The sequence below is a fragment of the Pinus tabuliformis genome, chromosome 7, assembly GCF_031772625.1.
Source record: "Pinus tabuliformis cultivar Carrire ecotype Pingquan chromosome 7, CPIR1, whole genome shotgun sequence".
Taxonomy (NCBI): domain Eukaryota; kingdom Viridiplantae; phylum Streptophyta; class Pinopsida; order Pinales; family Pinaceae; genus Pinus; species Pinus tabuliformis.
This window is the reverse complement of record NC_142293.1, coordinates 1,525,413,886-1,525,485,974: the sequence shown is the minus strand read 5'-3', so window position 1 is coordinate 1,525,485,974 and position 72,089 is coordinate 1,525,413,886. Positions and strand designations below refer to the sequence as shown.

Here is a 72,089-nt window from a genome sequence, read left to right as displayed (position 1 = left end):
GGTCTATAGGGTTCAGATTCTCTTGCATGAATTTCTGGACGAATTGTGTATCATACCTCTTCTGAGGTGGAGGTAGATGATACATTTTCCTTAAATCCTTAGTCTTTAAAAGACCCAATAACTGTCTTCCTTGGCGTTATAAACATTATGTTTGTAATGTCCAGCTGGTCGACAACCCATCTCACCATATCTATATATGGTAGGATTTTAGGGCAAGCAGCAATTCTGTGAAGAAATGAATTGGCCACATCATTCCATGCGGCGTCATTACTTGGAGGAGAATCATCAACAGTAGCAATCTGTTTCATAATTACCCTCATATTTTCATCCTCGAATAGTTTGTATATCACCTCCCAGGAGGCGGAACCTACATCTGGAGTGCATGTAGTATTTGTAAACAATGGAGACATTTCAGACACTTCTTCAGGTGGCAAGACTGGTTCTTGTTTGTTACAGACTTCCTCCTTGCCTTGATTATTCTTGACATGTCCTTTAACTACTCTTTATTAGAATTTAATTGTAAAGAAACAAACCAAGATAAGCAACAAGAGCTTCAAAGGATGCAAATGGTTGTATCAATTCAATGCAAGTTATATGGAAATCCCTTCACATTAACTAAAAATTATTACCAATCAATAAAAACCTCGAAATTAGAACTACGCTGAGTGGTCATTAAATTTCCAAACGTTTGTTCACGTGATATTGACACTTGTCATTATGCCAGAAAATCTTTTATTAGCATGTGGTATCGAGTGACATTACATAAGCTTAGAGATTTTGCAATTTCCGAAAAGTATATAGGCGCGGGATCTATATTAGCGAAATACCAAAATTTAATAGAATGTGATATGACCTGCATCTGTCAATTGACGGAATGTGATATCAACCCTTGATGGAATGCGATATCGGTTCGACATTTCACAATTCGGCTTATCGCAATTTCATGTTTCGCAATTTCGCATTTCACATTTGTATTTGGCTTATCAGCTTATCGCAATTTCGCAAGTTCGTATTTCGGCTTTTCGTAATTTTAGCTTTACAGTTGCCCTTTGAAATCGTCGATACTATGCGTATTATTTAATAATGCCTACTCTTTTATAGCTTTTTCATTAATTTCGAGATTCATTTAGACTTGTAATTCATCTTTTAAAACTACAAAAGGATTCCTAAAAGGTTTTATGACCTTATTCATAAACTTTCTTGTTTTATTCAAAAATCAAAGAGTAAAAATAAAACTTATCCTATTTTATTTAAACAAAGAAGGATTCTATCCTAAAAATTTTAGAGTGTCCCTCTTATTCTTTGTCCTAAGTCTATAGATAATGGGGGGTTGTTGAGTACCACAACACAATTGTAATAGTTTCTTTATTCAACTGATTAATGCAAAGAGGCTTGAGGGGTTTTTCCCAGTTGGGTTCCCCTAGAAATCATTGTGTACTTGTGGTTTTTGTTATTGCATGTCTATGCATGTTGTTCTAAATTGTGATTTTCATTCCGCAAATTAGTACAGTAGAATTTGTGTCTCCTTATTTCAGTTTGAATTCTTGAGCAGTTGCAATTTCTATCAAATTTTTACAAACATGGCATGTTAAATTTAATTAATGGGAACCGTTGCATTTTTTTAATTGGTTTTGCCTATAGATGTTTTCCAATTGATTACTATAGTGTTTCCTAGTGATGTCAACATCCCAAGTTATTTAAAAAAGTCTAAACCGTGGTCCCTTAGAATCCTAAAATTCTAGCTATTGTTTAGAGTTGCGAGCCAACATGCTAACCATAAATATGGACTTTTCCACTATTTACTCCTCTCTCAGAGGCATGAAGGAAATCATCCAATACAATTTGAATCTTTTGGTGATTATAATTGAAGCTCCTTCTAGAAGAAATGTGTCTAATATTATTTATTTTTGTGGAATATTGTGAGACTATTGGGCAGATTATGAAGATTTGGAGGAGGAGATAATTTAGGGACTTGCTTCCTACTATAGCAGGATCAATATTAAATAATAAATCAAGAAGATTTTTTTAAATAACTGCAAAGATTCTAGAGTTCCAATGATTGAGAAAATCTAAGAATGTGTTATGTGTCATTTAATGCAGATTCCTAGTATTGGGAACCAAATCCACTTATTAAGGGATTTTGGTGGGGAAAGCTTCCTTCTTTCATGGGGAATGCTTCCTAACCATTTTGTATAAGTACCAAGTCGAATTTTCCTCTAGGGGTTGATTTTTCTTAGTCTTCTTGTGGAGAAAACTCGTATTTTTGCAACTCCACTTTCATTTCTTGCAGGGATGTAATTGTATTAATGGAAATAATGAAGATTGGCACCATGTTCAGCTCCTAAATATTGGTTGTTAGAAAATTAAATATTACAGAGCAATGGAACACATAAAATATTGCAGGAATATAAACACAGAAAACGCATAAAACAAGAGAGACGCAAATATACGTGGTTCACCCAGTTTGGGCTACGTCCACCCCAAACAGCCAGTCCTTCCTTTCTATTATCCAGCAAAATGAAGGGACACAACCTATAGCAAATCCGCTGTAATATCCTTTGTTTTCTCTCACAGTCTCACCTCTCTATTTCTCGCTCAGAGCATACACATCTATTACACAACCTCAAATACAATGCCCTCATACAAAGAGAGGGGGTTTCCTTCTAGGGCAAAAACCCTAAACTAAACATAAGTTCTACCGTCAGATCATCCGCCTAATGAACGGCCCAGATTGACTAGAAATTACTATACTTGTACAAGGCAATTTTACATCTATTTTTGGCTTCGGGGGTGCTGCCCCCGAGCCCCCGCCGGGGGACCGCTGGCCCCCGAACCCCCCAGCCGAGGAGGATCGGCCCCCCGCACCCCCCCGCGTGGAGGGGTGTACAAACTTCCTGGGGTATACATCCCGCTGAAACAAAGACCTCTGAACAATCATGCTCCACACACAACAATCTCCCACTTGGAAAATGATTATAGCAACTCCACCGCTGCTTCATTTGCTGGACAATGACTCCTCTTTGGACCTGGTTGTTTCTCATCTTCATCGTCATCCTTGAAGGCCAATTGAAACTGAGCATATTCTCAGTTTCTCCCTGGTTACAACTTTTGTTAGCATATCTGCAGGATTCTGGCTAGTGTGTATCTTTTCCAGCTTCAACTCTCCATCTTCCAACACTGATCGTATGAAATGGTACTTGAGCTGTATGTGTTTAGTCTTGGAATGAAATGCTGAGTTCTTTGCAAGATGAATGGCACTTTGGCTATCACTGTATAACGTGCCCATATCATGCTCCTTACCCAATTCACCCATAAACCTTTGTAACTAAATCATTTCTTTACTAGCCTCTGTAGCAACAACATACTCTGCTTCTGTTGTTGAAAGTGCAACAACACTTTGGATTTTTGTAACCCAACTGACAGTTGTTCCACCAACAGTAAATACATATCATGTAGTGCTCCTCCTATTATCTCTATCACCTGCCATATCTGCATCAACATATCCCTGTAGAGAAATGTTTGAACCACCAAAGCATAATGCTTGATTTGTGGTACCTTTCAAATATCTGAGAATCCATTTCACTGCCATCCAATGTTCCTTTCCTGGATTGTTCATGTACCTGCTTACAACTCCCACTGCATGTGCAATGTCAGGCCTTGTGCAGACCATTGCATACATTAAGCTTCCAACTGTTGATGCATATGGAACTTTAGACATATAATCTGTGTCTTCTTGGGTCTTTGGGCACATTTCCTTACTAAGTTTGAAATGGCTAGCAAAAGGTGTACTAACTGGTTTTGCATTGTGCATATTAAATCTTTTCAACACCTTTTGTATGTACTCATTCTGAGACAATGTTAATTTACGATTTTTCCTGTCTTTAGTTATTCTCATACCAAGGATTTGTTTTGCAGCTCCCAAATCCTTCATTGCAAATGAATTTGCCAATTTTCTTTTGAGCACATTTATTTCCTGCATGTTAGACCCTGCAACAAGCATGTCATCTACATACAATAACAATATAATATAGCTGCCATCATTTTGCTTTTTCAGATAAACACAATGATCAGAGTGACATCTAGTATAACCTTGTTCAGACATAAACTTGTCAAATTTTAGATACCACTGCCTTGGAGCCTGTTTTAAGCCATACAAGCTCTTCTTCAACCTGCACACTAGTTTCTCCTTCCCTTTTACCTCATATCCTTGTGGCTGCTGCATATATATCTCTTCCTCCAAATCCCCATGGAGAAAGGTTGTCTTTACATCTAACTGCTCAAGATGCAAATCTTCAGCTGCTACTAGACTTAGAATAGTTCTAATTGAAGTCATTTTAACAACAGGAGAAAATATTTCATCAAAATCAATACCTTTCTTCTGTGCAAACCCCTTCACCACAAGTCTAGCTTTGTACCTCTGTTTTCCTCCATCTTCTTCCTTCAGCCTATAAACCCATTTATTCTGCAATTTAGTTTTACCTGCAGGCAACCTGACTAAGTCCCAAGTCTGGTTATGCATTAAGGAGTCCATCTCTTCTTCCATGGCTAGCTCCTACTTCTTCCTGCTTTCAACCTGCATTGCTTCTTCATAACATTCGGGTTCACCAGAATCAGTCAACAATAAATAATATAATGAAGGAGAGTATTGTTCAGGGGGTCTACTTATCCTGGTAGATCTTCTAACACCACTTTCAGGTGTTTGGGGTGCCTGTTGCTGTTGTGGTGGTTGTTGATTATTATTATTTTTAGGCACCTTTACTTTTTCAATGATTTCATCAAGAACTGTGTATTCCTTGTTTTCTTTTTCCTGTTTCTTTTCCTGCAACTGATTCTTATACAAGACCTTTTCATTGAATATTACATCTTTTCTCCTAATGATTTTGTGATTTTCGTAATCATATAAGCGATAACCAAAATCATTAACACCATATCCAATAAAGGTACATTTCTTTGACTTTGCCTCAAGCTTTGTTCTATTTTCTTTATCAATATGGACAAAGGCCTCACAACCAAAAGGCTTTAAAAAGGTGTAGTTTACCTTTTTACCTGTCCATGCTTCCTCTGGAACACCACCATCCAAGGAACTTGAAGGCCCTCTGTTTATTAGATAAACAACAGTACCTACAACATCTGCCCAAAACTGTAAAGGCAATCCTGCATGCAATCCCATGCACCTTGCACGCTCCATGATTGTTCTGTTCATCCTTTCTGACACACCATTTTCTTGTGGTGTTCTTGAAACTGTCTTCTCTCTACAAATTCCATGCTCTAAACAGTACCTATCAAAATCTTTGCTGCAATATTCACCTCCATTGTCTGATCTGAGACACTTCAATTTCTTTCCTGTCTTAATCTCAACCAAAGCTTTCCATTTCTTGAAAGTATCAAATACATCAGATTTATTCTCAATACAATAAATCCAAGTTTTTCTAGTTGCATCATCAATGAAAGTAACATAATAACGAGAGCCACCGAGAGATGATACCTGAGCAGGTCCCCATACATCTTTATGCACAAGCTCTAATTTTTCGCTCTTCTTTTCTTTCCCAACTCTGAGAAATCTAACTCTCTTCTGTTTTCCATAGATGCAATTCTCACAAAAATCCAAATCAACATTCTTCAAACCTGGCAACAAATTCCTTGAGTGAAGAATCTTCATCCCCTTTTCACTCATGTGTCTGAGCCTATGATGCCATAATGCTGCGTCTGCTCCTTTGGAAGTTAAAGCATTAACAGAGTTAGAAATACCATTGCATAAATACAATGTACCAACCTTTTCGCCTTTTGCTATTACCAGGGCTCCTTTGGTGACCTTCCAAGCTTTATCTGTGAAAGTTGTCACACAACCTTCACCGCCTAACTGCCCTGTTGAAATCATATTTTTCTTCAAATCTGGAACATGCCTTACCTCCTTTAGTAGCCATTGGTTTCCATTCTGTTGTTTTACAAGAACCTTACCCATTCCAACAATGTTACAGGGTTTATCATCACCCAAACGAACTTGTCCAAAATCTCCTTGAACATAGTCATGAAAGTATTTCTTATCAGGTGTGGCATGGAATGAGGCCCCTGAATCTACCACCCAGGAATCAGTAATATTTTCGAAAGAAAGAATCAAAGCATCTTGTAACACCTCACTTGTCACATTTGCTTCATGATTGTTTTCTTGTTGTGCATCTCCTTCTTTTCCCTTCTGAGATCTACAATCTTTCTTTAAGTGTCCTTTCTTTTCGCATTTCCAGCACACTATCCCCGATCTAGACTTGGATCCGCCTTTCCTTGATTTACTGCGATATCCTGAGCTCTTTCCTCTTTCCATTTTTCTTCCCCTAGACTCTGCACTCAAAGCATTACCCGATGTCTCACCGGAGCTTTTCCGTCGCATTTCCTCGCTAAGGATAGCACTGACAACATCATCAAACTTTAAAGTACTAGACCCAGAGACAGAGTTACTAATGGCCATTACTTAACCATTCCAACTTTCTGGCAATGAGCACAAGAATAACAAAGCTCTAACTTCATCTTCAAAGTTTACCCCTACAGAACTTAACTAACTTGTAACTGTATTAAAATCATTTAAATGATCTGCAACAGATCTACCTTCCGACATCTTCATATTAAATAACTGTTTCATAAGAAATACCTTGTTTGAGGCCAAGGGTTTTTCATATAGTTTCGACAATGCCCGAATCACACCCTCTGTCATTGTTTCCTTCGAAATGTTGAAGGCGACTGACGCAGCGAGGCACAACCGTATTGTTCCGTGTGCCTTTCTATCGAGAAGGTTCCATTCTTCATCTGTCATAGCCGTCGACTTATTTGTTTTTCCGCTCAATGGTAGGTACAGATCTTTCTGATACAGATAATCTTCCATCTGCATCTTCCATAATGAGAAGTTTTGGCCGTTAAATTTCTCGACCCTAAACTTACCATCTTCCGCCATTGCTCCCACTCGAATGAGGAACCCTTTTTTCCTGCGAGTTTATCAACCAAATAGACGTTCGGCTCTGATACCAGTTGTTAGAAAAATTATATATTATAGAGCAATGGAACACATAAAATATTGCAGAAATATAAATACAGAAAACACATAACACAAGAGAGACACAGATATATGTGGTTCACCCAGTTTGGGCTACTTCCACCCCAAACAGCCAGTCCTTCCTTTCTATTATCCAGCAAAATGAAGGGACACAACCTATAGCAAATCCGCTGTAATATCCTCTGTTTTCTCTCACAGTCTCGCCTCTCTGTTTCTCACTCAGAGAATACACATCTATTACACAGCCTCAAATACAATGCCATCATACAAAGAGAGGGGGTTGCCTTCTAGGGCAAAAAACCCTAAACTAAACATAAGTTCTACCGTCAGGTCATCCGCCTAATGAACGGCCCAAATTGACTAGAAATTACTATACTTTTACAAGGCAATTTTACATCTATTTTTGGCTTCGGGGGTGCTGCCCCCGAGCCCCCGCTGGGGGACCGCTGGCCCCGGACCCCCCAGCCCGGGGGGATCAGCCCCCTCGGACCCCCCCGCGTGGAGGGGTGTACAAACTTCCTGGGGTATACATCTGGCTGAAACAAAGACCTCTGAACAATCATGCTCCACACACAACATTGGTTTCCTCAATAGGAATCTAAGTTCCCTTGGGCTTGGCCATCCCAAGAGCCTCATAGCTCTTTTGTATCATTTAGTTTTCTTCTTTTCACTTCTTATTCACATGCATCTCTCATTCTTGTCTTTTTTCCGCATTTAGTATTAATGAATTATTGTTGTAGGATTGGGTTAAATGGTCAAAGTAAGTTATTTTACAAGATCACAAGTATAATTTAATCATTGGAACAACTTTGGAAGGTCATAGTAATCATTGAGTTACTTGGATTAGTTTGCCTATTCCCAAATCTAGATTTCTGGAAGTCCTTTGTGGCAAATAACAATAAATTTATGTTATTTTTTAGAGCATGCTAACGAGCTTCAATCGATTTGATTCCAATTGCATTAGATCACAAAAACATTATAGTTAATAACAAAAATTACCCCATTGCATTTTCACTTGATTAGGGTAGACATTTGATAAATTTACTAGCTCAGTAGTTTTCAAATTTTTAGATTTTAGACTAGTAACTTTATGTTATTTTTTAGCATGGGTTAACAAAGGTATTTTTTAGTGATTCCACCTGGAATGGAGACCTAAGACATCCTAGTCAATAACAAAAATTTTCCCATCCAATTTGTATTTGATTTGCTTGGTCATTCGGTGAATTATAGTTTCTTGTAGTAAATCTGCAGTTTCATGTAGTAACTACAAGATCTCCTGTAGCAACCTTCCAACATGTATATACTTGCCCATATTTGCTCAAGAAGCTTGGTTATTGTCCCTTAGGGTTGAATCAAGACCCCTAGGCTCTAAATCAATGATTAGGGAAGACTAAATACCACTTATGACTTGCCTCTTTACCCATGCAAAACATTTTAGCGATTTGGGCTAATGGACAGATTTATGAAATGGATAATACAATGATGATTGCCACATCCAATGAACTCTGTTAATGGACCTAAACTCTTTGAAATGTAATGATTGACATTTACTTCATGATATTTACTTTATGCAATTATAATAGGTTTCTTTCCTAGTATTTCCTTTCTTGCAATAGATTAAGGTTTCCATTTCGAGCATTTCATTTTCTACAATTAGTTTAGGATCTGATTTTATTACATTCACTCTATTACAACATGAAGTCAAAGGAAGGATACATTGTATGTTGCACATATAGTGTCAATACCTCTTAAGTTTGTATGAACCCCTGGTTGATAATTAAAGTTGGTAGCCTTGGGAATTGTAGCATTTTTGTTGCAATACCGAGGTTCATCACTATGCTATTGGTGCAGTCCTCACCCAACATGGGCATCCAATGGCCTATCATAGTGAGACACTTTCTGATACAATTCGTGATTGAAACCAGCTCAAAAAAAGATAGAAAAGATAGATCAACACCTTAGAATTCAGCCTCTTCGAGGGGGAAACCTCCTTTACATTACACAAATGAACAATTCTTGGATGATACAAATGACAAGACCTCATTTATATATATAGGGGTCTAAGGGGTCATAATATAATTAAAGCTGACATAACAATAATAATGTAAGGGCACAATAATGACAATATGGGGACTACATGGACACAACAATATAATAAGGGGGTTGTACTAACAACAATAAGGAGTTACACTAGTAGTATAGGGACCTAACATGCCCCTCTCCTTCAAAAAGTGTTGTCCTCAACGCTTGAGTAGTTCTTGATGCTTCTATATAAAATTATTGTCCTCCCATGTGGAATCTTCAGCGGGTAAGTTCTTCCACTTGATGAGATACTATGAAATTGATCGATTTCGTAGCTGTCGGGTTATTGTTTCTATGACTGCTCTAGGTTCCAATATGATTTTTCCTTCCTCGTCAAGTTCTGACAATATTGTTTGAACTGGGATCTTCTACAACTTTTGAATGAGTGGCCACACTTTTTCTTCCTTCTTCCATTCATCCCTTGCTTCGTTTATCCAATCTGGTTGGATAATAGAAATAACATAAAACAATGCTTCCACATCCTCATCCTTTCTTAAAAGTGCATCTGCAACAACATCTTGCTTCCCTTTTTTGTAGATGATTTCAAAGTCATAACCCAACATATTTGTGACCCATTTTTTCTGTTCTTCTAAAGATAATCTTTGTTTTAAAAAGTATTTAAGATTATCATGATCCATTTTTACCTTGAAGTGTCTTACCATTAGGTAAGGTCACCATTTCTTAAGTGCATGTAGTATTGCCAACATTTCCTTCTCATAAATAGCTTGCTTGAGATGTAGTTGTAAAAATACCCAATCGCCTACATCAAGACTTCTTTCACTGCGATGTTGATCTGCCTGTTGTTTGATTCGATTATGCACCAAAGTGGCGTTATCCTTTAAAAGTTGGAGAACTTGTTGTTGATGCTCAATGTGGTCTTTCACTGCTTAAATCTTTTTCTTCTTGATATGTCCTTCTATCTTGAGAGTTTGAGGAGTGGTAAGTTCTTCTAATGCATTACAAGATATGGTCGGATTCATTTCTTGATGCTTGATGTGATGTTTCACTTCTTGAACATTTTTCTTCTTCATATGTCCTTCTATCTTGATAGTTTTGAGGACTGGTAATTCTTGCCAATGCATTACAAGATATGGTCAGATTCATTTCTTCTTTCTCGATGTGATCTTTCACTTCTTGAACCTTTTTCTTCTTGATATGTCCTATCTTGAGAGTTTGAGGAGTGATAATTCTTTCCAATGCTTTACAAAATATGGTCGGATTCATTTCTTCTTTCTCTGGGGTTGGTTCCTGGTGTATATCCTCTTCTTTTGATGTTTCTTGATCATTTTCTTCCTCCTCTTCACAATCTATGTAAAATAATTTCTTCTCAGCACACTTATGACCTTTAATGTATTTGTTATCACAATTGTAACAAAGCCCTTTTGCTCTTTTTTCTTCCAATTGTTGTGGTGTCAACCTTGTAGGTTGTGGAAGGCTAGGAGAAACAACACTTCCATCTTTATAGTTGTGAGGGGTAGACTTCCTTGTTGCCATAATTTTTCTTTCCACTTTTCTTTCCAACCTGAATGCCTTCTCCAATGAATCAGGTTCCCAAAGATGAACCTCATGTTGAATGTTATCCTTTAAAGTCCCTATGGAGACATAAATCATCTGCTTCTCTGGAATATCATTTTCCCTTATATTCAATTTTTGAAAGTCCTCAATGTGCTCTGCCATTGAACACTTTTGTTTGAGATTTATCAATTGGCTAAAGAAGGTGTTTCTCTTTGTATCCTCATAATGTGTTATCATTTCCTCCGTGAAAATTGACCACGTAACAAGTGGTTTACAAGAACAAAGCCCTTTTGTACCATAAAAATTGATCCAGTTCTAAATATGTAGATGCAATACGTACCTTTTGTAATAATTTCACGTCGTGTAGATCAAAATATTGCTCCATCTATATTATCCAATTTACCAGATCCTTGCCATCAAACTTCCTCATATCGCCTTTTCTTGATTTTAGGAGCTCAATCTTGAAATGACTGTAACTCTGTAATTTCAGATCTCAAAGTTCTAGAATTGTGTCCTGTAGTATCCCTCTGCGTTCTCTTTCTAACCCCGCTAGTCTGATCAATATTGGATTCTGCAAGGAAGAGTTATGTCAAATATCCCACGATGACCTGATTATATACTAGTTTAGTATAGCGCACTTGTATAAAGTGCCACATGTCACTGTATCAACCTTAGGATCTGAAAAATATACACAGAAAACTACACTATGTCCTCTTTCTGTGACTTCTTTCGAAATTTTAATCTGATGCTCAGAGACAAAGTTATGACGATTTTCCCAAGGTCACCTGTTTAGAATGTAATTCAGGAGTCTGCGAAAACCCTAACTTCCTAAGATTATATCTTTGAAAATATAGCGAGATAAGATCTGAAATTTGGATCTAAGCTTCACCAAGATTTCAGTTCAAATGGGTTTTAATTTCAGAGTCTGAACCTTCGTAGAAAAAATATTATAGTAAAAATTCCATGATGACCTATTTGAGACGAAATTCTGGAGCTTGCAAAAACCCTAACTTCCTCAGATCATATCTCTGAAAATGTAGTGAGACAAGATCTAAAATTTGAACCCGAGGTTCAGATCGATTTCTTCTCAAATGGTTTTTTTTTAGCTTTTGAAACTTTGTAGCGAAAATGCCATGATGACCTGTTTGGAGCAGTGAAACCCTAGAACCCAAAGCTTTGATACAAAATGTTATGAAACCAGCTCACAAAAATATAGAAAAGATAGATCAACGCCTTAGAATTCAACCTCTTCGAGGGGGAAACCTCCTTTACATTACACAAATGAACAATTCTTGGATGCTACAAAGGACAAGACCTCCTTTATATATATAGGAGTATAAGGGGTCATAATATAATTAGAGTCGACATAACAATAATAATGCAAGGGCACAATAATAACAATAGTGGACTTCTATGGGGCACAATAATAACAATATGGGGACTAAATAGACACAACAATATAATAAGGTGGTTTTACTAATAACAATAAGGGGTTACACCAGTAGTATAGGGACGTAACAATTCGAAAGTACCCCACCTATGATAAAGAGATGTATTCCATTGTACAAGCTTGTCGGTAATGGAAGCATTACATTCTGGGGAAGGAGACAGTCATCCTCACCGAACACTAACCTCTTAAGTTTATACAGACACAAGGGAAATTGCAGATCGATTGCCATCATAAGTGGTCTACATATCTGTAACAATTCCACTTGAACATTAAATACAAAAAGGGCAGCACCAATAATGTTGTAGATTGCCTTAGCCGACCTCTAGTTGCAGCATTGACTACTATTCTCAACTCTTGTGGCCACGAGACCTCTAGATTGTCGCAACTATATAAAAATGATCCAGAGTTCACCTCCACATACCAAATGATAGTAGATGGAAAGCAAGTTCCTTATTTCTACCTCCAGGATGCATTATTATGCTACCTGGGCCACCTTTGTGTTCCTTCAAGCGAGTGTGCCAAGCTGATTTGGGAGGCGCACTACAGTCAGGTCACAAGACACTTTGGTGTGGAGAAAACTATGGTTGTACTACAAAAGTACTTTTATTGGCCCAAACTCTGACTGGATGTTGGGAAATATATCAGATCCTACACTACTTGCGCCATCGCCAAGCCAACCATCAAGAAGCAAGGCCTGTACACTCCTCTGCCTACTCCCAGCCAGCCATGGGAATCCATATCCATGGACTATATGTCTAGCCTCCCTTCTACCAAGCATGGTAATGACTATGTATTTGTGGTCATGGACAAATTTTCTAAGATGGATATATTGGCGACCTACAAGAAGAGTATCACAACAAAGGAAACTGCCAAACTCTTCTTTGAATGAGTATGGGTACATTTTGGGATCCCACAAACCATTATATTAGATCGGGATAGTAGGTTCCTAAGCACATTCTGGTCAAGCCTCTGGACATTATTGGACACCAAGCTCACCAAGTCGACTGCCTTCCATCCCCAGACTGATGGCCAGATGGAGGTCATCAATAGGATGATAGTGCACATACTCCACATGTACAACTCCAAGCATCCTCGAACCTGGGATGAGAGTCTTCCATATGTCCAACACGTTTATAACAAATCTTTCCATAGATTGATTGGTCACAGTCCCTTTCAAGTGGGTTTAGGATTTCAACCATTGTGTTTGATTGATGTTGCCATGCCTCATGCGACTACACAGACAGAATCCACACGTGTATTGTCTGAGGCTAATAAAGTGATCAAATTTATTGAACACATCCAACACATCCGGAAACAGGTTCACGACATATTAGACAAGTCAAATGCCAAGTACAAGAAGCAACATGATCAACATTGGGTGCCACACAAGTTTCAGGTGGGTGACAAAGTTTGGTTACATTTGCAGAAAGAAAACCTTACCGGAGCCCATCGGAAGCTCAAACCACTCCGATATGGTCCTTATACCATTACCAAGGCAATGGGAGACAATTATTTTGAGCTCAACAATCCACCATTCCTTGGCCTACACCCAGTGTTCAATGTGGACTGTTGGGTCCCTATAATACTAGTGATTACCCCATTACTATTGTAGTTATACCCCTTATTTATATTGTTGTGCCCCTATTACCCCCATATTGTTATTTCTGTGCCCCATAGAATCCCTCTATTGTTATTTTTGTGGCTTTATATTATTATTGTTAGGTCGGCTGGATTATATTGTGACTCCCTAGACTCCTATATATAGAAAGGAGGTTTTGTCATTTGTATCATCCAAGAATTGTTCATTTATGTAATGTAAAGGAGGTTTCCCCCTCGAAGAGGCTGAATTCTAAGGCGTGGATCTCTCTTTTCTATCTTTGTGTGAGCTGGTTTCATAACATTTGGTATCAGAGCTTTGGATTCTAGGGTTTCGCTGCTCCAAACAGGTCATCGTGGCATTTTCGCTATAACTTTTTTTCTGTGATGTTTCAGAAGTCGCAAAAAAAACCCATTTGAGAAGAATTGGCGCTGAACCTTGGATCCGAATTTCAGAGCTTTTCTCGCGATATTTTCGGAGATATGATCTGAGGAAGTTGGTCTTTTTGCAGACTCCTGAATTACATTCAAAACAGGTGACCTGGGGAAAATCGTCATAACTCTCTCTCTGAGGATCGGATTGAAATTTCGTAAAAAGGTACAGAAAGAGGACGGAATGTAGTTTCTTGTGCGTGTGTTTCAGATTCAAAGGTTGAAACAGTGACTCGTGGCACGTCGTACAAGTTCGCTCTACTGAACCAGTCTAAAAGCAAGTCACTGTGGGAGATTTCACATAACTCTTCCTTGGAGAATCCAATTTGGCTCAGACTTGTGGCATTGGAAAGAGGACGCAGAAGGCTACTACAGGTAGAAATTTCAGAATTGGAGGATCCGAAATTACAGAGATACATCAGATTCAATATCAGGCTTCTATAAAGTGAAAAAAGGTGTGTAGTTTTTTTTTAATTTTTGTGTAAGCTTGGTTTAACGGAATTCAAAGGGCATAGTAAAACTTTATTATCAGTAACTGATGCCCCGAGGAAAGAAAATGCAAACACCTAGTAAGGAACCTGAAAGCTCTAGCATGACTCATGAAGAAGAGGAAGAAATGCTACATGATATATCAAAATTACAAGAACAAGTGCAACAAATGTCACGCTCACAAAAGCTAACAGAAGCTAAGATAAGTGGCGTGGAATCTAAGGTAAATGGCGTGGAATCTAAGATAAAGGGAATGGAAGCTAAGATGGATGGCATGGAAGCTAAGATTGACGCTAAATTTGATGGCATGGATGATAAGATGGATGAATTGAAGAAGTTGCTACAAGAAAGGGTCACTAATGGTGAAAAGGTAGTAAAGGAAACTCATGATGAGAACAAAAGAAATGTTAATCATGATTCCATAGACTCTAATGTTGGATCGAAGACTCACCATGTTCCAAAAATCGATATGAGGAAGTTTGATGGCAAGGATCCCGCCACATGGATATTACAGATGGAGCAATTCTTCGATCTCAATAATGTGCAAAACACACAAAAGGTACGTATGGCAACTTTATATTTGGAACCAAATCAGTTTGTATGGTATCAATGGCTTTGTTCTCGTAAACAATTTATCACTTGGGCAATTTTTACGGAAGAATTGATAGCACATTATGAGGATACAAAAAGCAACACTTTTTTTAGCCAATTGATAAGTCTCAAACAAAAGGGTTCAATAATGGAGCACATTGAGGAGTTCCAAAAATTGAACATAAGGGTAAAAGATATTCCAGAGGAGCATAGGATTGATGTGTTCATAGGGTCTTTAAAGGATAATATCCAACATGATGTGCGCCTTTGGGAACCTGATTCATTAGAGAAGGCATTCAGGTTAGCAAGAAAAATGGAAAGCAAAATTATGGCAACTAGGAAGCATACCGTTCACAACTATAAAGACGGAAGTGTTGTTGCCCATAGTCTTCCACAACCTACAAGGTTGACACCACAACAATTGGAAGAAAAAAGAGCAAAAGGGCTTTGTTACAATTGTGATAGCAAATACACAAAAGGTCATAAGTGTGCTGAGAAGAAATTATTCTACATAGATTGTGAAGAGGAAGAAGAAAAGGAGCAAGAAAGGTCAAAAGAAGAGGATATATTCCAGGAACAAAGCCTAGATGAAGAACAAATAAATCCGACCATATCTTGTAATGCATTGGCAGGAATTACCACTCCTCAAACCATCAAGATAGAAGGACAAATCAAGAAGAAAAAGGTAATAGTGTTGATTGATTCAGGAAGCACCCACAATTTTATTCATTGTAGGGTAGCAAAAGAATTGAATTGCTTCCTATATCCAGCACCAGAGTGTCAAGTGATGATTGCAAATGGAGGAACAATAAATTGTTCTGGAAAGTGCCATAATATCAAGCTATCCATGGGAGAATATGTATTGACTAGCCCAATGCTTTCCATTCCAATGGGAGGTGCTGATGTTGTACTAGGAGTCCAATGGCTACAATCCTTGGGTACAATAGCTTTTAATTTTCAAGAACTTTTCATGAAATTTTCTGTGGAAGGAAAGGAAGTTGAATTAAGGGGTATTGCAGGGAAACCAGGAAAGATAATCAGCTCTAATGGCATGACAAAGCTTCTAAAAAAGGAGCAAAGAGGTGTAATTGCACAATTATGTTCGCTAGATGTTTCCACATTGGAATCATCTATTTCTCCAGATCTCCAAAAAGTCCTGGACAATCATTCCAAGGTATTTGAGACTCCCAAAGGTCTCCCACCTATGCGTGATCATGATCATGCTATTCATCTGATTCCAGGAAGTGTTCCTCCAAACATCAGGCCGTACAGATATCCCTATGTCCAAAAAAGTGAAATTGAACGTATGGTTGCAGAAATGCTAGAGGCTGGTATAATTCAACCGAGTCAAAGTTCTTTCTCAGCTCCAGTAGTATTGGTGCACAAGAAGGATGGATCATGGCGCATGTGTCTGGATTATAGGGAGCTCAACAAGCTCACTATTAAAGATAAGTTCCCCATTCCTGTTATTGATGAATTACTGGATGAATTGCATGGATCAATTTACTTCACCAAGTTGGATCTTCGTTCAGGATATCATCAAATCAGAATGAAGATTGAAGACATTCCGAAAACGGCATTTAGAACTCATGAGGGTCATTATGAATTTTTGGTCATGCCTTTTGGCCTTACCAATGCACCTTCAACATTTCAAGGTTTGATGAATTCAATTTTCAAACCATTCCTTAGAAAATTTGTGTTAGTATTTTTTGATGATATACTAATCTACAGCAAGTCTTGGAAGGATCATGTTGAACATGTTGACAGGGTGCTACAACTATTGGAGGAGAAACAATTATATGCAAAAAGATCCAAATGTTTCTTTGGAGTCCAGGAGGTGGAATATTTGGGTCATATTGTATCTCATGAAGGAGTTAAGGTAGACCCTAGCAAAATTAAAGCCATTAAGGAATGGAAAATCCCCACATCCATAAAGCATCTGCGAGGATTTCTTGGGTTGACAGGGTATTATCGCAAGTTTGTTAAGAATTATGGGAGAATAGCAGCACCTCTAACAACATTATTGAAGAAAGATTCATTTTCATGGACTCCGGAAGCAACAAAGGCCTTTGAACATCTTAAAGAGGCAATGTGCCAAGCACCGGTCTTAGCTACACCGGACTTCACAAAAACCTTTATTGTGGAATGTGATGCTTCAGGAAATGGAATTGGTGCTGTTCTAATGCAAGATGAAAGACCCATTGCTTTTGAAAGTCGTCCAATCAAGGGAAAGTTTTTAAGCAAAGCTATTTATGAGAAGGAAATGTTGGCAATACTCCATGCACTTAAGAAATGGCGACCCTACCTAATGGGAAGACACTTCAAGGTAAAAACGGATCATGATAGCCTTAAATACTTTTTAGAACAAAGATTATCCTCTGAAGAGCAACAAAAGTGGGTCACAAAGATGTTGGGTTATGACTTTGAAATCATCTACAAAAAAGGGAAGCAAAATGTGGTGGCAGATGCACTCTCAAGAAAGGATGAGGATGTGGAAGCATTGTTGTGTGCCATTTCTATTATCCAACCAGATTGGATAAACGAAGCAAGGGAGGAATGGAAGAATGACGAAGAAGTGTGGGCACTTATTCGAAAGTTACAACAAGATTCCAGTACTTCTGATACATTTAGCTGGCAAAATGATTCGTTATGGTACAAAGATCGCTTATACCTCTGTAAGAATTCCCAGCTAAAACAAAAGATTCTTATGGAATTGCACACTTCTCCCTTAGGAGGGCACTCAGGATTTTTAAAAACTTACCACAGGGTTAAGAAGGAATTTTTTTGGGATGGCCTTAAATCAGATATTCAAAAGTTTGTGGCGGAATGTTTGGTTTGCCAGCAAAATAAAGTTGAAACAATTAAGACACCGGGTCTATTACAACCTTTATCCATTCCAAGCCAACGTTGGGAGGAGGTTTCAATGGATTTTATCACAGGTTTACCCAAGTCTGAGGGAAAGAGTGTCATCATGGTGGTAGTTGACAGACTTACCAAGTATGCACACTTTTGTGCATTATCACATCCATTTAAAGCCAGTACAGTTTCTACTGCATTTATGGAAACAGTTCAAAAGCTACATGGAAACCCAAAGATTATTGTAAGTGACAGAGATCCCATTTTCACTGGAAATTTTTGGACAGAATTATTTTCTTGTCTTGGTACTCAGTTAGCTCATAGCTCATCTTATCATCCTCAATCTGATGGGCAAACTGAGATAGTAAACAAATGTTTGGAAGGATATCTTCGTTGCTTTGTATCTGATAAACAGACACAATGGGTCAAATGGTTGCCTCTGGCTGAATGGTGGTATAACACTTCCTTCCATACAGCAACAAAAATGACCCCATTTATGGCACTTTATGGGTATCAACCACCATCCATCACATCATATTTAAGAGAAAATTCTAAGGTTCAGGCAGTGGAACATCACATCGAACATCAACAACAAGTCCTCCAACTCTTAAAGGATAACCTCGTGTTGGCACAAAATAGAATGAAACAACAGGCAGATCAACATCGCAGTGAAAGAAGTTTTGATGTAGGTGATTGGGTATTCCTACGGCTACAACCATATAAGCAAATGTCCCTAAAGCAAGCTAAGAAGGATAATAAATTATCACCAAAGTATTATGGTCCGTACAAGGTGTTGCAAAAGATTGGTACTATGGCATACAAATTGGAGCTTCCTGCAGCTTCTCGATTGCACCCAGTTTTCCATGTTTCATGTTTAAAGAAGGTTATAGGTGACAAGCTCCCAATTCAAACAATATTGCCAGAACTTGACGAGGAAGGAAAAATTATATTGGAACCGGAAGCAGTCACAGAAACAAGAACTCGACAGCTACGAAATCGATCAATTTCAGAGTATCTTATCAAGTGGAAGAACTTATCCGCTGAAGATTCCACATGGGAGGATGAGAATTTTATGCAGAAGTATCCAGAACTACTCAAGCGTTGAGGACAACACTTTTTTGAAGGAGAGGGGCATGTTGGGTCCCTATAATACTAGTGATTACCCCATTACTATTGTAGTTATACCCCTTATTTATATTGTTGTGCCCCTATTACCCCCATATTGTTATTTCTGTGCCCCATAGAATCCCTCTATTGTTATTTTTGTGGCTTTATATTATTATTGTTAGGTCGGCTGGATTATATTGTGACTCCCTAGACTCCTATATATAGAAAGGAGGTTTTGTCATTTGTATCATCCAAGAATTGTTCATTTATGTAATGTAAAGGAGGTTGCCCCCTCGAAGAGGCTGAATTCTAAGGCGTGGATCTCTCTTTTCTATCTTTGTGTGAGCTGGTTTCATAACACATCCAACACATCCGACACATCCAACACATCCAACACATCCAACACATCCGGAAACAGGTTCACGACATATTAGACAAGTCAAATGCCAAGTACAAGAAGCAACATGATCAACATTGGGTGCCACACAAGTTTCAGGTGGGTGACAAAGTTTGGTTACATTTGCAGAAAGAAAACCTTACCGGAGCCCATCGGAAGCTCAAACCACTCAGATATGGTCCTTATACCATTACCAAGGCAATGGGAGACAATTATTTTGAGCTCAACAATCCACCATTCCTTGGCCTACACCCAGTGTTCAATGTGGACCACCTTTGACCATACTTCCCACCATTACTGGACACATCAGACATTGCAAAACAGCTCACACCAACAGAATTAAACCCAGGTTGCATGGAATAGGCCACAACTGATTGGATTATGGACACAAAAATCAAGAACACTTGCCAAGAAAAGATCCAACGATATCGAGTTGCCAAAGTTGGTTAACTCCTACACCAAGGCAAGTGGCTCACCAAGGACCAAGTTCAACAGAAGTTTCCCCATCTCATGGAGGCACTCAACACAATGGGGACCATTGCTTCCTAAGTGGGTAGGAATTATCTAGGTGGATTTTGGTGGCCACCCACCTGTTTCACTTGGGCCCCCACCACTATCTCTTTCAGTTTTTCAGTTTCCTTAATTGTAGCACAATTTACTATTTGTTGGACACCTAATCCTAAATGGGTTAGTGTGGAAGCCGAATAGACCAAAGCAGTCCAAGAGACCTTGGGATCTGAAACCCAAGAGTCACATATTGTACTATAAATGTATATCTCATGTTAATAAAAAATGGTACTGCATGATTTATCTTTCATATTGTCTTTGATGTCCATGTGTGTTTAACATGGTATCAGAGCAGGCGTATTCCTGCCCTGCATAATTAATTTGAGCCATTGTTTTGTGGCCTTCGTAAATCTGAGCGCTTCTCCTTATCAATTTTGTGCCTTTCTAAACTGCTACACTAAAAGTTCGGTTCTTTTCTGCATTGGATGCTCCTGTACCTGAAAATCTGGTTGTTCTCTCTCCTGAGCTACCCAACGGCACGACTGTGCAGCAGCTGTCATCTTCCATAACCGCTCCTGCATGAAATCATTTGCTGTCCAAGCCGTTTCCTCAAGCTACGCCTACTTTAACGCTCTGAAATCTGCGCCTACTCCCTAGCTCCAGTGGATTCTAGAAATGCTCTCTACCATTATAGAAGTGTAGTTGTGCCATTCTGGACGCTCTCTGACACACTGCTTTGTTACTGGCATCAGTAGTGGTATTCATTCCATTCTTAGTCATATTCCACCTCCTCAGTTCCGTTCCACCTGCTCAATTCCGTTACAGTTGAACAGATAAATTAACTACAGTCTAAACGGGTCCAACCAACCCACAGTACAAGCATTTGCTGCTCATAAGAGGGATGTTGCATCTTTAGAGGGAGATACACACACGATACATGAAAATATCTGTCACAGTTACAGCAATGATATCATAGAAGTCCAGCTACTTTCTCGCCACAAAGCTTGCAGTCATATAGTAACGGGTTTCGCCGGAAATCATATCGATGTAATTTAAATGGGTGTGGATGATCACCGGGAGCTCCATTAATTACGCCAGGTGCTGTTGCGCAGGACTCGTGGAGGTTGAAGTTACATCGAGGTCGACCGCAGCTGTATCTGAATCCATAGCCGGATTCCTTGCAACCGTTGCATTGGTAAAACATGAGAGTACATATCTAACTTGGTCTTCAATTTTTATGGCTCTGCATCACTCATATAATTGTTCCAATTGACTTTGATGTGCCACCGATTGATGTGTCGGAGTTGCAATAAGAATATGAAAGAACTCTGCAGCATTTTCATCAGAGATGGGTGTAGTAATGAGCTGCTAGTTTATAATTTAAGCCAATTTACATCGACCCTGTGTTGTTAACCAACAAGTTGGACGCTGGGAGATATAAGAGCGCGGGGCCTTTTCCCGAGTGGTGACACTTGCATTGCCGTATGAGGAGGCAGTGGACGGAAAACTCCATTGGTTGTCTGCCATTGAAAAGCAGTAGCTCACCGACCGTAGTCAGAAAGCTGGTGAGAGTTAGCTGTGAACTCCACCAGGTTACTCAAAGCTTGAATTAGGACCTGGATTCGTCGATACAACCGGGGAGACCAGTTCTCTAAAAGTACATCTCCATAGTTAAGACAAATCCCGCGAAGCAAAGGATTGTGACCAGATTCGAAATCATAGCGCCTAATTGCAGCTGAAAGATCCACAATTTGTCCCTGTTCATCAAGGCGTTCGTGGAGAATTTGAAGGAAATCTTTAATGAGGAACTCCTCCACACAGAACAGAAGGAAATTCCTCACCACGTCTGTTTGTCCAGTCAGGAAATTGCTGATGGCCGAGTCGATCTGTCCCGCCATTTACAACTGGTTTGCTTTTGGAACAGCGGGCTAAATAATCAGCAAGCAAGCTAAAAGTCCCCTGGGGCTAGTAGAACGAACCTGACATAGAAATGAATTATTCTGAGACAGTCTCATTCCTAGCTCACTAAGGCAGGATGCCATCCTTCTGAGGCATCCACACTTCCTTTGAAGACAGACAAAATTGACTGAGACATACATCGGAGTCCTGAAGCTGAATATACACAGATTTTCCAAGTGATAAATTGATATGTTGTAGGCCGAGGTAACTCTGAGGCTGGCATCATTTCCTGAGGCTTTTTGGAAGTCCGGCCACAACCTGTATCACACCCGCAGTCACCCAGTACACACTGAGATAAGTGCGGAAGGGTTCCTAAGTCTCGAAATCTGTGAGAAGCTCCTGTAGTGAAATTTGGAAGATTGGTTTAGGCCTGTACAGATTGGGATTTTCACCAGGATTGAGGTAAAAAAAAAAAAAAAAAAAAAAAAAAAAAAAAATAAAAAAAAAAATTGGGATGAGTATCTGAAGCAAATCGCAGGCAGAAGCATTCTCTCGGGACAGATTTCGGAAAGGTTCTTGCAAGTCTTTGAAGCAGTTATAGGATAAACTCGGATTGTTGATTAGGGTATTATTGTTCGTTTTTTAGAACTGTTGGATTCAGAACTTTGTGGAATTATACTGGACTGTGAAATTGGATTATATTGGCATTATACTGAATGGTCTGTTGTATTGTTGAGTAAACAGTGCTGCTTACTAAGATTACATTATTGTGCTGGATAAATCTGTGTCATGTTTTTAACAAGGAAAACAAGATTTGTTGAAAACCCTAGTCACTTAAGAAAACCTAGGGCGGAAATTACCCTAGATTGCTACATGTAGGGTAGCCATACCAGCGTTAAAATTTCGATATTCACCCTTATAAAATAAAAGGAAATGGACAGCTAGCCGTCATTTATAATGCCTGGTGGAAGATGGTCATGGACGTAGCATCATCTATAGTTATGAAGAAGTCAGGATTGTGTTCTCTTTGTTTTATCCTCAAAGATCCATTTCCCACGTCTGGAAATGTATTTTGTATATTGTCTTGCCTCAAAAAAGGTCCCGTTATACTTGTTTCTTGAGGTACCTTTACCAGTTTGGCAGAAAACTCAGAAAAACTGATTCGTACCCCAGTCTAGGCATATGAGCATTCAAGTCCTGTCCATGACAGTGTTATAATTGTTGAAGTTTTGTTAGCCATCATTTCTGATTCAAAAGGGAAGGAGTATTTGAAGGATCCAAGCAAGTTTGCAGTTGCTGCTGCCCCAGTTGTGGAACTGTATTTAAAACTCATTATAGTTTCTGTTCCTTGATTCATTTGCTGCACATTTACAAAGGATTTTTCTGTGTCTTTGTACTGTGAGTGGGTGTTACTTTTACTCATTGGGTCATAGTTGTAATCAGTCTTTTAAAGGGGTGTAATTTTGACAATGAAGAATATGCCTCGAATTACTGAAATATTAGAGTTCTTAAAAACTCTGATATATTCCTCTAATCATGAAACATTCCAAGTCAGCAAAGGCTCTCTCTCAGAAATTCAGACATGTCTACAATATGCACAAGAGAAAATTGATTTTTTACAGCTTGAAACACAGCTACAGCAAGAAGAATTAAAACGAAGGAGTCATTCTGAACCTGTTTCTGTTCAGAACAATGAAGCAGACTCCCATAAACAGCAAGTCAATATTGTTCAAGTTCATTCAGATCCAGTACCCAATAAAGCAGCAATTGTACATGCAGATGCAGAAACTCAGTCTGCACTTCCCAAGCCCATCATCAGACCTTGGGAACAACTTGTCCACAACAAGCACAGAACTGGTCTTGGATATGACAAGGACTTGTCGTTTCATATTCCAGACTATGCCAAGCCCATTCAGTTTCAGAGTGTTGGATTCATTCATGACAGTTCACCTGCTCCTCATGACAGTTCACCTCCAGCTGTTCCAAACTCTGCCTCTCTTCCACAGCAGCAACAACAACAACAGATCGTGAAATGCCAACACTGTGACCGAGTTGGCCATATGAAAGATCACTATTTTGATCTTCATCCATGTAAGCACTGTGATAAAACCAGTCATTCTTCACACAGATGCTTCAAAAATAAACGTCCTGCAAGAACAAAGATTCATCTTGGATGGATCGCTTCTTGGCAATGGGCATCAACAACCAAGAAGATATTCCAAACACATGTTAGAACTTGTTCCAGAGTATTGAACAGTCTTGCAGTTGAGTTTTCTCCATCTTCTCACCTTGTATCTGACAGGGGGGGAAATGATGGTCATCTACAAGTTTCAAAGTCACATCAAGCGAACTTGAGCCACAACCTGCCACACCAGTTTCAGAGTTGTAGCCAGAGACAAATATGCCCATGAGCATGCCCTCAGTTGGTAGTCTGGGATACTTCCTCTAGCAGAAGACTTCAGCTTCTTGCCAGTTTCGGAAGCATTCCAGGAACACAAATGAGAACACTTCCTCTAGCAGAAGACACCAGCTTCTTGCCAGTTTTGGAAGAGTTTGAGGAATTGCATTAAGCATTCCAGAGTTGTTGGTCATCCTTAAACCATCACAGGTTGAGACTTCCCTTTTCAGGTTGAAGTTTTACCTTTTATGCGGGGTGAGACCTCCCTTTTATGGTTGAAGGTTTCCCTCTTTAGAACAATAGGATCACTTCCTCTAGCAGAAAACTTCAGTTTCTTGCCAGTTTTGGAAGAGTTCCGGGAACTGCACTAAGCGTTCTAGTGTTGGTGGTCATCCTTAAACCACTGCCCTTTATACCAACATTTCATAGAGCACATTCAGCCTAGTGCTGCCATGCATTTTTTGCACATTTTGTATTACAGCTCTTTTCTTGGACTCATACATAACCCTTCGGATTAAGGGGGGGAATGTTGGACACCTAATCCTAAATGGGTTAGTGTGGAAGCCGAATAGACCAAAGCAGTCCAAGAGACCTTGGGATCTGAAACCCAAGAGTCACATATTGTACTATAAATGTATATCTCATGTTAATAAAAAATGGTAATGCATGATTTATCTTTCATATTGTCTTTGCTGTCCATGTGTGTTTAACACTATTTTTGGCAGTTGTTCGGGTCGTGAACTTCCGGAGCTGTTTTGAGGCCCTAAACAGCGTTTTCTGGGAAAATTGAAGCCAACATGGGTCAATTATTGATGTTGGACACTTGAAAGTTGTAGTCCTCAGATATATCTTTCTAACGAGGCATTGTGCACATCAAATAGATATCGTATGCCAAAGTTACGACCCCAGGAAGTTGATGTACCAATTTACCCAAACGGGGCCCATAGCTTTGGCTCTTCATATCATAGGGTTAGGTTTTTGGATGTTTAGGGTTTTCCATTATTTCTAAATAATAAATAGGCCTCCAAGCCTCATTGTAACAAAGTTCATAGGCATGTAGCCGCCACATCTCTTCTCAGAGATAAGCTACCATCGCCCGAGCTAGTCTTATTTCCATTATGTTTGTAAGCATATTTTAGTATTTGATATTAATGAAATGAAGTGTTATTTATGTTGCATCTTTGTATTTATGGTTATATCTATAATTTGTTAATTTCCTTTTTAAAAAAGGATCAATTAGTCAAACCAAAAGGAGCTACAACAAACTCATAATGCCCATACATGGTTCGGAAAGTAGTCTTGTACATGTCCTCTTCATTGATGCATACCTGATGATATCATGATCTTAGATCAATCTTCGAGAACATTGTTGCTCCCTTCAAGTGATCAAACAAGCCATCGATCCTCGACAACGTATACATGTTCTTGATGGCTGCCTTGTTCAATTACATGTAATCAATACACAACCTGAGAGTACCATCCTTCTTCTCCACAAACAATAATGGTGCACCCCACGACGATACACTTGGCTTGATGTACCCCTTGTCAAACATTTCCTTCAATTGCAACTTTAATTCCACTAGCTCTAGAGTGCTCGTTCGATAAGGTGCCTTCGATGTTAGTGTTTCCCCTACTGCCAACTCAATAGAAAAGTCCACTTCCCTGTGAGGCGGACCCTTTGAAATCTCTGCTAGAAATACATCTTCAAACTATTTTAAAACCATATACCTCTTCAATACTTTTTCATCCTTAATATCCTTACCTTTATCACGGGAGATATGAATTGCAAATAATCCACACCCTTTCCTACGACTACGTTTCGCATGCATAGTTGTAACCATTCTAACTGATGTTGCCTTCTTCTTACCCTACAAGATTCTTTGTTCTCCATTGTCATCCAAGCACTTAATGGCCTTTTCATAACAATCCACCTTAGTCCTATGAAGATACAACCAATCCATACCCAAAAGTATACTATATGATCCCAATGGAAGTACATTCAAATGCGCTAATGTAGGCATGCCATTCAACTCAAATGCACAAACTCTTACCCAATGATGAACTCTTTTCTTAGTACCTGTAGCCAACTGCACTAACTTGTAACCTGTAACATGTAAACAACCAAACTTACAAACCTGCAAACATGCAAACTCATAAACAACATGTAAACAACCAAACCTGCAAACATGTAAACACCTATAAACAAAAAAACATGTTAACAACATGTAAACAACCAAACCTACAAACCCAAGGTCTTGTTCTCTTCTTTAGCCATTTACCTTTAGTCTTATCATTCCCTTTCCAACCTTCTTAGACTCTGTCTTACACTTTGATTGTTAATAACAATGCTTCAAATTTCCAATGACTTATTTCAGCGATCAAGGCTCATTATACTCAATCTGATCCTTAAATGCTAATGGTAATCCACTGACAAATCTGAACTTTGGTCTCCTCATCCTTAAGATACGATACATACCTCAATAACACAAGGAACTTGGATGTGTACTCCTCATATGTCATCGATCCCATCTTTAGCTCATGGAACTCCTTGGCCTTACTTCCATAGTACCTCTTTGACAAATATTTCTTCCTTAAGAGTATCTTGAATTCATGCCAACTCAACTCCTCTGTCATGGTGTCTCTGACTTGTTTCACATCTTCTCACCAAATGTTTGCTTTCCCTTTGAGATTGAAAATAGTTATCGTGGCCTTCATGTTCTTTGTGTAATCATGCAACTCAAATAATTTGTTCATTCCCAACAACCGTGCCTCCGCATCTTTCGATTTCTTCAAATCTCCATCAAATGTAGGTGGCTTGGCTTTCTTGAACTCATCCAACAAATATCCATGTCATTCCTCCTATAAGGATGATATCGATGATGGCCATGATACTTGTCTGAACCAAAACTAGATTATAAACCATGTCCACTACCTCTCCTATCAAGTGTATCCAAGAACCTACCATCTTTGACCGTGTAATCTTTGTCTAACCTTTTCCCACCACAAGACCTGCTACCATATGCTCCATTAGTAATGTCCTCCTGTCCATAACTAATTTGTGGTCGTCCATGTCTCTGCAAATCTGACAAGCTCTGAAGGATGATTGCATTGACCTCTGCTTGTTTCTTTTGTGCCTTGACAAGTCTCTCTCGTGACTGAATGATCCTGTCATTATCTTCTTTGCAACTTCTAATTTCTGCTTTTAAACTTCTCAAGGTGTCTACTATGTCTAGAGAGTACTCATCTATTGGTTGCTCATATGATTTGTAGGGAGAGTCTCGTGAACTATAATCCACCATTTTTCTAGTCATCTTTGATATTCTTCTTCCTGCAAGCATACCATGTCAGGTGAACCAAATACAAACATAACCAACATACCTCAGTGGAGTTTAGGGGAGGCTATCTCATTTGCAAAATCATTCCAAATTAGCACGATACATGTATAATCATAATCGCATCAATATACCGACATCATGCATGACATTACCAACTACATACCATGGCCTCATGCACGACAACCATAACCATGACAATGCATGCATAACAACCATATAGACAATTGGCATGCATGCATGACACACACATTCCACCCATTCAGTCCAAGCATTGAACCATGCTCTGATACCGATCTGTAACCACCCTGCCCACATTTACCCACTTTCATCGACCTATTAGGGTAAACATGGGTTGAGGGCTACTATGACATGACTCAACCTCCTAGTTATAGTTCAGGAAGTGAAATCAACAAACTGAAACTTCACTGACCTTCTTCAGGAGCTACATGACCCCCATGAGCTAAACAACCACTCCATGTGCCCAAACCTTGAGCTAGACTACTTTTTCAATGACCTAGCCTACCAGTCGCATGAATAATCCTACATACATGCAACTGTAGGCCTCTAATCACTTGCGTAAGCCTACAAGGTAGCAAATGCAGTTCCAATTTCTCAGTTTTGAGCTTCTAATTGTGAGCTCTATGCCAGCTTTTCAGGGCTAGACTCCAAAACACTACGTAGAACTTGATGAGACATTCCAAAACAATAAATGACACCAAGACAAAGCCTCTAACACAAAACTTAATCAAGGACTTGACCTAACCAGGCCCAACCATGATAGTCATTTCGTCAAACACATTGTGAACATGTAATCTACATGTCATGAATACATATATGAACACAAGGGTTTGATAGTTATCTGAGAATCATCAAGAAGGTCTATGCCCTCTCATAATAGTTGAAATAACATCTATTAGGTCATGCATTCAATAGCCATTCATTTACCAATCAAAACATGATAAGAGCCATACTAGACTCTGTCATAAAATCATGCTTATAACCAACATATAACCAGAATAATAACAATGATAGAACAACCATCAAAGCCACATCATAACAAGTACATTTACTCATAGAATACAAGAGGAAAAGAGTTATTATTAACATATGCAAATCCAACCAAGTCAGGACTTCCACGTAGCACCCAACCATAGATTGAGTTGAATCAAATCTTTCTTTCAGCCAATCACCCTGTGCTATATTCCAAGCATGAATGTGGGACTCACAACAAAACAACCAAGGCTTCCTCAAGCTATATCACAATCCCATCAAAACCGGTCAAGGGACTCATAGGCTCGAAACAATGACCTACATAACCAGGCTTTACCGCAATCCCATCATTACAGGTTAAGGGATTCCTAGGCCCAAATAATAAATATACAATATCAGGCTTTACCGCAATCCTACCAAAACTGGTCAAGGGATCACTAGGCCCTAAACAAGCTTGGATGCCTCCGAATTTCTTCACCAATACCTTGAGAAATTTGCCTATATCCACCCTTAGGCTTTACTGCAATCCCGCCATTACTAGTCAAGGGATTCCTAGGCCCTTAGGAATTTTTTCTGAGACCACCTCACCGAGTTCCAAAACCATATGACAATCCAAAGTTCAACCAAATGAAAGAACCCCATCACACTATGGCTATCTAGAAATGGAAAGGCAAAGCTGAAACCATTATCACACCTAGCAAAACCCATGCTAATGGCAACAAGAGGACTAAATACACACCTGCATGTACCATGCATGCCCAAAACTAGCAATGAAATGATACATGCAACTTGATACCTGCAAGTAATCCCGATGTAGCCGCTTGATCCAACTCTTCCTTACTCGATCTTTGTTTTCCTTTGCTTTCTTGTCCTTCCTTTGCCTTCCTTTCTCCAGTGCTAGAGTGCCCCAAGAATGCTCAAAGTGTGCAAGAATATGAGAGAGTGTGCTCTCAATTTCCTCTATTTTTCCTTCAATTTCCTCCTCACATGCAATCCTGTGACCTTTCACCTTTCTTTTCTCCTATTTTCCATTATTTTCATAAATAAAATGCCAATTAATTCCTCTTTGCCTTTTCCAAGCCTTTGCCATTGCCTTTGCCAATTTCCTTAGCCACAATAAACCAAATGAACACTCACTAGGATGTTTTACCCAACATTCAACTTGGAATATGTGTCCCATGACCTTGGTCTTGTTTTGCCTTTATTAACTTTATTACATGAACTTTTAACCCGAGTTTGTTACATCCTTGACATTCAAAGTGATTGCAAACAATGTTTAGCGAGGTCATGTCATGGGTGAACGTAGAGTTTGGTAGTGGAAGCACAGGATTAGTTCATCATGTTGGCCACCGGGGGCAAAGGAATGATAGTTTTACATTCCTATGATAGTACAAGGAGCTCGAAGCTCATGCCAAACCATGAAAAGCATGACTCTCCTAGCTAGATACACTTGGACGACCTGTAGGTTTGTAATTTAGGTTAGGTCTTCATTTCCATGATTGTTTCAAGTTTTTATTCTAGGCTCCTATTTTAGCAATTTCCTTACCCCTAGTTTACAATGTGGCCTAAGCATTCTCTTGCGGCCTTATTTCCTGCATGTCGTGGGCGATGTGGGGGGTAAGTTTGGTGTTTTTTTTTTTCATTTAGCTCTCAAGGTGGGTATATACTTTGGCAATCTAGAGCTTTCAATCTCCCATCACTGGCTAGTATTCTTGCTCTGCATTGGCTATGTTGGTTCCAATTTCTTGGTTTGTTTTTTGGCCCTCAATGTGTAGTGGGGAGAAGGACTTAATGTCCTTTGGTTACGAGTAAGACCTCTATAAGGCCATCACCTCGTTACAGGCTTGGGCATATATAGTTGTAATGGGGATTTAAATTTTGATGGTTTTGGTTCTCTTTGGTTGGAAGCCTTCCATAGTCCATTGATAATGGTATACAAAGTTTGTTATAATAGCTTTGTGGTGTTTCATTCCTACAATAGTCTATTATCTGTTCCAGCCCCTTGTCTTTATTCATAGTTGTCAGCACTCCCCTAGTATTTGTGACTTACCCCTATCACCATCATTTTTCAATGATGAGGGGAAGAGGGGGGCGTTGATGTAGAGGAAGAAGGGATTGGTCAGGGCCCTCCATGTCCAAAGTGAAAAAAGTGGTTAAGACCTCTGCACGTTTTTACCATAACATAACTCCCCCATCAATGTAGTAAGATATTGAGAATGCTGAAGAGGAAGCTCAGATGAATGTAGTTTTATTTCCAATGAAGAAGTTTTTTTGTAAGTGGGGAAATGGATATTGACATGGGAACTAAAAGGACCAGAAATACCAAGTATATGCAATCACAATGGTGTTGGATGAGCTCCAACTTTATTTACAAGAACACATAATGCAACCACAATATACAAGATCATATATATGCACAAGTCTTCTATAATCAGGCAACCCAATACAACCTAACACTTTTACAAATACAAATAATACAACGAGGAACCAATCTTATACAAATGATAATCCCTCGGAGTCATGCAACTCCCAAATACAACGAAACACCCTTTTGGCTCATAACCCTTGCACAAGTTCATTTACACAATCTCGTACAACCAACCAAACTGATTCTAGAGTTGGGTGGTCACATCGACACATAGAAATGTACCACCATATGACTTCTCCCCACTTTTCCTTTACTTCCCCAAGTATCACACCTTGAGAATCTATGCCCTTCTGGCATGACAGAACTCGTGTGACCTCCTTCTTAGGTATGTGAATTCAATGATAACTTATACACACTCCTCCTTACTGCGACTAAGCGTAGGCTCTTCACATCCTTGTGTGTCTTGTTTCCTCACATTGCCTTGTGGTTGTCTTGCCTCCCTCACTCGACCTAATCACTTTTGACCTATTGTTTCCTTTAATTCAACCTTCCTTCACACCTCATGTGTTGAATGCTCCCACTCTCCCAACTAATTGTGCATATATATGTGCTTGCGCATCTTCCTCTTAAAATGAATGCCAACCAACCATCACATCGTTTTGTGGTGTCGTTTTACCCATCTTGTGTTTGGTCGACCCATGTATCCATACTCTTACCCATGCACACACCCATTTGGTAGTCACCCGACCAATTGCATGCCATTTTTTGCGCCTAGCCTTTGTTTAGCTAAACTCTCATCTACTCGTCCACATGCCCATCTTGTGCACTTGCTTTATGCTTGCCCATGTTATTGCATCGGGCCATAACACACCCCAAAAATGTCTAACATGCCCAACATGACATGCTCCTTGGCAAACCTCCATGCCCAACGTAACCAATGTGTTGATCTCATGCCGGAGGTGAGGGTAGAGCACCCAACACATGCGACTTACTCTTCTCTTGGGTGTCACAATCCGAAATTTTGTCTCATCAAGGGTTCAAGCGAAGTTGCCTATGTCTATCTAATCAAGGATCTCAATGTAGACACCCCATGAGTGAGACTCCCCCTCACAAGTGTGTCTACCGATGTCTCAATTCTTGCTAAATAAAAAAAAAAAAAATATTGAACATCGACTTATAAGCTATTAACAGTAGCTTAATAGTTAGAATAACAACCAACAAAATTTAAACTTAAATCTCACCCAAATAATCTTTATCAATTATCAATTTCTCTTTAAAATATTAAATAAATAAAACCATAAACATCTATTATCCCGAATTTAGACTTCTGTGATCCATAATATGTTAGATAATCTTCGGCATAATCACATAATCAATCTTGTGTCGACCATTTCGAACCAACCAGTGTGGTTCATCGTCAGGACTTTGAGGAACTGATCTGGCTTAGCGTGATAAATAGCGTGTGCACCCTCCAACGGCTATAATGCTAACGGCTACTTTTGACCGAATGAACTTGGTCAAACCACCAAAGTCGGTATATAAAATATTATTATTATCCAAAAATCAAATGTTGGTCATTATATATAGTAATTAATCTATATTTAATTCCTATAAAATACAAGAACTAATCTATATTTAAATAATGGTCATTATAGTAACATATATTAATAAAACTATATTAATTATTATAAATTACTAGTAAAGGTAATACTCTAGTCATAGAATCTAGTTATGTTAGGTAATTGTGTAATAATTAATCTATATTATAAAATATAAGTATTAATCTCATTTAATTAGATGGTCCTTAATCCCATAATTTAATTATTAAAAATACAAGTAGAGGTAATCGCTCCTTTTAGAATCTAGTTATGTTAGGTAATAGATTAATGATTATTTAGGTAATTTAAATATATTGCGGCCAAAAGTAGCCGTTAGCATTATAGCCGTTGGAGTCTCTGCACACGCTATTTATTCACGCTAAGCCAGTCAGTTCCTCAACTTGTTGACGATGAACCACACTGGTTGTTCGAAACGCGTCGACACAAGATTGATTATGTGATTATGCCGAAGATTATCTAACATCTATTATCCCGTCCTACAAAGCACCCTTTAACCATCCTTTAAACCTAACCCCTAATAAAACCATAAACATCTATTATCCCATCATACAAAGCACCCTTTAACCATCCTTTAAACCTAACCCCTTATGATCAATACAAAGCACCCTTTAACCATCCTTTAAACCTAACCCCTTATGATCAAGTGGGTACATCTTCAAAGTCCTATATAAAATCTATAAAATCCATATGCATGGGTAGATTTTAAGTTTGACCAAATTTTTATTCATGTAAGAAATAGAGGTAAAAAAAGAAAGAAAAAGCAGCAGCTCATTAGGTGTTTTATTTACATGCTCATTTTCTCGTCACACAAAGATGTATTGATGTGCTATGAAGTCATAAACCAAGGCGTCAACTAGGGTTTTAGTCTTTAGGGCTTTTAAGGGCAGAGGGTGGAAGCGAGGCGCCCGGAGGGAGGAGAGTGACGAGAGACAGTTGCAGGCGGCCCAAAACAACCTTCAATATGAAGTACAATCCAAGTAAGTATTATTGGGTAGTCTGTTTCGTGATTTGTTGCGTTCTGGTGCTCTGTGTTGTGGTTTTCGTAGAAATTGATTATCGGGAATGTTAAGAATCATTATAGGGCATTTGGCGTTGGATCCATTTCAATCTTTGGAAGTTCATTAGTCTAGATAAGATTAATTTGGTTTCTGTTAATATGCCGCCAACCCATCATTTTAGGACTTTTAATTGGCCCCAAGTTCCAGACTCTTTTGCACAGAGTAGAGAAGCCTTACCGACATTGAAAGCCCTGGTGGACTGATATACCATTGCCCCTTTAGGGTGAAATTAAAATGCTTGTTAGTTTTCTTAAATTTATTTAATCGTTTTATTGGAAGTATCTTTGGGAAGCGACCCCAAGGGCTGTGTCAAATATGACAGGCTTCTTCATATTAGATACTAGGTCTGAGGACTAATTATTATCACCAAAATTGCACCGGACTTGCACCCAGCCCCAGCTTTCATGGGACATACCATTCAGGGGGGGCAGACCACTGCAATAAGGGAAGGGATTCCTAGTAGACGTATTAAAGCCCAATCCACCTTCCCAGTAAACCAAAGTTCGAAGACCTGTTGGCAAATTGCTTGTCTTATTGTTTAGACAATATAGTTTATGCAATTTGTGGGCATTCTGCGTGCACTGAGAGAGCATGTGTAATGTAAGGTAATAAGCTAAAATGAAAGAAAAATTGAACTATGTAAATGTAAGAGAGAAAAGAACGAAGTAGCATAGATTTATCTTAATCGAATCTTTTAGGAACCAAAACCTTACACTGCAATTTTTTTTAATCTTTTTTTTAAGAGAGAAAAGAACGAAGTAGCATAGATTTATCTTAATCGAATCTTTTAGGAACCAAAACCTTACACTGCAATTTTTTTTAATCTTTTTTTTGTGTGTATAATAGTTCTGCATTAAGGTGGATCTATACTAGTATCATAGCAGGTGCATGTGTTTGGAAAATGGTGCAATACAACATCCAACTGCACACTTGTGGTAGCAACCTGACTATCTTGATAGTCAGTTCACTTCCTCCCCTTCAGTTTAACTGTTTCATTAACCTTTAAGGATTCTTAAATTTTAATACATCAATGGCTAGTTGTTAGACTCTGTGACAGTAGCCTCGATAGATATTTGCAATCAATAAGTTGCATTTAGTAGGAAATTCCCACGAAAGACTAGACAGTTTACGTCCTCATTTTTTTATGTTGTGAAGTGGCACAAGTTTCTCTTACGAGTGCAAAATTTTGCATACGCAATTGTCATTTGATTGCTAAATTTTCATTTCTTGCAGGAGTCAGTAGCTCTAGGAGAAAGAGCCGGAAGGCACATTTTACTGCCCCATCTAGTGTCCGGCGTATTTTGATGAGTGCTCCGCTTTCTTCTGATCTGAGGAACAAGTATAATGTGAGGTTATCAGTTGCAAGCACGAATGCTTTTGAAACTGATTCGTCTATGTTCAGCAAGGCAATCAATTTAATCGTTTTCTTATGTTGTCAATTTTTTTCAGGTTCGTTCTATCCCAATTAGAAAGGATGATGAAGTTCAGGTTGTGCGAGGAACGTTCAAGGGAAGAGAGGGCAAAGTTGTTCAAGTTTATCGTAAGAAGTGGGTCATCCATGTTGAGCGTATTACTCGGGAGAAAGTCAATGGTGAGCTACTATGCTGTTTAGGGCAGAAATTAATATACATACACAGAATTGATTCTGTAATTTTTATTTTTATTTTCTGACCTCTGCTGTCTGTTTTCAGGTACAACTGTGAATGTTGGTGTTCACCCATCCAAGGTTGTTGTGACAAAGTTGAAACTGGATAAGGATAGAAAATCTCTCTTGGAGAGAAAAGGAAAAGGAAGAGCTGCAGAGAAAGGGAAGGGCAAATTTACAGCAGAGGATGTTGCTCAACCTCTTCAGGATGTTGATTAAATTTTGTCTCCTCGATGACATGCCAGTTGTAGGCTATAGTGCAGAGTGGGACTAAAATTAGGTGAAATATTTTTGGTCATAATTGTATTGAACTTGATTAGTCTAGAGAACCTTTTCAATTTTTAATATTTGCTTCCATTGTTTCTTGAGCATGTTCATGTTCCAAGTTAGAACGTTCGTTCACCAGAGATTCCTTTTATGCTATTTTCTGTTTCTAATGGAAAGTCTGTTGTAGAGAATTTTAAAATTCCTAAGAAATGAATGCTTTAATTGCATCAAAACTTTTAAAGAATGTTTCCAAGCTTTGGACTCTATATTTTGATTCCTAATATGGGAAAAGGAAGAAGCCAATTGTCTGTAACAAACTAGGGTGTTTTTGAAGGCCAAATTATCAGTTCATGAGTTTGGCAATGCGGTATGAGGTGTTCAATTGGTGAGCTTCCCCAAGGTATATGGGGCATCAATTTACTTGTTTGGATTTTCAGCGAGACTGGAAGCTAAAATTGAATGTTTATTGCGATTACTTGTAATTGTAACATATCAAAAGTCAGCAGTTGTTTGAAATGTCCATGAACACCGATTTTGTTTGCTAGGTGCCTGTAGGACCATGTTTATTATGCAATACTGTATTGCTGATTGATTGCTTTATTATTAGCTATTTTCGAGATTCAGAAGTGAAACTGCACTCTTTTTCATGGTTAGGACATGCTATTTTCTATTCTCTTTTTACAGTCATATATAATTTCGCAGCACTGTAATAGTGAAGTACCTGAGCAGAAAACCGTGGATGACACACAAGTCTATTTATATGCAATTTCTGAGGGGGGCTTTTTGTGTTTACCATGATTTCCAGTATATTTGTGTTTTGGCTTTTAGGTTACTGCAATATTTTATTGGTATCTGATTCTGAATAATTATCAAAAATATTATTTGACTTTGACCCCTGGTAGGTTATTTTCCCCTCCGAGGAAAATCTTGTGGGAAAATCTAAGGGATTCTTCCACTACAAATATCCTTAGTAAACTTGTCAACATAAACTAATGCTCCTAACCAGGGGATTCTATTGGTGGCATGGGCGAAATGCTCAGCAACATCGGTGACATCGGTGACGACTGGTTGAGCTAATCCCATTTATATATTCAGATTGTTATGCTTTTGACAGGATTTAGCATACTTATGCTGCAGATAATTTATTGACAGCATTATAACCATTTCCTTGTAGGTTTCAAAAACAGAATGTATCTTTTTAGTTGGTTTATTAAACCATGTGAGCATTTTACTTTAAAAATCCTTTTTATTGCAACCCAATATTCACATGTTTCATCTCTTGCATTTAGAAGATTCTGGCACTTGATTTTTTGACGCGGACTTTTAAAAATTTGTGTTTCTCATTCTGCTAGAAAACATGGTAGAGATAGGATAAAAAGTCTCATGTTGCTTGAATCCATCATAGAGCTTTCATGAAAAATCGACTTAAGTGGATGCATTAGCAAACATTATTGGTCGTCTGGGATAGATGGCAATGCCTCGGTTCTTTTGGATAGATGTTGACCATCTGCGAAAGTTTGAAACGTATAAATATGCTGGAAGGATGTGAGCTAGATTGAGAGTGCTTACTATGCAACGTCTTAAATTCGAATTCCTTGGTGGATTCCGAGCAGACCCAATTCTTGGGTGACATATGCCGGTGCTGCTGAAGTTTCACACAATCAACTAGTTTACTTTTAGCCTTTTAGACTGCAAAGTATACATCAGACAATTGGGGCCTTGTAGAGATTGGGCATAAATTGGGTAATATCCAAAGTGGAGATGCAGACATAAACTAGTACCTATTTCGATACTGTATGTTCCCACTTTATTTCTAGATCCACTATTAATTATAATTTATGACTTCCACATTAATATTTGCTTACTTTCATGGTCTCTCAGCATATATCTTTGCTTACCTCCATTTCTCGGCATTTTTGCTTCATATATCTTTTCTTCCCTTCATTCCCCCACCTGGCTTGCCACGAGTTTTTGCTTCGTCAGTCCCCTAGTAACTGGTAAAGATATTGCCGGTTCTGCTGAAGTTGGTACGAATTTGTCTCTGGTATTATGTTACACACATTCCAACTAGTTCACTTGTAACCTTTTAGACTGTAAAGTGCACATCAGGCAATTAGTAATTCCAATATTAATTAAGAGTTCTACAATAATTGTTGATTACTTTTTATGTTCAGCATCTTAGTTTAGGTTCATTGCTTAGCATCATCTTTGCTTCACTAAATTCCCACTGAAACTGGAAAGAAGTTTCATCCGTTTCCCAGTAACGGGGAAGGATTTCCCAACACAGGTTCTAAATTACATTTCGTATTGTGGGTTTGGTTTCCTTCTTTTCGCTCGCTCTTGTCCTTTTTTATTTTTTCCTTGTATGTCTTGGTTTCCAGTTCTCTTACAACTTTGCTACAATCTCTGGCCTGTTTTTTTTCGTCATTTTTCCTGGGTTTTCCCTATGTTTTGCTTCTATTTTTTATTTATTTTTTATATTTTGATGGAGAATGTTTCAGCCTGCCACCATAATAATAGCTCTAACACATTTGAATCCATCACTAATGTTAATAATTTTTTTAATGGGAAGATGGCATCTATGACTTGCTATCTTTTGGTAGAATCCATGACTTAATCGTGATAATATATATTTTTTATAGGAAGATAGCATCTATGACTTAATCTTGATAATATATATTTTTTATAGGAAGATGGCTTCTATGACTTGGTAATTTGTTTTGAAAAGGTTGAATTTATTGAAGTAATTTCACATGCTAAGGGTTTAATTTAATTGTGTGAATGATATCTCTTCGCATTAATTACAAGTTATCACCAAAAAAACACATATTATCATCTTGAAGGGAAAAAATCAGTAAGTAAAAACCGTGTGATATTTTTTTTTTTTTTAATAAACCTTGTGATAAATTTTATAATATCTATAATATGAATTGAACTTCAATTTATAAGGTTAATAAACTTTGTGATAGAGTATATAATATCTAGTGAATTTTATTTTATAAGTTTAGTAAACCTTATGATAAATTTTACAAGTTTAATAAGTATTTATAATATCTAGTGAATTTCATTTAAAACTCTGATAGACTATATAATATCCGGTGAATTTTATTTTATAAGTTTAATAAACTTTGTGATAAATTTTACAAGTTTAATAAGTCTTTATATAATATCTAGTGAATTTCTTTTTACAAGTTAAATAAAATTTAGATTGAAGAAATGCTGTGTGATCTATTCTTAATATTTTCAATCTTCTAAATAGTAAATTGTAAATAAATAAGCTTAATAAAATCATTATAGTGAAATATTCTAAAATTAAACTCAATAATATTATTACTTTGAAATAATTAATAAGAAATGAATTCTTTGATATTTGTTTGAATATTCATTAATCAATGTTTATTGATATATTGATTTATTAATATTGATATATTGATTTATTAATATCTGAAGTATCACTTTTGTAGTCCCTCAATTTTATTTTTAAAATTGTTGATATTCTTCAATTTTATTTTTAAGTTGTTGATATTCTTTTTACTTGGAGTTATTAGGTTCCCCTTTTCATAATAATGCTGTAAATAATTAATAAGAAATGAATTCCTTGATGTTTGTTTGAATATTAATTAATAAGAAATGAATTCCTTGATATTTGTTTGAATATTCATGGTTCAATGTTTATTGATATATTGATTATTAATATCTTAATTATCACTTTTGTAGTCACTCAATTTTATTTTTAAATTGTTGATATTCTTTTTACTTGGAGTTCATAGGTTCCCCTTTTCATAATAATGCTGTAAATAATTAATAAGAAATGAATTCCTTGATATTTGTTTGAATATTCATTGATCAATGTTTATTGATATATTGATTTATTAATATCTTAAATTTTTTAATCTTAAGTATCACTTTTGTAGTCCCTCAATTTTATTTTTAAATTGTTGATATTCTTTTTACTTGGAGTTAATAGGTTCCCCTTTTCATAATAATGCTGTAAATAATTAATAAGAAATGAATTCCTTGATATTTGTTTGAATATTCATTGATCAATGTTTATTGATATATTGATTTATTAATATCTTAAATTTTATATCTTAAGCATCACTTTTGTAGTCCCTTAATTTTCTCAATTTTATTTTCAAATTGTTGATATTCTTTTTTACTTGGAATTAGGAGGTTCCCCATTTCATAAAAATGCTTTAATGTTTTGTACTTATTTGTTTTATTAATGTCTAATTTAAATTTAGGAAAATGGGGAAGTGGTTGGTTACTTATAAATATAAGATTGTCTTGTGTGAATCTCCTACTAAATGTTTAATTGACATTAAGAAATTGGAGAAGTGGTGTTTTTTTTTTTGGCGTATTCACATTTGTTGATTATATTAAATATCTTGATATTTTTTTTTTTTAACTGTAACGGTTATGAATTTTATTTATTTGAATAAGATAGGAGGGGTCTCTGCCAAGGCAAAGCTAGTTACAAAGAAAACAGCCAGCAAATTCAGCTTTTAAGTTACAACATTTTCAAGGAATTTGAAAGAAGTTATCGTCGTTTATAAATCGCTGCCCTTTCATGAGTGTGCATCCTTTGTTCGCCATCTGGTCCGCTTCGCCATTCAGATTTCTAAGAATGTGGTAGAACTTGTAGGAGGTGAATTCTTGAAGGACTCTTTTTAATCTGCCCAGAATTTTATTGAGACTAGCATTGTTGAAGAGATCCTCCGTGTTTAATTTTTTTATTAGAATCTCTGAATCTCCAAAGACTTGGAGGTCTTTAACCCCCTTTTCTCTTGCTATTAGACACGCTTTGAGGAGACCAAAAATCTCTGCCTGGTTGTTGGTTTTCTGGCCTAGACCCCAGTAGAAGCAATCTCTTGAATTCCCATCCGAAGAGTAAATGACCCCTCCAGCACCAGCGTTCTCGCGGTTTCCTTTGGAGGCCCCGTCAAAGAAGATTGTGGTGAGATTTTTGGATCTCCACCAATTTATGAAAAAATCCTCGGGGTCTCTTATTCGCCATTCTGGATTTGCTGTTTGAGGAGTGAGGAGGAACTTACGAGGAGAGGGCCCAAGGGGGCAAAGCCATCTCCTTTCTTCAGGAAGGAGCATTGGATCTTCTTTGAAGAACTGTTGTTGGGCTGCTTCCAAGAGGAATGCTTTAGCTTTAACTGCAACCTGAAGAGGGGAGTGTCTATTTCCATTAAATATTTGATCATTACGGGCTAGCTATAGCTGCCAGCAAACAAATTTGGGAATTTGTGTCCAAACTTTACGCCAGAAGGATTTGGTGGGGATGCTTTGAGGATAGACATTGCTCCATGAGGCGAACAGTTCAGCAACAATGCTCTGAGGGAAAGCTGGAATCTGCAGGTCCAAAAGAGTGAGCCCCCATACTTCCTTAGTGAAATTGCACTCTAGAAATAAGTGTTGGGCAGTTTCGAGGTTGCTTCTGCATAGCCCGCACCTATGAGGCCCTGCAATGTTCCTTTTCTCTAGATTGTCTCCTGTAAGAAGTTTGTTATGCACAGCGTCCAGAAAAAGAAATTCACTTTAGGGAGAGCTAGATTGTCCCAGATTAGCTTCCAGAAGGCCGGAGAGTGACTGCTGTTCTTTGGGTCCTGAAGAGCTCTATATTCTGTTGCTGCGGTGTATATTCTTGACAGTCCCCAAGCCCAGTTGTCTTTCATTTGATGGTTTTCAAGTGTGGAGCCTTCCAGCAGTTCGGCAAGAAGATTTTTTTGGGGCATTAACCAATCTGGGACGCCATGGAAGTCCCAACCGGCCCATTCTCCTCGACGATCCCAAACCGAAAGATCGTATAAATTGTTTATGCCTGCACGTTTCAGCCAATCTCTGATGTCGGCAATATCCTCGTTCCCCTCCAAAGGATCGCTCCCCATGATTCTATCCTGCCACAAATTAATACGCTTGCCATTGCCTGGGACTCTGTACAGGGATTTATTAAAGAAAATATTGCTTTTGCAACAGAGTTTCCAGACATGCGTGCTGTTAGCAAGGGATCGAATTGCAAGTTTCTGTAGGATGAATTGTGGGTGTATTTTGACAGCAGTGTAGCACTGATTGGGTGGTTGGGCTCGTGTGCCATTTTCCAGAGGAGCTTTCCTCCCAACGCCAGATTAACAAGGGAGGGATCTCGAATTTGGAGGCCACCTTCTGCGATCGGCCTTTTGACCAGATCCCAATTAGCTAAATGCATTTTGCTTTCATTACCTTTCCCTCCTTGCCATAAAAAATCCCTTAATAGTTCAGATATCTGCTCCATAACGTTTCTGGGGGCCAATAAGAATGCGGCTTGATAGATTGGGAGCGCGGACAATAGTGCTTTGATTAAAATGACTTTACCTCCTTTGGTTAACCAGTAGCCGCCCCATGCTTCTATTTTTGTTTTGATTTTACAAATGATATCTGTCCAGAGCGACCTTCTGTTGGCTCCATTTGTGATAGGGAGGCCGAGATATTTAATCCGCTCCCAACTAGCATGACCTTTGAACCCCAGGATGTTCGAGATGTTAGTGAGCTCTTGTTGACCTGTGTTCCAGCTGTAGATTTCACTCTTTCTCTCATTGACAAGTGCACTTGAAACTCTGCAATAGCTTTTTATGACTGAATCAAAGACTTTGGCAATTCTGGAGGACGCACCTCCAAGGAGAAGTGAGTCGTCTGCAAAGAGTGCATGGTTCAGAGGAGCGACATCTGAGGAGGGTTTGAGACCAGGGAGGGAGCCAACAATTCTTTCAGCGATGAGTTTTCTACCGAGGGAATCGGCCATTAAGATATACAGGAAGGGGGAGAGAGGGCATCCCTGCGTGATGCCTCTCCGGGCTTGGAAAAAATTAGAGGGGCAACCATTGACAAGGAGGGCTATCCATGGGTTATTGATGTAGGCATTTATAAGCTGGACAAAGTGGCGAGAGAAGCCGAAGGAGAGGAGAACCTTGATGAGGAAAGGGCGATTAACTCTGTCAAATGCGTTCGCCATGTCTAATTTGATCAACATACCTTTCCCTTTTCGCTTTTTGCTGGAGTGGATTGTCTCCTGGACTTGAATGACATTGTCGAGGATGTGCCTGCCTTCCACGAAGCCACCTTGGGGACTGGAGATCAGCGTTTTAAGCAGAGGCTTGATCCTGTTTGCTAACAGTTTGGCCAGAATTTTATAAGATGCGTTACAAAGCGATATGGGTCTGAATCTAGCAAATGTTTTCGGATTGGAATCTTTGGGGATTAATGCTAGGTAAGTGGAGTTGGTTCCTCCACCTATCTTAGCTTTTCTCATGAACCCCTTTATCATTTTTTGGAGATCTATTTTGATGATGTTCCAACAGGCTTTATAGAAATGAATTGTGAATCCGTCTGGGCCCGGAGCCTTATCTGATTCCATGGACCAGATAACTTTGATGATTTCCTCCTCTGTTACCTCGCTGGTGAGAGCAGCATTGTCTTCAGGTCTGATTAGATTAGGAATGTTCGAGAGGAAGTCTGCTGTTTCCTCCTCGGTGGCTTGTGTTCCCTCACTAAAAAGATTCCTGAAGTGGCTATCCGCAGTAGCTTTGACTTGGGTGAACCCTTTGCTAACATGATCCTCTGTTGTCTTTATTTCTGAGATGTGGTTCTTGGACAACGTGGCTCTATATTGTCTGTGGAAGAAGGAGGTGTTCCGATCCCCTGCTTTTAGCCACAGACTCCTGGATTTGATTCTCCAATATTCTTCTTCTTTTCGGAAGGATCGATAGGTTGAGCATTGAGCCTTTATTTCTTGTTCCAAAAGATCCGTTGTAATCTCTTTGCTTTCCATATCAGTTTGCAGGGTCTCCAGAGTATACACTGCTTCTTTCCTTATGCTGGTTGGAGTAGGGACTGGTTTCCTTTTCCACTCCTTCAGAGCTTGTTTTGTGGCCTTCAGTTTTTGCTCCCAAACGAAACTTGAGGACCCTGAGAATGATTTGGCCCAGGCTTCTTTTACAGTGTCGAAAAAGCCTTCTCTCTGAATCCATAAGGGGCTGAAGCGGAATGGTAGAGGGCCTAGGTCTTCTTCATCTTCAAGGAGAAGCTGGATCGGCTTGTGATCAGAGGTCAGCTTAGGTAGAATTTTGGTTTTGATAATCTTTTCATTCATCATAAGGGAGCCTTGGACCAGAAATCGATCCAGGTGAGAAGAAATATGATCTAGTCCAGATCTATTATTGGACCAAGTGTAGAGGCCACAGACGGGATTGAAGTCTAATAGGTCCCATTGCTGAGAGAGTTCTTCCACAAAGGCCAGCATAGGATCTCTGCTGTTGGAGCCGCCCCTTTTCTCTTTTGATTTCAGGACTATATTAAGATCACCTGCTATGATAATATTACTAGGATTATGCTGTTCTAAAAATGCTGAGAGGGAGGTCCAGCGTTCTCGTTTTTCAGTGTAAGTGACAGGGACATAAAGATTAAATAGAGAGATAGTCAGCTTACTTGCACAATGTGTCAGCTCCGTGAAGATCCAGTGCTAGGTTTCATGAGAGTTTTTTAGCAAAAATAAATCTTCTGTCCAAAGAGTTGCCAGCCCTCCGGAAGATCCCCTTAAACTTACTGCTTTGCCTGCACTTTCCTTCCATTTTGACTTGCTGATGTCTAGAAGAGCTCAGCCTTCTATCTTCGTCTCTTGGAGCATGAAGATCTCTGAGGGTTCTATTTTCAGGAGATCCATGACTGCTTCAGTTTTAGAGGCGTTCCCCAATCCGCTGCAGTTCCAAGAGGCGAGCTTCATGATTTACTTGAGGGGGGGGGATAGGGCCTCCCTTAGAAGGCCTTGGTCCGGTGTTTCTCCCAATGGACATTTCTATGGTGGACTGACTTCCTAGAACTTTGAGTCGTTCAACCTGCTCTTCTCTTAATTCTTTGCGGGATTTCCTGCCTGCTCTTCTGGAGGGATGCTCGAAGGCTTCATCCTCTGAAGAACCCGAACTATCTACTGGTTTTTTCCTTGTTACTTCAGCATAAGATGGGTTGGAGGGGCTATCTTGTGAGGCCTCAACCTGTATAGCTTCTTCCCCTTCTTTGTTCGGGGGAGGGACTTCTATATGTTCCTGATTTTCTTGAATCATGCCTGCTGGGTTCATTTGAGTTTTTTCTGAGTCATTCGGGGTTGCATCCTTTTATCGATTGATCTTGGAACTGCCTGGAGCTCCGGAGTTGTGCCCTTGCCATTTCCCTTTTTTTGATGGGCAGTTTTTTTTACTACTGTCCATTGTTCCTTGTTTATTTTGTCTGCCTGCTCCTCTGCCTTTTTCTTGCAGTGCTTTGCAAAATCACTGTGACCATGGCAGTGTCTGCATTTGAAAGGGAGCTGTTCGTAATCCAGTTCTTGGACGTGTGTCCACCCAGCAACAGTGAGCTTTGCTTCAGGCAAACCTCTTCTAGATCAACTTCTACACATATTCAGGCACATGAGTACTGGGCTTTTCTTGCAGCTTGATCTATGTATTTTCCAAGAGCGTTACCAATGATTTGGAAGGTTTTTTGTTCCAGCAGTGGAGGGGCAAATGGGGAAGTCGCACCCAAACCGGGACAACGGAGGGGACGTCCTGGGAGGGATCAACGTCGGGGACCATTTGTTTAGGTACAGGCCTTGCGGTCCCATAAAATAAGGGCCATTTCTGAAGATTAGGCTTCTATCGTTCGGGTTTTCGAAGACGAATACGAAGAATCCTTTGCCCACAAAATAGCTCTTGATCCCCTCTTTGATCAAGGGAGACCAATTTCTTTGAGTCCAGTCCTCCACCGACTTGGGTGATGGCCAGAGGCCCGTAAACTGGCCTATTAACCCTCTCTCAGCGAGATTCAAAGCAGCTTTGCATGTTTCTTCTTCAGGAAGGGCAACCGTGGGGATAGAATCTAGTTTCTTGACAAATTTCTGTTGACTAGCCGTGGGAAGGCGCTTCGAGCTTGCGGCGATCATTGCTTTGAATGCTGAAACCTCCGGAGGCGGATTGAGTGGAGGGGTAGGGCCCCCGCTAGACTCCATGGGAGAGTCGCTGCTAGAGAAACTCTACATCCGCGAGGCCGCGCAGGCAGACACCCGGTAGCCCAAACACACCGCTCTCTCAAGCAGGTAGGAATTTTGAGCAAGCTCCTCGGAGCACCGTCGCCTGAGAAGAGACCTTCGATGCAGTACAGAGGGCTGAGGCTGGCCTACACCTAGGAATGCAGAGCTGGGTCAGCGGCTAGGTCTCGAAGTGTTTGTTTTGGTGTTAAATATCTTGATATTAACACACTACCATCTCAATAGATTTAATCATAGAAAATATACTTTACAACATCTAAAACTTTTTTTATGTCTTCAACTTTTATTTTTAAAAAATGCTTATAAGTTCAAATTATGCTGTGTGAATTTGTGTTCTCATTAGTGTCTTATTTTCCTTTATGATCCTTGTATATTGTTTTTATTGATATTCAAAATGTACATTCAACATTTATTTTTTAAAAATGCCTACATACTCAAACTAATTTATGTTCTCATTAGTGGCTTCTTTTCCTTATTATGTTTATGTATGTTGTTTTTGTATGGATATTCAAAACATGTTTTGAAATCTTTTTCTATTTCCTAGAGTGAAACATGTTCAAAAATTGTGTTAATCTTTGTCCGTTATTGTGATAATTATTGTACATTCCATACATGTTTTGTTATTAAATAACCCTTTTCTTTCTATGACCAATTTGCATTCTTATAAAAATAGTAAAGCGAGTTATTTCTCATAAAATGTCTATATATATTCAAATTGTGCTGAGTTAGTATGTCTTTTCTTTGTGTGACTAATTTGCATTCTTATAAAAATAGTAAAGCAAGTTATTTTTCATAAAATGTCTGTATATATTCAAACTGCGCTTCGTTAGTATGTATTTTCTTTGTGTGACCAATGTGCATTCTTATAAAAATAGTAAAGCAAGTTATTTTTCATAAAATGTCTATATATATTCAAACTGTGCTGAGTTGGTATGTGCTTTCATTAATGGTCGTTTCTCATTCCTATGTATGTTGTATTTGTGTTGATATGTTTTGAATTTTTTTTGCATGCAACCAAAAAGTTTAAAAATTGAACAATTAAAAAATATTTAATAAAAAGGGTAGCGCTGCCAAATTCAAAATGGATTGATTATTATTGTGTATATATTTGTTTTAGAGCAATTCAAAAATATGTTTAAACAACTAAATATAAGTTATTTGGAAAATATAGCCATAACAAATTAAATTTGTTTTGTTAATTTCATATTAAATTGAATTAAGGAAAAAATTATGGTTTCTATTTTTAGTGTATTGCTTAAATGCATAAGACATTTTGTAAAATAATATGCATGTATATCATCAAGTGCCTAGTAAACCACTAGGATTTTATTTACTCATAATCCTCTAGAAACAAACAACTTATTTATATGTGAAAAATGGTCTCAATCTATCCTCCATGTGAGAACCACAAACAATGTTGTTCAACCATGCCAAACTAAATAGAGATTCCTTAACACCCTTTACATTGTGTTCTCTGTCAATTTTTGGATTTCTATCATGTGCAAATTTAGAGTTGTCCAACGTTTTGGGTAGACTCATTACCCATCATTAGGGAGAGAAGAAAACCATAGTGGACCACAAAAGAGTCCTAAGAGGGTTATAAAGAATGTGAGAGATGTCAACTGTTAACACCCAGGTTGTTCCCTTTGACTCCCAATGGAATATGGCCGGGGTAACCACTAACCAATCTTTGGATTACAATTTCTAGCCAAACTGTAATCAGAGAGGGCTCTCTCTTTATGATTTGTCTCTGTTTTGATAGTATTTTAGGCTAGCTATTATGTTCAGGGTTTTGTTTTATGTTGTGGTTGAGGGATGTCTTCTGCATCTAAGGTGTAAGTTTTCAGGCAGTGTTAGTTCATTGGGCAATGGAGTCTGTGGCTACAGGTTATCTGAAATATTGAGTTGAGTTGCTGAAACTACAGGGCCATTTAAATATATCATGGAACAAATCTGAAATTGTGATTATGAGGTGTGTTCAACCAGTGAAAGGCAATTAAGAATCTTCCACTAAGCTGGGTGTGAGAAAGAGATATGTTGCACAGGAGCAAACTTGAATTCCTGAACAACAATCACTGTGAAAATATATAGTTTGAAAGTGCAGCAATTTAAGAATTGCACCTTTATAACTGTAACTGAAGAAAACATTTATAATAGCGTAGATTGAGTTTAGGGTAATCTGTGATTAAATCCTAGAACTATTCTTTTTCCTCGCCATTTACTGTAAAACACAGAATATGAATGAACTATGAGAAGATGACAAAACACATAACGAAGAGTTAAAAGAGAACTTATTGATTCATGAAACACGCAGGAATCCTGTAACATTCAACAAAACACCACAATCGACTCAGATAACGCAGAGCTTTGGAAATTCCATTATCTTTTGTATTAATAGTCTGGAAATTCACCGCATAAGAAACTCTTGAAGAGAAATCAACAACAACCACCCCTGCAAACTTATGCGAGGGGGAATATATACAAACGCTCATACAAAATATCTGAAGCGTTGAGTCATCTGAGAAATGAATACGTTCACCAACTTTTCAAGATAGTAGATAAGAAAGTTATTACATCATTGAATACAAAATAAATGCTCTTTATATCTGTCAGGAGATGCTTTGACCTTTGGAGGCCACTGAGTCGGTCTGAACGTTCTACTTTAATGCCGGAAATGTGCCTTTATGGCTGTCCTGCTGTAGCTTTTCGGCTCTGTTACCTGTTTAGCTGTCAATCTTGCTTTGTTGGCCGAAGATGATCTACTGAGTTGGCTCAGCCCTTCCCTTTTCACGCATGCTGATTTTACTAAGTTTTCCTGTGCATGACCACTTATAAATTTGAATAAAAAACTTGATATACAGGCTCTGGCTTACAATATCAGCTATATCATTTTGGTCCAGTATTCCTGTGTGGGCAATTGATGTCTAAGAATTGCATCCAAAGTCTCATCTGCCTCTGTGTATTTGTAGAAGTTTGGAGGCACTTCAAACAGATGTTTAATTTCATTCTTTATAAAGAATAAATTCTCTACCCTGTTGTAGAGACTTTGTCCTGTAGCTGGCCCTGTTTCCTCTGAGGTGATGGGCCTTTCAGTGATCTGATTTGTGGCGAATGTGTTGACCCTCTTGGCATACTGCTCATGTGTAAGTAGCCTTCCTGTGCTGTTCAGTAAGCCAGGGAGACCTTTGTTTTGCAATGCCACAAATTTGTCCATGAATCTATTGACCTCTGTCTGCATGTCCTGGGTCCTTCTTTCTAGTGTCTGCACCAGGTTTCTTAGTGTCAGGACCCTCTTTATTAACAGAATAGTCTCAGTCCTGTTGGAGATTCCCATAGTTGCCAACTGAGCACTTGTTCTATTATTAAGCACGTTGATCATCCTGTTGGCAACTTCAGGCATATTGCCTAAAGATGCCCTTGAACTCTGGATTTCCCTGTGTGCTTTTGCAATGAGCTCCAGCTGCTCATGAATTGTCTCGATATATTGCCATTGATCAGTTATGGATTGGCCAATGTTGGCCCATAGCACTATCTTGAGCTCAGCTGTCACTTTGTCAAGTGTGAGCTCCTTCTCCAGCTCTTTTATCTTATCCTTAAGGGCCTTTATTTCCCTGCCCTTTTCTGCTACAGTCTGCTTGGATTTGTCATATCTTTCATTCAACTTGACCAAATTTTCCCTGGCCTCTTTTAATTCTGCCATTTGAGCTTCCAGGGCTTGGATTTCATTCTTGAGCTTCTGCATATCTAGGCTTGGAGCCTGCTCTGTTGTTGGTGCTGGTGCTGAGGTAGAAGGTGTTTCCTGTTCTGTTTGTTGAGTGAGGGGAGCAGTAGTTGGAGGAGCTTCCTCAAGGTTAATTATTTTAGGAGGAGGCTGAGATGTTTGCCCTCCTTCCTTTTGCTGTAATGCTGTTTGCAATGCTGCCTGTGCAGCCTCTGATTCTCCCAACTTTTCTTGAGTCTGGATCAGCTGTTTGTATAAAGACACCAGCAAAGCTGTGGCATCTTGATCATGTCTCAGCTGGGCAACTTCTTCCGTTTGAGGGTGAATAGTTGCTGGGATTTTGATCTTTTTCCTCAAAGCTGCCATGTCTGCATCCCTTAATTTCAATATTTCTTGTATGCCCTTGATGTCCTTGGGGTTATGCCCAATCTCTATGATTATATCTTCTAAGGCCCTGATCCTGTTGTCCTTTGCTTGAGAGGATGCTCTTTCCAACTCAAGCTGGGCAGCTGTATTATTTAGGCTATTTTCTAGCCTGTAGTTATCCAATGTCTTATCTGCCAAGGAGGCATACACCATCTCGCCCGTTTGCTTATGCAATTCGATTTTGTCCATTGGATGGATGTCCTTGGCAAGGACCTCAAGATTGGTCCTCAAGTAGTCTGAAGGGGACTGTGGCTGCAATGCAGTTGGCATAAAGTGACTCATGATCATCTTGCCCTCCTGGACATCATATGCAGACATTAGTCTTTGCTGGTTAGTGGGAGCCATTTTCAACAAATGATTATATAGCTGTATTTTTATGGGCTCATTCCTCTTCTTTATGTCAATGAACTGCTGTTTGATGCCCAGTTCACCTTCTCTCTGCTGGCTTGAGGAGCTGACTTCTCCTCCCACTGTCCTCTCTTGTTCCTGCTGGAAGGAACTTGCAGATGCCTCCATACTAGGTGGGCCCATGCCCAAAGATTGCCCAATAGGCATTTCCTCCTCTGAAAGGGGATTCATTCTGTGCCTTTTCTCCCCATGACTTATTGATGTGGTTAGGGGAGTCTCTCTGTCCCTCTTTCTGCTTATGTCTTCCTTTTGTGGAGTTTGGAGGACTGAAGCTTCAGCTGTTGTTTCCTGCCTAGGAGGCACAATTTGTGGTGGCTGCTGCTCAGTAAAAATTGGGGCCTCAGCTGCCTTTTCTTGTTGTAATGGCTGCTCTTTCTCTTGCTGCCCCTCTTGTTGCTGCTGCACCTCCTCATGAGGTGGCTGTTCGGTTTCCATCTCTTTTTCCTTGCCTTTGCTAGAAGTCTGCCCAGTAGCTTTAACTGCTTGCTGATTTGCTGTGGGGGAAGAGGCAGCTGCTCCCACTTGAGTGCCTAGAAGAGTAAACACCTGTGAACAAAGCTCAAGGTCAGCCATCTTCCTCAGATTTCTTATTGCTCTTTGATTTAACTCTTCCTGTGTGACAGCCTCCTCTAGGGTTCCTCTCCTCCATTTTACTTGATTTGCATATTTTTCTATGTGAGGAATCCTTACATGATCATAACCAGACAGCTTATATTTGACCCTTCTTAAAGTTATGAAGTGACCGGGATCATATGGTTTCCAAAGGAAACTGGTTTGCAGGCCAAGGGATTCAAGCATTCTGTCTGCTTCTTGCCAACCTTCCTCCCTTTTGTTGTAGATAAAGTGGCCTAATTGGTTCCTGACCTTGAGTTGTGCTTTCTTGCCTTTGCCTGAAAAATGTAGCACATCAGCATTCCCAAACTGCCTGAAATATTCAAGGGCAAACAATCTCATGGGCACATATTTGGGCAATCTGTAGGGAGGCAATTCACACCCATATATCCTGATGACCGTGTGATTCTGGTAGAAGTACCAGTCCCCAATGCTGTATGACTTAGACAACTGAAGTACCCTTTGCATCTCATCAGTTAGTCTTGGAGGAGGTGAGCTCATCATCAGAGACATGGCTGGGTGGATGAAGAGATCTATGAACTCACAGTAAGTATATGGGGAGTCAGGTCTGCAGTGGAAGACAGAGGACCAATAGACCACTGACCTTGGATTGCCTTGGGCATCCACCCTTTTCATAGCAAAAGAAAACTTTTCATGTTGATAATATAGGATTAAGTGGTAGATGTAAGAGGTGTATCTGAACACCTTTTCTCTTGCCAAGTTCATCAACTGCTCATGTATCTTATCAGAGATGTAGGTGGCATAGTCATAGCAGATTGGAGACTTGCCAGGAGCGAACATTAGCATGATCACCAGCACAGTTTCATCAACAAATTCAATTGAATTATAGCCCAAAATGGGACTAATCATGTATGCAAGATCTCTGCCCAATTGGTTGAGGTATACTTGGTTGATAGGAGGATACTTCACAGAGTCAGAGTCAATGTACAACTGATTTAATTTGGTGACCTGAGCATCTGTCAACTTGGCTCCTTGATTTATCAAGTCTATGAGTGATAGAGGGACCAATTTCTTCTCAGTTTTGAAGCAGAGCATCTCTTTGATAGCTTCAGGGGTGATGTAGAACACAGCTGAGCCTGAAGGGTCAAGCACAGCCCTCTGAGTAGGGTCATAGTTTTCAGCACATAGGTGGATCAAATCAGGGAACTGGTTGACCTGAGGGAGCTTGAAGATGGGGAGAAAAGAGTCCCATATGCTCAGCACATCTGTCCCACTCTCATGTTTAGCCTTCAATTCGTTTAGCAGGTGGATGTGGAACTTGGTCCTCATCAGCATTTCCTCTGAAATTTGATAGTCTAGGTCTGCCAGAGGCTGCCACTCCAATTCTCTCTGAGGGGCATTCAATGGAGCAACGTTCAATGCCACCGGGGCTACTGGTGGATCCATGGTTACTTTAAGGATTTCTGTTGTTTATGGACTGGTGTTACTATACAGAGCAACACAAAAGGGTTTTCTTTGATAGAGAAATGTGATTCACTCAGGGATAGAGGATAAATGGTCAATTGCAGCAATTGAAATACTGCTTAAAACATGAATAAGGCAAATGTTTTGGCCTTAATCTCTTTCTCTCAGTCAAAGGGTGCAATTTGGATTACCAGTTCGCGACTGCGCGAACAGAATGCAGTTTTTTATAGAAATTTCGGGAAAACGAGGCTTAGCTGGTGAATTTCGTCGTTCTAGGTGTAAATGGGGACCAAGCACAGGGGATTTGCCGGTGAATTATAAGTTTCCCAGTGTTTTAAGCTTTTTATGGCAATTCACTGACGAAACCAGGTGCAGGAAGGATTTACAAGGATAAATACCTGGTATACAGTGAACAATGGACACGAATGCAGGTGGAAATGGCGCGCCAGCGGTCTCCAGGTCGAGTTCAGTAGGTTGGCGAAGGCTCGGACGTGAATTTCATGCAGAGGATACAACAACGTTTTTTGCAAAAAGTGCAAAAAACGCGACATTTTGGCCAAAATATGGATTTTTCGGAACTTTGGCGCTTTTTTTGGATGACGTCAACATGACGTCATCAGGTGGGGTCAAGGTCGGATGACGTCAGCATGACGTCATCGGGTGACGTGGCGGCATACGAGAGGTCCACGGGGATGGTGAGGTGGCATACAGGTGGAGCCAGTGGCGGACGGGGCGCTGACACGGTGCTGACGTAGCAGTGACGTAGGCAGGGCGGATTCACCGAAACCGGAGGTGGTTAGCGGTTTCATATCGCACCGCTTTTGATACGGAGGCGGAATTGTCAGATGTACCTCCAATACGCTGTGGGGGTGACGCGTGGCAGAGGCCTGACGTCACCCTCTGACAGATATCGGAAGGTATCATTCGGACGTCGGGGCCGGTGCGATATGAACGAGAGCCGTCGGATAAAAAGGGCCTGATCCGACGGTCGACGGATCGTTGAGGTGGCCGGTGGATACGGATGGGGGGGGGAATAAAATAACATATTTTTTGGAAGATGTGCCCAGCGGGGACCTTTGAAAATTGGCGGAATTGCATGGTTTTCCAATGTATTTTTTTTAAAATCACGCTCAGAGCCAAGACTTTGGAAAATATGAAAAAAGTGGGTTTTCATGTATTTTTGCAGTGTTACGGGTTAAATGGGTTTTTACATGTTTCTTAGCAAACGAAGGGTTTAATGGGTTTAATGAGTTCTGAAGGGGAAAGAGGGGTAAGGCTTAGGGTTGTCAAACTGACCAGATGTCAATTTGATCCCTAATTAGTGAACATATGGCTATAATGCCAAGGGGAGGGATATTTATACAATGCTTGGGGTTTATACACCATAGTGTTATAATAGTAGGGAAATGGTAACATAGGGGATTTAGATAATAGAAGTTAGGGGTTAATATGGATGGAAAAGGTGAATGAGAAGTGGAAACACTAAGTTTTGTATGGAATTAACTTAGTTTAGGAAGTAGATCAAAATGAAAAGAATTTTAGACAAGAAATGTGGCTTTTGAAGGAATAAGAACCAACATAAAACCTTCAATTCTTTCATGAACACAACTGATGAAGGGATGTTAATAATGAATGTGAAAGGGGGGAAGAGGAAGTTAGTCATGCTCCTTTGCCTTGCTGCAACATGATGGAGAAAAGAGGCTTCTCAATCCACTGATTTTCCTTTGTGAATAGGTTAGCACCCATTCAATTGCAAGGAATGACATTTCTGCAACCCCATCTGCCTACCCATCTATTTGCCTAGCATTTTTTGTTTCTTCTTGAAGGGTGCACTTAGACTTGCAGACCCTTATTTGCCTTTTCTTTTCTCTTGGCTTTTTCTTTTGATTTTCTATCTAGAACTACCCTTATTGCTTCCAAGATCCCAGATTAAGCAGTTGGGAACCTTAATTCTCTACCTAAGCTACTGGTCTGCCAAGATTAAACAGTTTGGACAGACTTCTTTCTCTATTCTACAACAGAAAATTGAAACATGGCATGATCCAGATTAGGCTGTTGGACCATCCATCAAAATTGAGTCCACATCAAGCTATATACACACATTGTCTTCTCTTGGAAATATGGGATCTTTGCATCATCAAAGCAGAGCATATTTGGAACTTTCTTTGCCAATCATGAAATATGAAACCTATTGGTATAGGTATCTAACAGTGGCTCCACATGGGGATGGTTTTTCCATTTGAAAGACCAAGAACAGCAGGTCAGAATGCCTTGGCCCTTAACTGCTTTTACCAACACTTGAGGTATGCTGCTTTGAAATACCAAAATTGTGCTCTTCCCATCTTGGTAAATCTCTGAACTTATTTGCCTTTTGCTGATACCTTATAAAACTTGAGAAACTGCATTTTTACATTTTTTAAAGAAAGCAATATATACACCTGTTTATGTACAAGGGAAACACAACTGCACTTATGGATAGTAGTCAAAATAGTGCTTCAACATCCTGCCATTTACAGGACCTTCATCCGAATCAGCTTCATCAAGACTTTTAAGGAAATAAGTATTGTTTCCTTGTACTGCTTGAACAACAAATGGTCCTCTCCAAAGGGAATCAAATTTTCCATGTTTTCCCTTATCTTCTCTTCTTGAGTCCCATTTGAGGACTTTGTCTCCAACATTAAAATCTTCTGCCTTGGTCCTTCTGTCAAAGGCCTTTTTTAACTTTTCTTGTAAAACTTGAACTCTGCTGTAAACTTGGTCTCTAGTTTGCTGCAAACATATTATTTGATTGATCCTTCTTTGCATATCATTGGGCTCAGCTTGACTTTCTTGAAGCAGTTTCATAACCGGAATCCCTAGTGATGAAGGAAATTTGGCTTCTAATCCATACACCAACTCATATGGGCTGACCCCAATTGATCTCTTGGTTGTTAGTCTATCTGCCCACAAGGCATTGACCAGTTTCTTATGCCAATTCTTCTTATTTTCTTCCAACACCTTCTTTATGATATTTACAAGGTTTTTATTTGATGATTCAGCAAGGCCATTTCCTTGGGGATAATATGCAGTAGAATGGCCCAAGGTAATGTGAAATTTGTGGCAGAAATTCACCATCTTCTTAGATCTGAAAGCAGCAACATTGTCAGTTATTATTTTGTCAGGACAACCAAATCTAGCCAATATGTTATTCTCCAAAAACTGAATGATTGTTGAATCATTTGCTTGTCTGCATGGAACAACTTCAATCCATTTAGTGAAGTAGTCTGTAGCTATTAGAATCCATCTGTGTTGGCCTGAAGATGAGGGATGAATTTCCCCAATGAAATCCAAGCCCCATTGTTGAAAAGGTCTCTCTGTTGCAATAGGCCTCAAAGGAAGTGGCAGTAACTTTCTTTTTCCCTCAAACACTTGACATTTATGACATGAGGTGGTGAATTTCTTGACATCAGAGAAAACAGTGGGCCAATAGTAACCAGCCCTCAGTATTTTATCCATAGTGGACTTCCAATACAAGTGTCCACCACACTCACCTGCATGAAATTCTTTCATAACATTGTTAGTCTCATGCTCAATCAAACAGTTTAGCAGTATACCCTCATGGTTTTTCCAAAATAAATTGCCCTCCATGACACAAAATCTTGAAACTTTCATTTTTAAGAACCTACACTTAGTTCTGGACAATCCTGGTGGAGCACACAGGTTTTGCAACACATAACAGATATCAGAATACCAAGGGGATTGTTCAAAGGCTACTTTGATCTTTGGAGTCACCAGCTCCGGTTCATTGTCCAGCTGGTTTATGTCTAAGGCTTGGAAGTTTGCTTCTGTCATTAATTTGGCCAAACCTTGCCCTTTTATCAGTTTTGTAGGTTTTATTTCAATGTCAAATTCTAAAATGTTGGCAATCCATTTTCCTCTTCTGCCCTCTAAGTTCTCTTGAGTAAGTATGTCTTTCACAATTGGGCTTGGTACATAAGCTGTAACATGGGAGTATAGGATATAAATCCTAAAGTCTTTAATGGCTTTGACCAAAGCATATGCTTGCTTTTCCATGATTTGATATTTCAGAGGTGCATCTCTAAGGGCTCTACTAAAGAAAGCGATGGGTTTTTCATTTCCTTGGTCATCTTTCTGCAGTAGGACAGCAGCAATAGTATGCTGAGAGGCAAATGAGAAAATGATAAATTCTCTATCAAATTGAGGATTTGTTAAGACTGGGGTTTGGGTGAGGGCCAATTTTATACCTTCAAAGGCTTGATTTGCTTCAACTGTCCATTTCACTTTTGAATCCTTCTTTAGCATGTTATTCAATAATCTGATCAATTCAGCTAAGTTTGGGATAAACCTTCTTAAGAAGTTGATTTTGCCCAAGAAGGCTTGCAATTCTTTGATGTTTCTTGGGTGAGGCATTTGTAAGATGGCTTGTATCCTATCTGGATCAATTCTTATGCCATCCTTCGAAATGATATGTCCTAACAGCTTACCTTCTTCCAAACCGAACAGGGATTTCTTGGGATTTAAGGAAATTCCATACTTCCTACAAGTTATGAAAATCTGCCTTAGATGTTTCAAATGTTCTTGGTCAGACTTGGAGAAAGGTGTGAGGTCATCTAAATAAACGACAAGAAAGTCATGAATCTCCTTGGCAAAAGCAATATCCATTGCTCTTTGAAATGTAGCCCCTGCATTTTTCAATCCAAAAGGCATTTTCACATATTTGAAAGTTCCCCATGGGGTTGTAAATGCTGTTTTGTCTTGGTCATCAGGGTGCACTAGGATCTGATTAAAGCCTGAGAATCCATCCAGTAATGAAATCCTTGATGCTCCTACCACTCTTTGGAGAATGTGATCCATCTTAGGTAAGGGATAGTTGTCCTTGAGGGATACTTGGTTTAGATTTCTAAGATCAACACAAAGTCTTATTTCACCAGTCTTCTTCCTTGTGGGCACCAAATTTGAGATCCAATCAGAAAACCTGATTGGTGCTATGATGCCAGCTTTAAACATTTTTTGCAACTCTTTTTCAATTGAAGGGAGAAGCATGGGATTAATCCTTCTCAATTTCTGCTTGAACGGCTTTTGATTTGGCTTGAGAGGGATAGTGTGCTGGATAACGGAGGTGTCATAGGATTTTAAGTCCTCATAACCCCATGCAAAGACATCCTGAAACTCTTTGAAAAGGTCAATATATTTGGGTTTTTGATCAGGAGGTAAAGATGCAGACAATTTTATTATTTTGGGTTTGTCAATAGTACCAATGTTGTATTCTTCAATGGCCGCATCTAAGGGCTGCATTTTTGGTTTTCTAGGGATATCATTTGAGTCAAAGATGTCCTCCAATGGAGTTAGGCCTGTTGGGAGAAAATTGTCTTTCAGCTCTATGATTTCAGCCTCTGTAGCAGCTATTTCTTCACAACTGATTTGTTGAATTTGTTGTATGTTCTCCTTGTTGAAAATGGTTGGATTTAGCATTTGTTTTGCTGTTTTGGGTGATATTGGGTGGTTATTCTGTTTACTCTGTATTTGTGATTGACTTGCTCTCTCAGTGTCAATGTTTAACCCTGCGAATTCTTGTTGCAAAGTTAAAAAATTGTTTATTTGTGAATCATCCTCAAATACTTGCCAATCTTTAACATTGTTTGGGACAGAGGGCCTGTGTTTGATCTCTGCTGTAAAGCAATTATCAGGTTCAAAAGGCAGTTTGCAGGTACTTGCAAATGTGGCCAAGCTATGAGCATGAAGATTGTGGGTCCTAGCAATTTTGGTGATTTGGAATTCAGTGAAGGAGTTTAGTATTTCAGCAGCAGCAGACCTATAAGACCTCAATCTTTTGTCATTAGTGACAAAATTTCCCTTTACTTGTTGGATCACTAGGTCTGAGTCTCCTAGGATTGAAACTTTCATGGCTTGTAAGGATTTTACTAGCGTGAGGCCTAGTAAGAGAGCTTCATATTCCGCTATATTGTTGGTGCACCTGAAGTTTAACCTATAGGCTTGGCCTTCTGCATGACTGTTCTGCTTGTTATGTATCCAGACTCCAGCTCCTGCCCCTAATTTGTTGACTGATCCATCAAATTCAAGGAACCATAGGATCCCTTGTTCTAGGGGAGACTTAATAACTTCTCTGTGATCTAGGATTGTGAGTTGAAGTTCTGGCTTTTTATTTAATGTGTCTTTTAGGACAGTCTCCTCACTTGATTGGATCTGCTTCATTTCTAGAGCAGCAGCTTGTTCATTAATGTCCTGATCTTGTTTGAGTGTTTTGGTTTCATCATCATTTGTAAGACCTGAATTATCATTAAAGAGAATATATGAATCTATATCAGAATGGACAGCATATATGGGAAAGTTTTGAGGTTTTTCTTCACTGCTGACCATATATTTCATAAGTGACTCTCTATATAACCTCTTGGGTTGACCGAAGACTGAGATGGTTGCGTAAGACATGTCTAATTGTAGGGAAACTTGGAGTTTAGCCCCCCATGACCTTGATAACAGCATCCCATATTTGGGTGGGATATCAGCAACTACAACATCCATCAGGATTGTCTTATTGGGATATTGGACGAGTGAGACACAGAGATCTTTTATGAGACCTAAACACTTAACTTGGCTGGAGTCAAATGAAAAAAGGTCCTTATATGGTCTTGTAATATCTAGATTCAATCTTTCCATGACTGATTTAGGCATCAAGTTGTGAGAGGCACCTGAGTCAAACATTGCATTGTGTAATATCTTATCTTGAACATGCAAACTAACATAAAAAGGTAAGATACCTGTAACTGTTGTCTTTCCATCAACTTCTGGACCGAAAAGCAATTCTGGGGTGTCATCTAACACATTGACATTATCTTTATTACGAGCTAGCTGAAGGGATTTCTTGATTTGTTGTCTATAAATGTCATGCTTGGCTAGTTCTGAAAGAGGAACAACGACTTTCAATTTGCCAATTTCAGCTTCTAAGTCAAAGGGTTTTTCAGATTGGATCTTGGTGTTGTGAATGACAGTCCTTTCCTTGTTCACCAAGTCTTCTTCTTGATTCTTATCTTGATCTTGGGGCTTGTCCTTTTTGCTCATCTCTTGAGGAATGTTGGTTGGGCTGGGCTGCAAGGATGATGTAGCCATGGGCTGCTGTTTTGAAGAAAACGGTTCAGTGACTTCTACAATGGTTACTTCCTTTGCAAGTGATTCCGTTGTGTCATTTGGCTCTGTGACTATGGCTCTTTTGGGCTGCTGGCTATCCTTTATCTTTTCAGGCTACGTTACATTTACAGTTCTACTCCTTAACTTGTATTGTTTATGGACTTCATAAACAGCTGTGTCATAGCCTTGTTTAAAGTCAAATGACTCACCTGATTTGGTTTGGAGCAACTTGATTTCATCATCCTCATGATCTTCTTGACTTAAGAAAACTCGTTGTTCATCATTCAGACCCATTAGATTAATATGAGTGTCATCTGTTTGCTCACTGGAAGTAGATGCCTCAGTATAGTTTTCCTGGAAAGGAGGCCTTATGTCTGGATCAGAACCGCCTTTGCCAGTGTTTGGGTTTTGATTTCTCCTAAAATTTGGATTCCTGATAGGGTTATTTTGTGGTGCTTCCCATGATGACTTTCTCTCAACTGATTCCACTCTATCACCCAATCTCTTCATACCAGTGAGTATTGCATCCAGTTTTTGATCAAAGGCTGAGGGTTCTTCTTTGAAGGTAGTTCTCTTCTCCAATCTTGCCCTGTTTCTTTTGGCAATCAGGTTAGCTTCTACTGTGACAGCGACCTTTTGAGCATCTTCAAGGGTTTCAGGGGCTCTTTCCTTCAATTGATATGCCATATCAGGGTCAAAACCATCAGGAAATTTGTACAAGGCTAAATCAGGAGGAGGTCTTAAATTCTGTGGTATTGCATTATATACATTGTTGAATCTTGCACAATACTCCAAAACGGTCTCTTGAGGGCCTCTTTTGATTGTATCATACTCACCAAGTATGTGCAAGGGATCTTTCTTCTTCTCCCATCTGTTAGTAAAGGCTTGATAAAGCTCATCAGGGGTTGTGATGGTATTTACAGCAAGTGATCTGAACCAAGTTCTGACATCACCTGTGAGGCTCTGAACAAAGATTCTCATTCTCACACTGTCATCGTCTATTTCATAGTTCTCAAAGTGGTCTTGCATCCTCCTAGCATGCTGAATTGCTGTAAAAGGGCCAGTGGAGTCAAAATATGAGATTTTGGATTGATAGTCCTGAGGTAGAGTTGGAGCATTAGCAGGTAGCTGCAGGGGTGCATATCTATTAGCCATATTTGCCGGATTTATAGGGTTGACAGGGATAACTGGGATAGTATGAATCACTGGTATAACAGGGGTAGGGGAAAAGGTGGAAACTAGGGTACTGGTCAAGGGAATATGTGCAGTGGATGGAGGTGTGAAAGAAGGACTATGAGATGTGGATGGTGAACTGGGGGAAACAGGGGTAGACCGAAATAGAACCTTGATTGGAGTTGGAACAGGGTTTGGATGAGCTGTCTCAGGACTTGAATCAGCAAGAGTTTCCTGTCCCTGCTGCTTCCTAATGATCTTAGGGATTGTATTAGGATTTTCAAAAACTGTTGGTGGATTGGGGTCAGGATTTGACCTAGTGTGTCTAGTTTTCCTTTTAGGAGCCAGCTTCTGAATTTCTTTTTGGTATTTTTAGGATATTTTTAGGATTGTTTTAAGGGACTGCTCAAGCTTTTAGAACCACTGTCTATGGACAGACAACAGTTGAAAAATATGCTTTTGTCCCCAGCGGAGTCGCCATTTATGTTAACACCCAGGTTGTTCCCTTTGACTCCCAAGGGAATACGGCCGGGGTAACCACTAACCAATCTTTGGATTACAATTTCTAGCCAAACTGTAATCAGAGAGGGCTCTCTCTTTATGATTTGTCTCTGTTTTGATAGTATTTTAGGCTAGCTATTATGTTCAGGGTTTTGTTTTATGTTGTGGTTGAGGGATGTCTTCTGCATCTAAGGTGTAAGTTTTCAGGCAGTATTAGTTCATTGGGCAATGGAGTCTGTGGCTACAGGTTATCTGAAATATTGAGTTGAGTTGCTGAAACTACAGGGCCATTTAAATATATCATGGAACAAATCTGAAATTGTGATTATGAGGTGTGTTCAACCAGTGAAAGGCAATTAAGAATCTTCCACTAAGCTGGGTGTGAGAAAGAGATATGTTGCACAGGAGCAAACTTGAATTCCTGAACAACAATCACTGTGAAAATATATAGTTTGAAAGTGCAGCAATTTAAGAATTGCACCTTTATAACTGTAACTGAAGAAAACATTTATAATAGCGTAGATTGAGTTTAGGGTAATCTGTGATTAAATCCTAGAACTATTCTTTTTCCTCGCCATTTACTGTAAAACACAGAATATGAATGAACTATGAGAAGATGACAAAACACATAACGAAGAGTTAAAAGAGAACTTATTGATTCATGAAACACGCAGGAATCCTGTAACATTCAACAAAACACCACAATCGACTGAGATAACGCAGAGCTTTGGAAATTCCATTAGCTTTTGTATTAATAGTCTGGAAATTCACAGCATAAGAAACTCTTGAAGAGAAATCAACAACAACCACCCCTGCAAACTTATGCGAGGGGGAATATATACAAACGCTCATACAAAATATCTGAAGCGTTGAGTCATCTGAGAAATGAATACGTTCACCAACTTTTCAAGATAGTAGATAAGAAAGTTATTACATCATTGAATACAAAATAAATGCTCTTTATATCTGTCAGGAGATGCTTTGACCTTTGGAGGCCACTGAGTCGGTCTGAACGTTCTACTTTAATGCCGGAAATGTGCCTTTATGGCTGTCCTGCTGTAGCTTTTCGGCCCTGTTACCTGTTTAGCTGTCAATCTTGCTTTGTTGGCCGAAGATGATCTGCTGAGTTGGCTCAGCCCTTCCCTTTTCACGCATGCTGATTTTACTAAGTTTTCCTGTGCATGACCACTTATAAATTTGAATAAAAAACTTGATTTACAGGCTCTGGCTTACAATATCAGCTGTATCATTTTGGTCCAGTATTCCTGTGTGGGCAATTGATGTCTAAGAATTGCATCCAAAGTCTCATCTGCCTCTGTGTATTTGTAGAAGTTTGGAGGCACTTCAAACAGATGTTTAATTTCATTCTTTATAAAGAATAAATTCTCTACCCTGTTGTAGAGACTTTGTCCTGTAGCTGGCCCTGTTTCCTCTGAGGTGCTGGGCCTTTCAGTGATCTGATTTGTGGCGAATGTGTTGACCCTCTTGGCATACTGCTCATGTGTAAGTAGCCTTCCTGCGCTGTTCAGTAAGCCAGGGAGACCTCTGTTTTGCAATGCCACAAATTTGTCCATGAATCTATTGACCTCTGTCTGCATGTCCTGGGTCCTTCTTTCTAGTGTCTGCACCAGGTTTCTTAGTGTCAGGACCCTCTTTATTAACATAATAGTCTCAGTCCTGTTGGAGATTCCCATAGTTGCCAACTGAGCACTTGTTCTATTATTAAGCACGTTGATCATCCTGTTGGCAACTTCAGGCATATTGCCTAGAGATGCCCTTGATCTCTGGATTTCCCTGTGTGCTTTTGCAATGAGCTCCAGCTGCTCATGAATTGTCTCGATATATTGCCATTGATCAGTGATGGATTGGCCAATGTTGGCCCATAGCACTGTCTTGAGCTCAACTGTCACTTTGTCAAGTGTGAGCTCCTTCTCCAGCTATTTTATCTTATCCTTAAGGGCCTTTATTTCCCTGCCCTTTTATGCTACAGTCTGCTTGGATTTGTCATATCTTTCATTCAACTTGACCAAATTTTCCCTGGCCTCTTTTAATTCTGCCATTTGAGCTTCCAGGGCTTGGATTTCATTCTTGAGCTTCTGCATATCTAGGCTTGGAGCCTGCTCTGTTGTTGGTGCTGGTGCTGAGGTAGAAGGTGTTGCCTGTTCTGTTTGTTGAGTGAGGGGAGCAGTAGTTGGAGGAGCTTCCTCAAGGTTAATTATTTTAGGAGGAGGCTGAGATGTTTGCCCTCCTTCCTTTTGCTGTAATGCTGTTTGCAATGCTGCCTGTGCAGCCTCTGATTCTCCCAACTTTTCTTGAGTCTGGATCAGCTGTTTGTATAAAGACACCAGCAAAGCTGTGGCATCTTGATCATGTCTCAGCTGGGCAACTTCTTCCGTTTGAGGGTGAATAGTTGCTGGGATTTTGATCTTTTTCCTCAAAGCTGCCATGTCTGCATCCCTTAATTTCAATATTTCTTGTATGCCCTTGATGTCCTTGGGGTCATGCCCAATCTCTATGATTATATCTTCTAAGGCCCTGATCCTGTTGTCCTTTGCTTGAGAGGATGCTCTTTCCAACTCAAGCTGGGCAGCTGTATTATTTAGGCTATTTTCTAGCCTGTAGTTATCCAATGTCTTATCTGCCAAGGAGGCATACACCATCTCGCCCGTTTGCTTATGCAATTCGATTTTGTCCATTGGATGGATGTCCTTGGCAAGGACCTCAAGATTGGTCCTCAAGTAGTCTGAAGGGGACTGTGGCTGCAATGCAGTTGGCATAAAGTGACTCATGATCATCTTGCCCTCCTGGACATCATATGCAGACATTAGTCTTTGCTGGTTGGTGGGAGCCATTTTCAACAAATGATTATATAGCTGTATTTTTATGGGCTCATTCCTCTTCTTTATGTCAATGAACTGCTGTTTGATGCCCAGTTCACCTTCTCTCTGCTGGCTTGAGGAGTTGACTTCTCCTCCCACTGTCCTCTCTTGTTCCTGCTGGAAGGAACTTGCAGATGCCTCCATACTAGGTGGGCCCATGCCCAAAGATTGCCCAATAGGCATTTCCTCCTCTGAAAGGGGATTCATTCTGTGCCTTTTCTCCCCATGACTTATTGATGTGGTTAGGGGAGTCTCTCTGTCCCTATTTTTGCTTATGTCTTCCTTTTGTGGAGTTTGGAGGACTGAAGCTTCAGCTGTTGTTTCCTGCCTAGGAGGCACAATTTGTGGTGGCTGCTGCTCAGTAAAAATTGGGGCCTCAACTGCCTTTTCTTGCTGTAATGGCTGCTCTTTCTCTTGCTGCCCCTCTTGTTGCTGCTGCACCTCCTCATGAGGTGGCTGTTCGGTTTCCATCTCTTTTTCCTTGCCTTTGCTAGAAGTCTGCCCAGTAGCTTTAACTGCTTGCTGATTTGCTGTGGAGGAAGAGGCAGCTGCTCCCACTTGAGTGCCTGGAAGAGTAAACACCTGTGAACAAAGCTCAAGGTCAGCCATCTTCCTCAGATTTCTTATTGCTCTTTGATTTAACTCTTCCTGTGTGACAGCCTCCTCTAGGGTTCCTCTCCTCCATTTTACTTGATTTGCATATTTTTCTATGTGAGGAATCCTTACATGATCATAACCAGACAGCTTATATTTGACCCTTCTTAAAGTTATGAAGTGACCGGGATCATATGGTTTCCAAAGGAAACTGGTTTGCAGGCCAAGGGATTCAAGCATTCTGTCTGCTTCTTGCCAACCTTCCTCCCTTTTGTTGTAGATAAAGTGGCCTAATTGGTTCCTGACCTTGAGTTGTGCTTTCTTGCCTTTGCCTGAAAAATGTAGCACATCAGCATTCCCAAACTGCTTGAAATATTCAAGGGCAAACAATCTCATGGGAACATATTTGGGCAATCTGTAGGGAGGCAATTCACACCCATATATCTTGATGACCGTGTGATTCTGGTAGAAGTACCAGTCCCCAATGCTATATGACTTAGACAACTGAAGTACCCTTTGCATCTCATCAGTTAGTCTTGGAGGAGGTGAGCTCATCATCAGAGACATGGCTGGGTGGATGAAGAGATCTATGAACTCACAGTAAGTATATGGGGAGTCAGGTCTGCAGTGGAAGACAGAGGACCAATAGACCACTGACCTTGGATTGCCTTGGGCATCCACCCTTTTCATAGCAAAAGAAAACTTTTCATGTTGATAATATAGGATTAAGTGGTAGATGTAAGAGGTGTATCTGAACACCTTTTCTCTTGCCAAGTTCATCAACTGCTCATGTATCTTATCAGAGATGTAGGTGGCATAGTCATAGCAGATTGGAGACTTGCCAGGAGCGAACATTAGCATGATCACCAGCACAGTTTCATCAACAAATTCAATTGAATTATAGCCCAAAATGGGACTAATCATGTCTGCAAGATCTCTGCCCAATTGGTTGAGGTATACTTGGTTGATAGGAGGATACTTCACAGAGTCAGAGTCAATGTACAACTGATTTAATTTGGTGACCTGAGCATCTGTCAACCTGGCTCCTTGATTTATCAAGTCTATGAGTGATAGAGGGACCAATTTCTTCTCAGTTTTGAAGCAGAGCATCTCTTTGATAGCTTCAGGGGTGATGTAGAACACAACTAAGCCTGAAGGGTCAAGCACAGCCCTCTGAGTAGGGTCATAGTTTTCAGCACATAGGTGGATCAAATCAGGGAACTGGTTGACCTGAGGGAGCTTGAAGATGGGGAGAAAAGAGTCCCATATGCTCAGCACATCTGTCCCACTCTCATGTTTAGCCTTCAATTCGTTTAGCAGGTGGATGTGGAACTTGGTCCTCATCAGCATTTCCTCTGAAATTTGATAGTCCAGGTCTGCCAGAGGCTGCCACTCCAATTCTCTCTGAGGGGCATTCAATGGAGCAACGTTCAATGCCACCGGGGCTACTGGTGGATCCATGGTTACTTTAAGGATTTCTGTTGTTTATGGACTGGTGTTACTATACAGAGCAACACAAAAGGGTTTTCTTTGATAGAGAAATGTGATTCACTCAGGGATAGAGGATAAATGGTCAATTGCAGCAATTGAAATACTGCTTAAAACATGAATAAGGCAAATGTTTTGGCCTTAATCTCTTTCTCTCAGTCAAAGGGTGCAATTTGGATTACCAGTTCGCGACTGCGCGAACAGAATGCAGTTTTTTATAGAAATTTCGGGAAAACGAGGCTTAGCTGGTGAATTTCGTCGTTCTAGGTGTAAATGGGGACCAGGCACAGGGGATTTGCCGGTGAATTATAAGTTTCCCAGTGTTTTAAGCTTTTTATGGCAATTTACAGACGAAACCAGGTGCAGGAAGGATTTACAAGGATAAATACCTGGTATACAGTGAACAATGGACACGAATGCAGGTGGAAATGGCGCGCCAGCGGTCTCCAGGTCGAGTTCAGTAGGTTGGCGAAGGCTCGGACGTGAATTTCATGCAGAGGATACAACAACGTTTTTTGCAAAAAGTGCAAAAAACGAGACATTTTGGCCAAAATATGGATTTTTCGGAACTTTGGCGCTTTTTTTGGATGACGTCATCAGGTGGGGTCAAGGTCGGATGATGTCAGCATGATGTCATCGGGTGACGTGGCGGCATACGAGAGGTCCACGGGGATGGTGAGGTGGCAGACAGGTGGAGCCAGTGGCGGACGGGCGTTGACACGGCGCTGACGTAGCAGTGACGTAGGCAGGGCGGATTCACCAAAACCGGAGGTGGTTAGCGGTTTCATATCGCACCACTTTTGATACGGAGGCGGAATTGTCAGATGTACCTCCGATACGCTGTGGGGGTGACGCGTGGCAGAGGCCTGACGTCACCCTCTGACAGATATCGGAAGGTATCATTCGGACGTCGGGGCCAGTGCGATATGAACGAGAGCTGTCGGATAAAAAGGGCCTGATCCGACGGTCGACGGATCGTTGAGGTGGCCGGTGGATACGGATGGGGGGGGGGGAATAAAATAACATATTTTTTGGAAGATGTGCCTAGCGGGGACCTTTGAAAATTGGCGGAATTGCATGGTTTTCCAATGTATTTTTTTTAAAATCGCGCTCAGCGCCAAGACTTTGGAAAATATGAAAAAAGTGGGTTTTCATGTATTTTTGCAGTGTTACGGGTTAAATGGGTTTTTACATGTTTCTTAGCAAACGAAGGGTTTAATGGGTTTAATGAGTTCTGAAGGGGAAAGAGGGGTAAGGCTTAGGGTTGTTAAACTGACCAGATGTCAATTTGATCCCTAATTAGTGAACATATGGCTATAATGCCAAGGGGAGGGATATTTATACAATGCTTGGGGTTTATACACCATAGTGTTATAATAGTAGGGAAAGGGTAACATAGGGGATTTAGATAATAGAAGTTAGGGGTTAATATGGATGGAAAAGGTGAATGAGAAGTGGAAACACTAAGTTTTGTATGGAATTAACTTAGTTTAGGAAGTAGATCAAAATGAAAAGAATTTTAGACAAGAAATGTGGCTTTTGAAGGAATAAGAACCAACACAAAACCTTCAATTCTTTCATGAACACAACTGATGAAGGGATGTTAGTAATGAATGTGAAAGGGGGGAAGAGGAAGTTAGTCATGCTCCTTTGCCTTGCTGCAACATGATGGAGAAAAGAGGCTTCTCAATCCACTGATTTTCCTTTGTGAATAGGTTAGCGCCCATTCAATTGCAAGGAATGACATTTCTGCAACCCCATCTGCCTACCCATCTATTTGCCTAGCATTTTTTGTTTCTTCTTGAAGGGTGCACTTAGACTTGCAGACCCTTATTTGCCTTTTCTTTTCTCTTGGATTTTTCTTTTGATTTTCTATCTAGAACTACCCTTATTGCTTCCAAGATCCCAGATTAAGCAGTTGGGAACCTTAATTCTCTACCTAAGCTACTGGTCTGCCAAGATTAAACAGTTTGGACATACTTCTTTCTCTATTCTACAACAGAAAATTGAAACATGGCATGATCCAGATTAGGCTGTTGGACCATCCATCAAAATTGAGTCCACATCAAGCTATATACACACATTGTCTTCTCTTGGAAATATGGGATCTTTGCATCATCAAAGCAGAGCATATTTGGAACTTTCTTTGCCAATCATGAAATATGAAACCTATTGGTATAGGTATCTAACATCGACAACAGTAATATGAACATTAATATTAACATTCAATTGAATTAGAATAGAGGTCAATTAGTTCTAGGGGGGCAACTTAATTGGCGATTGTTGTGAAATGAAGTATTGTGTAAACGAAGAGATCTAAGTTTTAAATCTCCTTGGAGTAACTTTGTCTATAGAGAGGAGAACTGTCATAGGCCTGAGAGGTATAGTGGTAGCAAACTGAATCAACCCCATGTCACACAATTACGAGCTTGACCTAATTGTCGATTCCTCTAGTACAATTGATAGAAATCATTTGACCTAGAGATTTTATTAATAAAATATTAAAAATATTTGACGTTTGACCAAACAATAGAAGGAAATTTGAAATGTTGGGGCATTAATAATTATTAAAATATGAAATATTGTGTAAACTAAGAGATCGAAGGTTCAAATCCCCTTGAAGTAGCCTAATCTACATAAAGAATTGTTGTAGGCCCCAGAGGTATAGTGGTAGTGATCGAAATCGACCCATGTTACACGAGTATGAGCTTGACTTGCCAATCCCTCTAGTTCAATTAATAGAAATTATTTGACATAATTTTTTTATAATAAAATACTAAAAATATTTGACAATTAAGCAAACAACGTAAAGAAATTTAAAATGTTAAGACATTAATAATTATTAAATAATAAATATTTAATAAATTATTATTATTAATAATATTAAAGGATAGGGAATAATAATAAAATAAAATAAATTTAATGTAATGATAATAATATTATTAATTGTATTAAAAGCTCTGTTAATGATAAAATATTAAAATATTAATATTTTTTTTGATTTATGGCCTAACATTAAAAAGAACTTGAAATTTTCAAAGAGAAGAATCCAAGGAACACTCAACAAAATGATATTGATGCATTAATAAGTATTAAAATAAATTATTAATAATTAGGATAAAAAACATTTAATAGTAAAAAAGAGTGGGGGAGAGCTATTATAACAAGGAAAATTGAATGGAGAGAACAAATTAGAAGATGCAATGCTATGAAGAAGATTAAAAGGGGACACCAAACAAGCACTGAAAAATGCATTAAATAAATAAATATGTTAGATTTTTAATAAAATTAGAATTGTATGCGTAGTTATAAAATATATTGATGGAGATGAAAAGGTGGGGGTGTGCAGGGCATGGAGCTAAAGAAAAGAAATAAGGAGAAGGGAGAGAGCGGGGGGGAGCATTGAGAGGGGGGTTATGAGGGAACAAAAGAAATATAAATAAAGAAAGGATGGTCGGTCATTAACTAAGGCAGTGGATTAGGGGTTTCTAAGAGTCCCAAGTTTGTAGCCATCTTACCTATTAGAGTTATCTGAGTGCTTTTCACTCTCAAGCGCTTCACGAATCAGGCAAGTGGTTTGGAAAGGAGGGGCAAGGGTCTTAGTTTGGTCAAAGCTAATGAGGTGCTTGGTTTTTTAGTGTTCTACCAAAGTATACTTTAGGACCCAGTTGTGAGTCATGTTGATGATGTGCTCCTTCAAATGGGCTTTAAATGACCTACCAATTTGGCGAATGTAAGGCTTGCCACACAAATAGAGAATTAGGTAAACTCCTGGACCTAACAATGGATCCATCTTATCTTTAGGAGATGAATAATTGCTTTAGGGTTTTGAAGAGTTTGAATAAGTTTTTATGTTCTTTTTGGCTAAGAATCTAGAAATGTTATCATTGGTTCCTTTTATATGGAAGAGATAGGAGACCGCTAGGAGGGGGCAGAGGGTCTTTGGGGCAACGCGAACAAATAGATCTATAGGCTTTATTGATTTGGGATGAAAAGTAGTTGTTCTTGATAAGGGCTTTTGTAATATGAGCTCTTTTTATGGATAAAAATTACGGATAAGAAATTGTGAGCGCTCTATTGAAGAGGGTCTTTAGGATGATAGACTTTCGAGTAGGGCGACGATGAGAGTTGCCTCAACATGTCAAATTTCCTTCTATTGTTTGATCAAACATCAAATATTTTTAATATTTTATTATTAAAATATCTAGGTCAAATAATTTATATCAATTGACCTCTATTTTAATTTAATTGAACATTAATATTAATGTTCATATTACTGTTGCCAATGCCTCTCACATTCTTTATAACCTTCCTAGAAATCTTTTATGATCCATTATGGTTTGCTTATGTCCCTGATGATGGGTGGTGAGTCAACCTAAAATGTTGGACAACTCTAAATCTACATAGTAGAAATCCAAAACTTGACATACAAAATCATGATGCGTTGTGGAACCATACATGCATAGACAATTTACATTCCACATGCAAGGTAAATGGCACTAATATTTATGATCTTTTTTAGATTGAAAAATCTTAACAATGCATAGATAAATTAACTTTAATAGTTTGCCTTGACAGAGTCAAGGCCTCTTCCAGTGATTCCTCCAATATTAAAACCTTTGCTTCCATTTTCTACCCACCCTTCAAAAGGGCACCTACCTATGTATGTAGCTCTTGAAAAACTTGAGAGTAGGTAACTTGGACAAAAATAGCAAATGTCTCTTTCAACTAGTCTACTAAAGGCTTCAAACTGACATTTTGAATATATACCTTACCCTTCATCTAATTAATGATTGAAGAAGAGTCTTCAAACACTTGTAACCACTGAACAACTTTTTCCATTGCAATCATTAAGAAAAAATCTCACAACCATTAATTTCACATATTTGACTAGACCGAATCCTACCTTGAACTTTAGATAATTGCTATTTGAAATGACAAGCAACTTCTGAAACTTTACCAAAAGAATCTCTCTCTTCTCCACACAAATACCTATAACTTACTTTCTTAATATACCCTAGAACACCTATTGAAATTTGAGAGACATCCAATAAACTCATGTCGCCTCTAAGTCACTACCACCCCTAGACAACTAATGAAACCACTAGACAAAAAAATATCTTCTCCACTTTAGTTAATACCTAAGCCCAATCCTTTGTTAAATAATCATTATGTTTTATTACAAGACCCAAATAATTCAAGCCATCACCTAACTCAATTTGCTTGGAAGGAAACAATTTTGAGATAACAACCCTATCATTATTAGAAACCCCTAACAAAGACATCATGGATTTATCACTAGCAATGTTCATTCTTATAGCAATACAATACAAACCTATAATCTCTTTTACCTTGTCAACATCTCTCTTGAAGCCCTCACAATAAATCATTATGTCGTCAACAAATAACAAATGAGATAGAAAAATGAATTCCTAATTTTTATTACTTTAGAAGTACCATTTCTCTTGGCATCAATCAAACCCACACTGAAGCCTTTAAAGTATCAAGAACAAGAGAGGGGACAAGGGACACCTCTACCTTAAACCCCTTTCAGGTCTTAAAAAAACAAAAGTTATCCCATTTATCAGCACAATGAATAAGATTATTGTAGCATAGTGCATCACCTAGTTCATAAAAGGCATTGTGAATGCTAAATGAATCAACAACGACATCAAGTATAGCCAACTTAAACTATCATAAGCGTTCAACAGGTAAAGTTTAACCACTATAGCGTGAATATTTCTAGTTTTTATGGAGTGTAGCCCTTATTGGGCCACTTTTGTCTCCTAAATATCTCATCCTCCAAAAATCCAAACTGCTCACATGTTATAGCCTTAGAAAATAATTTTTTGACTCTTCTAGCAACGACCTTAGCAATAATATTGTATATATAATTTCTTTTTAGAGAATCTTGTATTTGTAATGACATAGGGAAAAGGTTTGTATTCTTCAAAAGAGGTAGGATTCTCAGATTTTGGACTAAGGGCTATCAAGAAACTCCAAGAAGAATTCAAGT

General features: G+C 39.2%; 1 protein-coding gene across 1 annotated transcript; it reads left to right on the top strand.

The window, feature by feature from the left end:
- Positions 1-33,479: 33,479 nt before the first annotated feature.
- LOC149253644 (large ribosomal subunit protein uL24z-like) lies at positions 33,480-35,909 on the top strand. Its single transcript, XM_089459993.1, has 4 exons — positions 33,480-33,650; positions 34,965-35,077; positions 35,181-35,322; positions 35,423-35,909. Exons 1-4 carry the CDS (start codon positions 33,635-33,637, stop codon positions 35,593-35,595), a joined length of 444 nt encoding a protein of 147 aa, XP_089316119.1. The 5' UTR covers positions 33,480-33,634; the 3' UTR covers positions 35,596-35,909.
- Positions 35,910-72,089: the final 36,180 nt, after the last annotated feature.

Coding starts and splice junctions, on each gene's coding strand:
- LOC149253644 (XM_089459993.1), top strand. Junction 35,078..35,180: donor ATCTGAGGAACAAGTATAAT/GTGAGGTTATCA, acceptor AATTTTTTTCAG/GTTCGTTCTATCCCAATTAG. Junction 35,323..35,422: donor TACTCGGGAGAAAGTCAATG/GTGAGCTACTAT, acceptor GTCTGTTTTCAG/GTACAACTGTGAATGTTGGT.